Source organism: Pseudochaenichthys georgianus, chromosome 17 (assembly GCF_902827115.2).
Source record: "Pseudochaenichthys georgianus chromosome 17, fPseGeo1.2, whole genome shotgun sequence".
NCBI lineage: Eukaryota > Metazoa > Chordata > Actinopteri > Perciformes > Channichthyidae > Pseudochaenichthys > Pseudochaenichthys georgianus.
In genome coordinates this window covers 13,901,265-13,953,522 of record NC_047519.1, presented here as the reverse complement: position 1 = coordinate 13,953,522, position 52,258 = coordinate 13,901,265, and the positions used below count along the sequence as shown (strand labels likewise).

The 52,258-nt window shown below is 42.2% G+C and overlaps 2 protein-coding genes across 2 annotated transcripts; both read right to left on the bottom strand.

Annotated features, from left to right (window-relative positions):
• Window positions 1–8,663: 8,663 nt before the first annotated feature.
• Window positions 8,664–37,225, bottom strand: col6a1 (collagen, type VI, alpha 1). The gene is made up of 35 exons (XM_034104270.2): window positions 36,944–37,225; window positions 36,077–36,206; window positions 34,420–34,620; window positions 34,173–34,332; window positions 33,032–33,145; window positions 32,848–32,868; window positions 30,734–30,754; window positions 30,594–30,638; window positions 30,427–30,480; window positions 30,227–30,271; window positions 29,393–29,419; window positions 29,255–29,281; window positions 29,110–29,154; window positions 28,945–28,998; window positions 28,286–28,348; window positions 27,675–27,737; window positions 27,534–27,587; window positions 27,404–27,439; window positions 27,233–27,295; window positions 26,889–26,951; window positions 25,155–25,217; window positions 21,621–21,683; window positions 21,458–21,508; window positions 21,348–21,383; window positions 21,064–21,126; window positions 16,452–16,517; window positions 14,118–14,153; window positions 13,808–13,844; window positions 13,588–13,596; window positions 13,358–13,491; window positions 12,892–12,995; window positions 12,204–12,390; window positions 11,183–11,354; window positions 11,044–11,073; window positions 8,664–10,742 (listed from the first exon to the last, which is right to left on the bottom strand). The coding sequence occupies exons 1-35, from the start codon at window positions 37,026–37,028 to the stop codon at window positions 10,138–10,140; spliced, it is 3,027 nt and encodes a 1,008-aa protein (XP_033960161.1). The 5' UTR covers window positions 37,029–37,225; the 3' UTR covers window positions 8,664–10,137.
• A 3,024-nt stretch (window positions 37,226–40,249) lies between these two features.
• Window positions 40,250–50,958, bottom strand: LOC117462559 (zinc finger protein 721-like). The gene is made up of 14 exons (XM_071206389.1): window positions 50,808–50,958; window positions 50,015–50,217; window positions 49,256–49,348; window positions 49,075–49,167; window positions 48,843–48,953; window positions 48,601–48,733; window positions 46,575–47,970; window positions 46,238–46,248; window positions 44,694–44,899; window positions 44,496–44,588; window positions 44,097–44,192; window positions 43,819–43,929; window positions 42,998–43,127; window positions 40,250–42,906 (listed from the first exon to the last, which is right to left on the bottom strand). Exons 1-14 carry the CDS (start codon window positions 50,809–50,811, stop codon window positions 41,036–41,038), a joined length of 4,551 nt encoding a protein of 1,516 aa, XP_071062490.1. The 5' UTR covers window positions 50,812–50,958; the 3' UTR covers window positions 40,250–41,035.
• Between the last annotated feature and the right edge of the window lie 1,300 nt (window positions 50,959–52,258).

The following is a 52,258-nucleotide window of genomic DNA, read 5'->3' as shown; positions in this document are numbered from 1 at the left end:
AAGGTGTGTCAGAAGAGCTGCCATTGTGAAGAATAAATCGCTACTCAGCGTCTCCACCGCAATCCGATCTGCTGTGTCCTGTTTTCCACCCCTCTGCATAACATCCCATCACCAATAACAAACACAACGCAGAGTCCTATGGTGTTCAGGGAGGCTACGGGACATTTGGGTTACATCTTTGGTGCCGTGACCCGGATTGTGGTGCTCCGAGACTGCTGAGAAGGAGAGACTGATGGCAGTACCCCCCCCCCCCCCCCCCCGCCACACACTTTGCCACTGTGTTGAACTGTATGTAGTACTATGCTGGTGAGTGAACAGCTTGTTGGACTAAGCTATTATCATCTGTGTAGCTGTATTGGCAGGAAATGCACCTTCTCCAATATATCCTTTAAAGGCTGTGAACGTTGCTGTTTTCTTTAGAGAAATGTTCCTGTTATTATAGCAACTTCACCACTACTTGAATGGTTAAAGAGTATATTGTGTGTGAGACCACTCTGCAACGAATATTAAGCTATTGTTTCCAGTTTCTCATATATATTCTTATTGAGCAGTGTTCTAGATGTAATTTAATTACGAGCTCATATTGTGCTTGACATTATAATTTGTATTGATTGTTTTGACTCATTACAATACACTAGAAATAACATTTCCACATAAACACAAGTTAACACACAAACAGATGTGGAGTGCTCGTACAGATTCCCCATCAAAGCTTGAGGCATCAGGCCTGCAACCTCTCCCTGGGCCTGCAATGAGCCTCAACTATGACTCCCCTATTAAAACACACACACACCTCTTGAGTGAAGGGGCATCTGCTGACACAAGCACAGCAAACCACCAGCTATCAGTGAGGCCAAAACTCACCAACCAGCCCACCAGGTTTGCAAATGCTTCACTACAGTTTGATACTGAAGACCACAGACTCAGGCTTGCATAATACCCCACAACCCCAAATCCTATCACCTTATACTGATCACCGTGTTACTCCAGCTCATGTATCTTCATTTCCAGGCCCTGGAGCTTCAATACAGGTACCTCAGCTCTGTTTCGACAACAGCCCTAGCCCGGGTCCAAGTCACCAGACTAACAGGTCTAATTATGGCAGACTGGGTGCAGCTGCTTCTCAGCCGGTGATACAGTCAACGATGGTCCCTGCCCCCCCACCCCAAGTCAGTGTGTATTAACCCACAGCTATTGTACCACCTCAGAGCTTCCCGCTCAACGCCTACCATGAAATGCGAACTATGCAGCAGCCCAACATAAATCCTCCAATTAACCCCCCTAATCCAACCGAGGCCATTCAGTGTAACTCCCATGTCTACACCAGCTATGCATATCCTGCTCCTGAACCCCAAGTACCCGCACCAAGGTTTGAAACACCACAAACAATTAACATTATGAATAACCCCGCTGCTGCTGCTGGGCAGACCCTCCGATGGTCAGATTATGAACGAACCCCCCAATCACAGATGGCACAAGCTGCTGTCCATTATCCACATGACCTGACTCAAAGTGAAGGAGTCCCGAGGCTACATTCTGTCACCAGTGCATGGGGCCCCAACATGACAGCGCCCAACCCCCTGAATGTAACTTATGCAGCTCACACCCAAGCCCCTGCTCCAAGGATGCCTGCTTCGGACCATCAAGTCAGCAGTAATCGCCATTTTCTCCATCAGTCCTTTTACACTCACTCCGGTCTATCTGAGCCACTGCAAAGGACTCCTGGGAGAGCCCTCACCCACCCAAGCATTCCACTGCCTGCCTATGGTGGCTTCATGCAGACCCATCAGGTGAAGAATGTCCAAGTCTTCACTGGCAATGCTGACAGTAAAATGCTCATAGAGGACTGGATTCGTGACCTGCAGTACCTTCTGGAGGCAGTAGAGCTTCCCATGCACCTCCGCTTCTCCACTGCTGTGCGACACCTGGGTGGTGAAGCTAGGAAGCTGGTTCTGAACCTACCCCCCCATGATCAAACCCCTGAGAAGGCATTTGAAGAACTGAGGGCAGAGTACGGTGACACACAGGGCTCTCTAGATCCACTGGCTGACTTCTATGAGCGTAGCCAGAGGTCCGGAGAATCTCCCTGCTCTTATGCTATAGCGTTGGATGCAATACTGCGGGCTGTCGAAGAAAGTCAAAGAGGGGGCAGGCCTTTCCCTGACCGAGATTGCAAACTTACCCGACAGCTCCTAAGAGAACTTATTGATGAGGATTTCACCTATGAAGCCCCTGCTTTTCAGTTTCCGAGAGCTTCAAACTTAACTCAGAAACCTAGCAAAAGAGTCTAAAAGGTTCCAGTCACAAAACAAGGCAAAGAAAACATACACCCAGGTGCATGTTACAACGGAGGATACTAATGTAAGGGCAGAAAGGTCAAAGAATACCTCAGAGTGGTCAGAGTTGACAGAGATGGTCAAGAGATTGGCTGTTAACCAAGAGGAGCAGATGGCAAAGTTGTCTCGCCTGGAGTCAAGAGTTGCTGCTTCACCCACGGTTCAGCCACCCCCTAGAACTGCAATCCAGAGTTCAAGTTTTGTATGCTACCGGTGTGGGAAGGAAGGACATACAGCCCGTATCTGCAGAGCAGTGCTCCCAGATCCCAATCCGGCCTGGGCACGCCAACCACAGCCTATGACCCCTGCGGAGGAGAACAGGCCTAACTCAGCTCAGCATTTAAACGCTTAGAGCCCATGGTAACAGGGGCAACCATGGGCGGGCAGCAAGATCCCCCAAAGCAAGTAAAAAAATCAATTGGTGGAAAAGAGGGCACCTCCTTAGTAGGCCCACGGAACGAGGGTGAGGTTGAAGTCAATGGAATGAAGTGCAAAGCTCTCATCGACTCTGGCTCTCAGGTAACCGATATTACTCACGGATATTGGTGCAACCACCCTGCCCTGCAGAACCAAAGGCTGCAGCCTTCTAAAGTACCCATAGAGGGTGCAGCAGGTCAAAGTGTGTCCTACTATGGTGTCCTGCAAATTGACTTGAAAGTGCTGGGAAAAGAGTTCAAAACTGTGCCTGCTTTTGTTGTCCCTGATTCTGATTATCGCTCCTCTGTTCCATTGCTTGTGGGAACGAATGTCATTCGGGCCTCGAGGAGTCACCTCCAAGCAACCTACGGCCAGCAGTTTCTTCACCGAGTCAAGTAAGACCACCCGGAGTGGTACACCGCTCTACTGGAGTTTGGCAGCACCGACCGTAACGGAGCGTCCACACTACAGCTCCAAAAATAGCTTGGAGCTGGGCGTGTCTGGAGCTTGGGGATTTTATTCAAGCAACACGGCCAACAACCAATCACATGAATCTCCCGCCCCCGACATACAAAGCAAAAACCCCCGGGGATTTTATGCGAGCAATATATATATAAACTCCCCAAAGAGGCGAAAACCTACCAGTTTCCCCCACTGTCTCTGCCACCTCCCTCCATGCCTGGTTCCTCCGGTAATATTATATTTTATTATAATGTTATGTTCATTGTGAAGCACTTTGGCAAACCCTCTGTTTTTAAACTGTGCTATACAAATAAAGTGGATTGGATTGGATTGGATATAAAACAGCATTTAAACTGACGGTATGTTTATGGTACTTTATGCCATCAAAACATTGATTTTAATTTCTAACAAGTCCCATTCAAATCCCCCGTGTTCCGCCACCTGCTGCACCTTTTAATTCTCCATTGTCCATTGTGATACTGCACTTTACAGCTAGAGTTTGCACTGTTTCAATAAATGAAACTAATTTTCTCACCACATCTTTTGATTAATTTTGTCCAGCATTTGCAAGCTGGAGACTCTCTGTCAGAGCCATATATTGTATAATTGATGCTTTCAGTTTTCAGTTGAATTAATTCAATCCAAGTCAATGGAACACTCACAAGATGTCACCAAAATCCCACTGTCCCTTTAAAATCTTTCAGAAAATGATATAAGTGTATCGAATTATATCGAATTGTATCGAATCGTATCATTGGCTGAATATCGTGATATATATCGTATCGTTGGCTGAATATCGTGTATCGTATCGTATCGTGAGATTAGTGTATCGCCACAGCCCTACGCCCCGGTCAGAGTGATGAACCTGTCCCAACATACTATTACTATTAAGCCACACACCCACCTGGCCAATGCATTCCTGGTGGACAATGTTGTGGAATTTCCAGACGAAAAGCTGAGTGGATGTCGCAATAATGGGAGTCAGGAAGTCTGCCTGAGTCTGGACCAGGTAGTGGTGAGTTGTGGGGTGGACCTAAGTGAAGCAGCAGTTGAGAATAGGGATGTCCCGATCACCTTTTTTTGCTCCCGATCCGATTCCGATCATTTGATTTTGACAATCTGCCGATACCGATTTTTCCCGATCCGATCTTTATGCAATGCATTAAGAGAAAAAAAAGGTAACAGATAACGGCTGGTCATCCAACGCGATGAATTCAGCTATCTTGGCTGTTATTGTGTTGGCCTTTTCACTGTTCTGGGGCAGTTTCTCTTTCCTTTTAAAAGTCTCTGAAAGTGTTGGTTGTTTCAGTGCCGTTACCTGAGTGGCCGCTGTGTACTCGTCGTGTTGGTGTTTGTTTCTCAGGTAGCGTATTAGATTGGTCGTGTTGAACGTAGCTCTGTTCTTTCCACCACGCGGAACCTCTGCCTTGCAAACATTGCATCTGGCTGTTACACTGCCTTCGCTTTCAATTTTATAATACTTCCAAACTCCTGACATTTTCTCTGTCCCGACTCCCGAGTCACCAGCTGTACGTAGCCTCTCATTAGCTTAATGCTACTATTAGACACTGCGCCCACTCTGTTGCCAGATTTCAGAGAAATAAGCAACCAGGTCTATGAAAACAAGCCCAAAGAAAGCAACACATACATGATGTTGTGTAATTTTAAACCAAAACTAAGTCCTCAGGATGACTTTAAGACGTGAACATGGTCATTTTTGTTTTGTAACATTAAATAAATTAAAAAAAATCCCGATCCCCGATTTTTTTCTCCCGATCCCCGATTTTTTGAAAATCACGTGATCGGCTCCGATCCCCGATCACGTGATCGGATCGGGACATCTCTAGTTGAGAATGAACACCAGCGCTCCCTCCTTAGAGATCTTGTCGAGAGGAACATAGGTGTTTTCTCCAAGCATCCCATGGACTACGGCCACACAAAAACAATGCAGCATGACATTCCCCTGGTTGATTCCAAGCCCTTCCAGCTCCCGTATCGCAAGATTCCGCCTTCACAGTGGCAAGATGTGCGGAAGTTGTTGATAGAGATGGAGGCGACAGGAGTCATCAGGCCTAGTAAGAGTCCATATGCGTCCCCAGTGGTGATCGTGACTACGAAAGACGGGTCATTAAGGTTGTGCATTGACTACAGAAAGCTAAACTCCTACAGCACGAGAGATGCATTTCCCCTGCCCAGAATAGAAGAGGCCCTGGAGGCTCTGGGGCAAGCAAAGTACTTTTCTACACTTGACCTCACATCTGGTTACTGGCAGGTGGAGGTAGCGGAACAAGACAAGCACAAGACAGCATTCAGCACACCCATGGGGCTGTTTGAGGCCAACAGGATGCCCTTCGGACTACAGAATGCTCCGTCCACCTTCCAGAGGCTCATGACCTGCTGTTTTGGGGATCTGAACTTCACCCACCTCTTGATCTACCTTGACGACCTCATCATCTTCTCCAAAACCTTTGATGACCATCTGGAGAGGTTGCAGCTGGTGTTTATTCGGCTTCATGAACATGGCTTGAAGTTAAAGCCTTCCAAGTGCCAGCTTGTGAGAAAGGAAGTGCAGTACTTGGGTCACTTGGTATCGGCGGAGGGGATCAGGACAGACCCAGAGAAGATCAGCAAGGTCAGGGACTGGGTGAGGCCCACAAACAGGAAGGAAGTGTTGCAGTTCTTAGGGTTTGCTGGATATTACAGGCGGTACGTTGGTGGCTACTCGAGCATCGCTGCTCCTTTATACCGCCTGACAACTGGTGACCCCAGGAAGTAAATAAGAGGAAGGAAGACACGTTTGGGTCCTGAGCCGCCCTTTTTGTGGACTACAGAGTGTGAAGAAGCCTTTCAGTCCCTGAAGCAAAAGTTGACGACTGCTCCAGTACTGGGTTACCCGGATTACAGCCTACCTTTTGTGCTTCAGACCGATGCGTCGGGACAGGGGCTTGGTGCTGTATGTTTGGGAGTGAGATGTTTATGTTTTGTCTGTTCATTTGGTTATTGTATTGGTTAGCATGTAGCTAATGGGCTAATGTTTATATTCACTCCGCAAAAGGTGTGTCAGAAGAGCTGCCATTGTGAAGAATAAATCGCTACTCAGCGTCTCCACCGCAATCCGATCTGCTGTGTCCTGTTTTCCACCCCTCTGCATAACATCCCATCACCAATAACAAACACAACGCAGAGTCCCATGGTGTTCAGAGAGGCTACAGGACATTTGGGTTACACTAACATCACCCATTTTATGACATGACGCAGCAGCGACAGCACCAGTCGGGCTCTGAGCGATGGAAACACAAGTGGTGCTACAGAGAAGAACCAGCTAAGCACCAGAAAAGCACAATAACTAACTGAGCTACCTTCATAATTAAGCAAAAGTAATAATTTATAATTCGAGATTATTGCATGACTAACGACAAGATGTGTTGTTGCGGGCGCGCCACTTCCAGATGCCATGCTGTTGGAGATGAACTCTGAACTGTCACCGGAATTACATTTGTGTGTCCTTCTGTGTGCATTTATTTATTTTTGAGACTGATCTGACCCCATACGGTAGTTAACAATTTTACTTTATTAAAATATTGTGCAGGCCCCTTGATAACATTGGGTAGCCTTCTGAGTAACTTTGTACACCATAATACTGTTATTAACAATACTTAAAGGTCACCTATTATGCAAAATGGCCACTTTATGATGTCATAACAATTGTTTGGCTTGTGTAACCATTAGCCAATCACCAACCAAGGTAACACCCGCCCACCTTATCATCTGAATCTCCTCCTAGAGCACCATTGTGTTCTTTTTAACCAAATATCTCTCATGGGGCTTTCACACTAACGCAGTTCCAGGGCCGGTTCGGAGCTAGAGCCTGAAAAGCACCGTTTTTTCCTGTTCACACCGCAGCAGAGCTCCGGAATCCGGTTTGTTTCAAGCACCAACAAATTGTCTGTCTAGAAGCAAGAACCGCATACGTCACGCTTAGGTCGGAGGGGGCGAGATTAACCTGAGCTAACAGTTAAAGGCGAGTACAGCAAATAAAAGTTGTAACAAGCAGTAGCGCTGAGCAAAGTGACTTTATAAAGTCAGGCAACACTAACCAGGATTCGTGTGATTCTGTTTATTTTTAGGCTACCTTACTTTGACCATCCGTTCGCTGTTATTGATCATTGTGGAGAGTGGAGAGCAGATAGACGTTTTGTGTTGTATTATAGCAGCTATCGGATGGAATCAATACATGGGCTGCACAGGTTGTCATGTCCGACTATCACAAGTAGAATCATAATGAAAAATACGCCGGTAAAATGTGCCTATAGAAAAAACAATAAGATAGCAACAACAAGTAGTCAAGATAGTCAGTTTAGCTTTGGTTGCTATGCATCACCCATTTTATACCAGAGAAACTTTAATAACAGCGTTGTGATGCCAAACAAAGTCAATTCATACTGAAACACATTCACTTATGGGGAATTGGGGATATGTATCAGCTGCTTGTGTGACAGTCAGACAGTGAATACTTTACAGTGGCCGCTGCCGTGTGAGCTAACCCGGAGCTAACGGGAGAATAAACTCCGGTGGAAGAGCAGCACTGCAGTGGTCAGTAAATGCCGCTGAAACACATTAATAAACAATGAACCACAGCACTCTGGAGAAAAGTATAAGGCTGGAGAAATCGTTATTTAATTTAATCTGGCTTTGTATGATTAAAAGCAACACGATCATCGACCCGACGCAGTCCCCCATTGATGTAGTGAGCGCCGTAACGCCGTTGGGGAGAAAATCAGCGATGTAAAGCGGCAGCACCAGTCCGGGCGGTGTGAACAAAATGGGGGCTCAAAAGAAAAACCGGTTTCGAACCAGAAAAGCTCTAGCATGGAGCTAGAACGGGAACCACGTTGGTGTGAAAGGGGCATCAGAGGGGCGTGGGGAGTGGCCCTTATTTTCATCTAAAGATAAAAGACAGAGAATCAGCACTTTTGAAATAGGGCTGAAACAGAGGGGATTATGGGATGCTACAATGTAGGATCTGTTTGGTATTGCGAGCCAAACACTTCAGAGACATGTTTTGTATTATATCTGAGACCTATAATATATTGATGAAAAACGGTATAATAGGGGACCTTTAACAATACTAATGTAGATGTCCCCTCTGTGGGACGATTAAAGGTATTCTGATACTGATTCTGATTAAAAGTGTACAGCCTCTTTACAAATGTAACAAAGCGGATCACATCTTTAAACTGTGGACTTCTAAGGGCTTATGTACATTTGTAAAAATGTTTGGTCAGGGGATAAGAGAGGATCTAGCGTCCTGTAGCTTTTGGGCCAGAATTACATTATTTTGGTCGGACTGCATCAAAGCCAGGGCTAGCCCAATACTCATTATTGTATACTGCTCTTGTAAGCCAATAAATTCAAGTGTGAGTGTGTGTGGAGAAAAATTAGAGACACTTTGGTGTAGCAACCTTTATTGAAGGAGCTCTTACAACAGTACTGAGTTTGGTATCCTCAGGTAAAAATATCTTCTTTAAACACCATGGGAAGGGGCTAAAACACTGAGACTAATAGCACCACAGATAATAACACCAGCACAGTGACTTTGGGCCACTGATGAATCAGAAATTGTGCAACTTAACAGTTAAGGGGATGAAGGCAGACACCGTTTTCTGTGTATGTGGGTGTGAGGGGCTAACAGCACCAGTCCCATTAGGTTTATTTTCCAGCCTTCAACCATGACAGATGTTTTCCTACCTCACTGATGAAGCACCAAGGTTTGTGTCCGTGTATGCGTGTATGTGTGTGTTTGACAGAGGTCTCTCTGCACAGGTTTCTGTCATTCTGTCATTTGAACCAGTGACCACAGCACAACTGTTTATGGAACAATCCCCCAAGGCTACACATAAAAGAATCGCCTTCACTCACATATGTAATTGATGATAACTCAGAGGTGCTCACACACACACACGCACGCACGCACACACACACACACACACACACACACACACACACACACACACACACACACACACACACACACACACACACACACACACACACACACACACACACACACACACACACACACACACACACACACACACACGGGCAGAATCACACATGTAGAGTCCAGCTGTCGTGTCCTCATTAGATCCAGGTGAAGTGCTAATGTTGGAGTCTGCCTGATGTCATGTCCTGTTTTCCCTGTAGGTTTGGTGATCGAATAGAGCTTTTAAGTGATGTCGGATGTGAGTTTCCTACAACTTTTGAAAAAATCAGAGTATTTCTAATTTACCTTTTCAACAATGCTTTATCGGGGCAAGACCTATATAAAATAAACTTTACTGGCAAATCGTGCCCCAGTCTTCCAAATGCACAATCATCTAGGTCCGAAAATCATTCACCAAAGCTGCGGTCAGTTTGCTTACATTGTAAAATTGTGACACCACAAATCCGACACCACTTGAAAGAGTGGTAAGAGCTACAAAACTGAGTTCACATTAAAAAAAGCTAAACATTTTGTTTAGTTGTGTTTCATTACTGATGGCTCCCTGGGACAGAAGCAACCTCTTTGAATGGGACTTTTTTAGCCTGAACTTTGCCTTTTTGGGAGCAATTCCTCCCAGCTGTGTACTTGTCAAAACAAGTTCAAAAATTCCAAAATAGTTTATGTTATAGTTATAGTCTAATTACCCCAGCATAGGAGGTGAAAATTGTACACAGCCAGAGAGAATCACCATTGGAGGCTCAACTCAGGGTAAAAAAGTCCCAAGTAAATTTCATTAAGACATTTCTGTTAGTCTGCCACACAATCATTTGTCATTTGTGACATACTCGAACACAGTGTATGGTAAATGAGTGAGACTGAATATTCATATTGGGACTAAAAAACTAAAGCGTGTTGGTCCTGTTGTACAGAGCCCTGCACTCAAGGCATGGACACCCTGCGGGAGACGGTTTGGTGGAAGACCCCATGGAGCAGAGAAGCGTAGTCTGGGACACGGAAGAGATGCCGCTGGGCGTAGCTGATGTCGTCTGGCCGCCCTCTGCTCACCAGTGTGCGCAGGTTGGCCTCATTGACTTGGGTGCCGACGGTGATGACGAAGAGCTCGACCCCGGCGTCCGACACCTCACGAGCACGCTTCTCCAGCAGGGCCTCGGTGATGGCCTGAGACCTGCCATCGGAGAACAGCACCAGCTTCCTCCTGCCTCCTGATGCGTCCCCACGGCCTTGCAAACTCTTCATGGCAAATTCCATGGCCTCTAACACGTTAGTGCCATCATTCTGGAAGCCCGCCTGCCCAATTTTATAGGACAGCAGGGTCAGATTGGTAGTTGGTGCCTGCTCCATGCGGGCGCTCCTGCTGTACTGGCCTGCGCCCACTCTGACAGTGGCACCTCTCTTCCTCTCGCCACTCAGGAAACGCTCAGCCAAGCGACTGACAAAGGTCTTGCTTGTCTCGAAGTTCTTCTCGCCCACGCTGGCCGAGCTATCCATCATCACCAAGATATCGGCACTTTCAGAGAAAGAGACTGTTACACAGACACAACACATCTGATTAATAACTGATGCCAATCATAATCAAAGAGTGATTCAGTTTAAAGACAGCCAACTAGCATTTTCAATTTTCTTGTACATTTAAGGTAGGTAAACATCGGTTTAAATGGTTGATTGTTTTATGTCAACTGTCTTTATCTGAATGTACTAAGATTTAAAAGAAACCTAAAGATGGTTCAATATCAGTAGAATAAGGTACATACAATGTTAAATACGTTGAAACATGGTCCAACAACATATACAACTTTTATATTTGAAATAGAAAAACAGACTTACTGGGACATTTGTAGTCGGGGCACTTCTTTTCTGAAAGAAAGAACAACAAGGGTTACTTCGTCTTTATTTGAGGTTGGTACAACATATTTACTTGATGGAAACCAGCGATGTGTGTGTTTGCACTGTGTGTGTTATTTACCTGCACAGATATTGGTTGTGAGGTTCTGAAGGAAAGTGTCATCCAGCAGTTCTGCGTAGTTGTCCAAGACAAACTGAAAGCCTGGTTTGGGGTCGCTCTTACAAACCAATTCCCCAAGCTGCTCCTGGTTTGGCTCACGGCCTGAGTAATCCTTCACGCCTAATCCACCCACCTGTGGAGGAGGAAGAAGGTTTTAGTTTGGCGGGAATTTAAAAATCCTTATAAGGTAAGTGTTGTTTGCATGATGTAATGTCCATAAAATATTCGACATTTCGGTTGCCATCTTACGGGGAAATAAAGAATTGGTAAACAGCACCGAAAGAAAGAGGACAGAGCTCGAGTCCTGCCTTCACTTATGAACATAATAAAAATAATAACCAGAAGCATCTGAACCAAGACATCAAAGTCTTTATTGATCCCACATGGCAGCACATTACAGATTCTTCTCATCTTTGTCAATAAAAGCCTTAAATATATACACTGCGTCATATCTACCAGAGAGCATTTTGCTGAAGGGGAAGTAAAGAAAGTAGCTTTACTCAGGTAGCAGAACAACCAGAGCTGTGGAAACAAAAATGTCCTAATTTGACATTAATAAAATACGTCTTAACCGGCAAAGAACGAGGAGTGATAAAAACGTTCTTTCCATTGAGCTAGGTCAGTAAGTATTCATAGCCTGTCTTCTTATTAATTCTACAGGGTGTTTTACTTGGCCTCTATCAACGCACTAAGAATAGGGTTTCTAGTTCTTTGGGATTCTTATGTTTGGTTCTGGCCATGGACAGTAATGTTAGCCATGATGCTAACATCAACGAACAAGTAAATCAATCTTCTTTTATACAAGAAAATTACAAACAGAAAACATGTAGTGCCATTCCCAGGAAAAATGGGAAGCGAGATCCAAAAACAAATATGCAATAAACGCTAATCGCCATTGGTGTGGCCAAAACAAGATCTTCTAAGTTTTAACTTTAAATAGCCACAAGTGCAGCATGGGCCTTTCTAGGAGCATTGTACTCACCCTGAGGCCTTGGCCACAGAGCACGTTGAGGGGAATCTTGTCCCTCGAAATGTCAGAACGTCCGTCTGTGAGAACGATGATGACTTTGTTCTCATGCGTCATAAGTTTGATTGAGTTCTTCAGAGCAAAATCAAGGGCCTCGCCTGTGTAGGTGGCCTCGGCCAGCCACTCCAGGTCTCTCACTTTCCTGCACACACACACAGAGAAATATTATCACACAAAATCAATGGCTTTTTCTTTATAAAATCAAGGATATTGGAAAAAGCACTTGAGGACACAGTTAGAGGATTGATATATATTCCATCGTCCATCGCATATATTAGAAGAAATAGCTGAAATTTGTTTAGAATTTAAACAGAGTCGATGAGTTGTCAAAAGCATGTCAACACTAAATGTGTTTTAGCCTTCCAACCATTCTTAGCTGGCCTTTTCAGCCAAAAATACAAAGAGCTTTTGTAGTTAGCTTGTAAAAGCTAAAAGCTCCTTATAGAAATTGTTAAAAATGTTTTGAAATACATGCGTTTGCTTTTTTCCATGGGTTAGGTAACTGCATAATGTGCCTAGTGGTCAGATGACAAGATTTTCAATCTTCTCATGTCATTGAAAACATGAAGAGGATGTAACCAGATACTAAACCAATGAAATCAAAGAGGAAGTCCTAAGGCAGGGCATCATTTTGTGAACTCACTGTTTAAATGCGGTGAGGTCAAGGCTGCCGCTCAGTCGGATAACTTCTTGGGCTTGTGATCCACTGTACTGGACCACACTCAAACCTGACTCATTACCTGCAAACTGGAGGGAAAAAAGCATTGTATGGTGACTCTGTGTTTTGTTTTTGCGTGTTATGTCTACGAGTTCCTCCTCTGCCAACATCTTTGCGTCCCACCCATCCTGACTATTTACATCCAATCGGAGGGAGTCATTGGAGAGACATAAAGCAAGTTCCAAAACCCAACCCAATATTTCATTTTCACAAGTTCTATTTTTAAGTCTGTTCTTGGCCCTTCTGAACATCTCTGAAAACTGCTTTTGCAACTTTTTTTGTGTCACTAAATAAACAACACAATCCACAAAGTTCAACTGTAGGTTATCCTTTTGAGGTTAGGCAGATTGGATAGATATTATTTACAGTGGAGACAATTATAGGATGTTACCTTGAGTTGCTGGTCTTTGATCAGCCTGTCTATGACTGTGACGATAAAGTCTTTGGAGAGTGCAAAGTTGGTGGCACCGATACTCTCTGAGCTGTCCACGATGAAGGCCAGGTCCATCGCTGCACACTTACACTCTGGAGGCAGACATAAACAAAAGTACAAAGGATCACAATAGCCAGAGAGCATGAGAAACAACATGATCATGATGGTGACTTTAAGGGCAAACTTACCACAACAAGCTGCGCCGTGATAAGGAGAGGAAAGAGCGAAAACAACACAAATCAGAGTTAATGAACTGCGCAGGACGTAACACAACATAGCCTGTGCAACCCTGACATTCTTGAGGTTTCGATTACATGATGGGCTACTCAGGCTCTGAGTTGAAAAGGCCAACATTTCTGAAATGGGGTACATCTGGCTTCACTTCTGCGTGTTGAGCGTTAAACTTACAGCAAAGCTTCATGATGATATCCAGAATTTCACATTCCTGAAAAGAGAGGTGGAGTACGTTACAGAACAGCAAGACCCCCTTAAATCACATTACCTAACTGTTTGTACAGTTTGAAGTAGTTCCAGAATAGAAGAAACATGACAATATAATTTCCTCAGAGGACTGTTGGTGAAAGGACATTTTTTGGTGTGATTAGGAAATTGAATGTGTGGCTTTAGACTAAACATACAGTATCAGTTCCAGAGTCAAAACTAGAGTGGGCCTCGAGGGGGAATCAAATCTGTGGCGTTTAGCCGACGTTATACTCACATCAGTTCCTGGTGGTCCAGAAGGCCCAATAGGTCCCTGAAGAAAAAGGGAGAACGAGTGATTCATTTGATTAATGTGGTCTATCTGATTAAAAGAACTGGACAGACAAAAGTGTATCCGGTTTGACTTTTAGATGACAGAGCAAGAACTGTAAGACTTTATTTTCACAGGAAAAAAAACAAAAACTGTTGATTCTTTGGAAAAACCATCACCAAAGAAAACTGGAAACCAGAATCCCTCAGACATCCAACCCACACCCACACATTTGTGAGCGTTGCTATCTTTCTGCAACAACATGTGAATCTTCCATAAGTTCATTGCCACAGCATTTCGTTTTCTTTTTTTCTTTTTTTCACTCGGCTGCTTGAAAACCATCTGTTTTGTTTTAACAGACATTAAACTCAGTTTAAGAGCATTCTTCTCTGTGACAAAGACGCCAGCAGAGCTTGCATGTGTGCACACAGGCAGACACACACACAAGAGAGGGAAAGGGAGACGGCCGTTAATTGTAGACGAGAGAAACCGTCCGACAACGCATGACGCAAACATGCAGAAATATGCAGCAGAGACACAAGCCAGAGGAGAGGTGAAAAGGAGAGGAGTAAAAAAGGGAGGACACAGAGGAAAAACAGAAAGTAGGGAAAGTGTGAGAGCTTTTAACACTGTGAGTGGACAACATGTCTCACACACAGTGTTATATTTAGACCTAATAGCTTTTCATCTGTTCATATGATCCAATGCCACAAGCTTTCCCTTGCCAGTTGACAGGGAAACGTATCAATATCTTTCCAACATACTGAGCCGCACTGAGGAAAGCCTTCTTTTATGTCTTTGCATGCGGTTTGATGTTATGTTGAGTGCTGACCAACCTTAGCTCACTTACTGGATGTGTAAGGGATTAGTAGCAACCTCCGCCCATACGTAGGGAAATACACAGTAAGTGTAGAAAAATCCCATGAAAAGACCAAATCCAACAATGAGTCAATGGTTGACAAAGACCTCCATTGTTGATATGAAATGAAAAACCGTTCAGTGAGCTTGACCAGTGCAAAGTGAGGTGTTTCTTAGTAACACAGGCACTGTAGTTTCTTTTATTTACCATTCTGGTGCTGTAAATATTTACTATATGACATAAAGGTGTACTCATCCGGAGTTGAAAGCCACGTCCAAATATAAGACTGTTTTCTCTTGTTTCAGTCAAATTTGCTTAAAAAGTACAGTATCGAGCTGTTTTATGAAAAGCTTCTTTTTTTTTTTTAAGTATTTTTTCTTAAAGTGCACTTATCATGCTATTTTAAGGCATATATTATGGGTCTCAGATAATATAAAAATATATAAAAACATGTCTATAATATTGTATTTTGCTCAAAATACAAACAGATCATGCATTCTAGCCATGCCTCATATCCCTCTATTCCAGCCCTGTTAGAGAAACGCGGAATTTGGGTCCTTAGCTTAAAAAAAAAAAAAAAGAGGAGGCGGAGCTAAGGCCTGATCAGAATTCTACCGGAGATGAAGTTAAATTCTGCTGTGATAAAACGCCATCCTGTTCTAAACCACATCATGGATTATTTCTGAAACAGTTTGGAGCTCAAATGCTTTTTCTCTTGCAGGTTATCACAAGGTGAGTTCCTTTTTATATTTCCTGCTATCCAGTGCTCTCCAGTACCGGTTAGCTCTGATTGTTAGCGAGGCTTGCTAATACCATATTACGTCCAAAACACGTCAGGCATTGTTTCTGATAGCAACTCTCTGTGGGTCCACCATCCGAAATTACGTCATATTGGCAGCAAATCTGTATCCGCTCGTTGTAGCCCCGTTTTTAAAAGATTTGGGTACGGAGGAAAAGAAAAAGGGTTTTATTTTCTGACGCTACGTGAGTTCCCCGACACACATATTTATGTATAAAAGACATCAAAAAGTGCATTTTGCATGGTAGGTCCCCTTTAAGGAACCCTTTTTTAAGTCATTACTAGGAACGAATGGGCTTGAGGTTGAGTGCCATAGAAAGGCCTGGAAAATGATTGGTTTTGGTGTTTTCATGGGATTTGTTTATGTTTCTAAATGATGTAATTGTTTGCAACTGATGTGTCTGTCAGTGGATTTGTAAATACGCAATTAAAAATGTAATTTTCCATCAAGCTAAAGTAGGCTAATCTTTAAGCATAACTTTCCACTGTAGGTGTTTATAAAAAATACCCCAAAGAAAGTGAGAGTAGGGCAATGGTTTGGAGTTTGGAGAGCAGTACCTCCAGTGTCTCCACTTGCACCCCCCCACAAATATGCACACAAACACACCAATCAACTCATTCATTGGCTCCGTGGTAATCTTACCGGATTGCCCTCGGATCCTCTGTGACCTTTGGCCCCTTTAGATCCTGCAGGTCCTGGTTTGTTGTTCTGTGGAAGCAGAAAATTAGAAGAGAATGAGAGAGAGGCCCATACCTTGATGGCCTTTCTTCATTTTCTTTTTTAAAGAAATGCATTTTTTAGAAGGTCGAAAACATCCCATCCTTCTGTACTTCAATGTGCAATCCTGTAAATGTCCGCCATTGGTCCGGGCATCATTCACAATAACTTGACAATTTGCAAGCTGTGTTTTAAATTGTGGGTGTTTTTTGTACGAGTTAACAAGACATGAAACTGCAGCCCAGTTATTTGCATCTGCTTCTAGTTATTACTTTCACTAATAATGTATTCTATCAAATTGTATTGTTATCATATCACAGCATCCTATTGTATTGTATCGTTTAGTTTCGTATTTAAATCACAGTAGCAATATATTGCTTGAAACTAAACTAAATGATGGCAAACGTGTCTTGTTAAAAATGTGCATCTCGTGTTCACAATTCTGAACTTCTGAAAATGTGCATTTATTAGCACACATCACTACCTCATTTCAAAGTAGCAGTGATACTTCACTACTTACTTTCTTCCATTTTGGGAGACTTTAAACTAAAGCAGGATATTCCAGAGTGAAATGTTGCAACGTTTTATATTAACTTCATGTATCTGGTGGTTGCAATCGATATGAATATCATTTGTTTTGCATTTAACAAGTGGGTTCACCTCTTTGCGTGTGCAGGGCCTTTGGCTAAAATGTTTAGCCAATATTTGACTATTCAATATTTCGTAAGGCCTTTGAGACTTATTAAAGGCTATATCTCACAACATATTTCACTTCATCAAACAGCTTCAAAGGCTAGAGTCAGTCTGAGAAAAGCCTCTGAAACCATTTAAAATCTTAACTGAGCCAGGTCTGGTCCTGTCCGGCCCTCTATCTGCCACACCAGTGCAGCAGCTGTAGGGTGAGGAGCAGCCAAAAGCCCTGCAGCTGCTGCACTCTGACCCGCTGATGATCACTGTGACATTAGACTTTAAAGTGTGGAGAAAAATGTGCATACACACTCTAAATCAATTTTGGAAAATGATTTCATCTTTAAGTTCCAAGTTCCCACAGACACTGTTACACACTTTAAAGAAATGTGGGCGACTTGGCTCGAGGAAAACCGCTGCAACATTTTAAAGTGATGCAAAATTGCAAATTCAGAGCAGATACTGTAATGGAGGAACAAAACCACTTTCTGAACGCCTTGCAAACACATGTGCCGAATCATAAGACGAGTTATTTATGGAGCCTCCCCTTAGACATTAGAATTTCCAAGATTTAAGCGATACATTTGAGATAAAGCTCCAGAAGAAAGAAAAAAGACGTTTCCTGAAGAAAAAGACTTTGCTTGGATGAACCATCAAACCACACACAGTTTGGAGATGATAGCTTTTAAGTTAACGACTTCAAACTCAGAAGAGAATATTCCGTTGTTTTCTAGTAAATTCTGAATGTTGTCTTTGGATTTTCACCCCACTCCCCTGGCTTCATAAGTTGTAATATAAATGATTTACCTGCAATGGTCTTAATAGGCTATTGTAGATTAGCAGCTTTTTTGTGTAACAACAAATGTACTCTGTAACTGTACAATTTTGAACCAACATGAAGAGCTCCATGTATCAAATCCCAAAACATTCAGAAAGGTTTTCCACACATGTCTATCTCATCTGTGCTCCAAATCCATTTGGATTGGTAGTCGCATAATTACACATTTGTTGCTCAAGAAATGCCAGACTGATTTGAGATGCAGGTCACAAATCCTCACAATAAATCATGTTCGCTCTTTGATCTGAGCTGCGAGCTGACTCCAATCAGCAGATCAGCACTGAGGCTACCTCAGTGGACGGGTATGAAAGATAGAGAGGCAGAGAGGGGAGGTAATGTCAAACACCTGGCTTTAAACACACACACACACACACACACACACACACACACACACACACACACACACACACACACACACACACACACACACACACACACACACACACACACACACACACACACACACACACTCACTTGCTGTCAGCCTTGAGTAAGAATACACACACATGTGCGCATACACACGGTTCCAATTACCGCACATTCTCAACTTCAAACACACTGATGTTGAGAAAATTGACCACATCCAATCCCACACACACACACACACACACACACACGCACGCACGCACGCACACACACACACACACACACACACACACACACGCACGCACGCACGCATACACGCGCACACACACACACACACACACACACAGATCTGACTGTTTGTCGTAACTTGTTGAAAATGTGTATATTATCATTTAGAAGTGTGTCTGCTAATACATTGTTGAAAAGTCAAAAGGTCTGTCTCCACCACCTCTGTCTGTAACCCCTGGGCCCTCTGGCTTGGAAAAGGTGCACGTCTGCACGGTGTGAAAATATTCAAACAATTTAAATTGGAAGTCCTGTCACTCAGAAATCACAATCAAGCCAGAGGCATCAGATGGTCTGAATATGCTGTTAGCCAGTTTGATGTCTCATGATTTCAAGTGAAACCCTTTTTTCGCTGTATAGTCACTAACAGTGAACAGCAGAGTGTACAACGTGTTGGAACAAACAAGTCACTGTCCAGAGAAACAGATGTAATGGACCGTTAAGAATGAAAAAATAAAGAGTTGGATGAATGCCTCGGGGGATACGTGGAATGTAATGGATTCATTTTTTCCACAATGATCTTATGCATTTGAATAAAGAACATGGTCATTGACTGACCAAAGGAACAGCAGCTGAGAGGAGATGAGTGATCTTTTGTTATTGGCAATAGTTGGACTTTTTGCTATAATCTTGTTCGCTTTTATTCCAAGAGTTAGCTGACAAGATTGATGAGTTTCTTATGTTATGTTATGTTGAGTAAGCTTAGCTAGCAAATTGACAGGAAGCAGCCAGCCTGACTTTAAATGTTACTGCTTTAGGCCAAAACTAATTGTGGACTGATAACCCCCGGTAAAACCATTACTCATTTAAAAAATGTTGTAAGAAATAAACAAGTATAATGGCTAATTGAGTGAGCTTTAGAGGTGCAGCAAAGCAAGTTTCCGAGCTAGGCTAGCTGTTTTGCTTCCAGTCTTTATGCTAAGCTAACCGTCTCCTGACTGTAGCTGTATATCTAAGATATGAACTGAGTGTTGCTAATGTTCTTCACTAACTCTTGCCAAGAAGTGATTATGAGTCATTCCCAAATGACTACACTAGTATGCGTTAGCAAAGGAGCTTGCAACAAAATGAAATATATTTTGCCAAAAGTACATATCCAAAACAATGTGTAAGTTTTTCTAAGTTAAAGACCATGGGTGATTTTATATGTTTTAGCCCATTTACTTCACATTCCTTCCAACCCTTTTCCAAAGCTTACCACTAGTTTATAGACTGATTGAGGCGTGGTGTTGGCATTTAATATTTCCGTAAGAGAAGCAGGCTAGATGAAGTCAATGAAGCGAATACCTTCAAGTAGTTTGAAATCAAGACGATTTAGTAAGGAATAACAGTTTCCACTATACTGACTGTATAAAATGTTGTGAGTTGGTGATAGTTCACTTTTTATAAAGGTTTGAGGTCATAAAGCAGCCGTAGAATCAGTAAGGAAGGTTGTGAGATGTTTACGGTATTCTGCTTTACTCAAGCACAAAGGAAAACGTGGAAGAGGTAAACATCGACTGGGTGAACGACACGCATATAAACCTGCTCTGTTTCACAAGTTCTTGATGTGTGGTAAACTAATCTGACACTGTAAACCCAAAGCTCATAAAGTGTGACTTCTTCGAAAGACAAGAGGTCAAGGTGCACTGATGTACAGATGAGAGAAAATACAAACATTTGCAGAAATGTTTATGCCGTGAAACACGAACCTTGGAAATTCGAACATGACCGAGTTAAACCAGGAGTTCAAGTGTTACAACAGGCATGCTTGATGCACACACACACACACACATTACAAAAGTGATGTGGTCCCTACATCGTTTCTGCTCATTTCCTGGTATCCTTGACAACGACATATACACAGCTGCATCAGCTCAAAGCCCTCTTCCCAATAGACGCCCCCCCCTCACACACACACACACACACACACACACACACACACACACACACACACACACACACACACACACACACACACACACACACACACACACACACACACACACACACACACACACACACACACACACACACACACACACACACACACACACACACACACACAAAGTGTTTCCAGCTGCAGAACAGAAGGCGAGTGTGAGAGCAACATGGATGGACTTAAATAAATAAGAGTAAAGTATGTGAGAGGCTAATGCAGTAAAACTAAATAAGCAACATCAATTAAAAGATGAAACATATTGTGCCATATATTATAAGTGTTATAAGAGACAAGTAAAAATAAAAAATGTAAACGTGAACATAACAGAGATGTGTGACTCACATCCTGTCGGCGCTCTCTGCCAAGAAGGGATTTAGGAATGATAAAAACCAGAGCAAGATTGAGGACAAACTGCAAAAAGGAGACAGAGGAAGACTCACATCGGGGCCTGGATCTCCAGCATCTCCGTCATCTCCTTTGGGTCCAGGGGTTCCCTTGCCACCCTGAAGGTCACACAGCAAATTACAGAGGTCATGAGCGTGACGATTGATTTTACAATGTTGGTAGTGAACTTCCAACATGGCTGCTCATATTCATTGTTGATGTGTAAATGTATAGTACTGGGAAGCCCAATCTGAATTTAAAGCCTCCTATAATTCCATTATATTCATCCAAAATATATGCATGCATAGAAGTTCAAATAGAAGCTTGTAAGTTAACTTACCGGCTCACCAGAATCTCCACGTGGCCCAGGATAACCCTAAAGAAAGACATACATGTTTAAAATGGTGTATGTGTCAAACATAACAAGCATTAACTAGTATTAAAACTTACCTGGAAACCATGGCAACCTGCAGTACCATTTCCTGGTAAACCATCTTCTCCCTGAAATTAAGAAATGGTTACACTTACAGTTCAGACATACACACACACACACACACACACAGCTCCTGGTGGGGAATATGATGGATGGCACACATCTGTCTCCCACACTCACCCTCTCCCCGATCTGGCCTCTGTCTCCCGGACCTCCTTTGATTCCTCTCGGTCCTTTGGGTCCCTTGGTAAGGAATGATAGGATTGGAAACATATAATAATAATAATAATAATACATTTTATTTCTATAGCGCTTTTCTTGAACCCAAAGACGCTTTATACATATATGAAAAGTGACATGCCATGTTTTTGTTGAAGACATCTTGATGTTATCATACTCTGTGTGTGTCTATGCGTGTTTCTACATGTAGCGAAACAACTTTTAAAATGTTTACAGCACAATAAATTATTGCGATCGGCTGCAGGGTATTGTTATCTGGTTTTATGATACTGTGTGTAATACCAACATATTCTCACTCCCAACTCGGCCTATGTTGACTTTATGTCAGGATCCCTTGGCGTCACTATCAAACGCAGTGGGGGGCCCTTTAGCGTCAATATTCAACCAACAAGGAGTCCCATTGACTTGCATAGAGCTCCCTGAACGTTGGTAATAGACGAGTTGGGAACTTGGGATCGCGGAGAAATGCTCTTTGCAGATCCATTCTCACAGCGTTTATCAATCTTTTTCTTACTCAATATCAAGCCACACTTATTGTTTTTACTTCTTTATTTTAATTATATAATGTCAGACTTTTGTTGCTGTCAGTTATGGGGAGAGTAGGGGCTCAAAATACTGAAATCTGTATTGTTTCATCGTTTTTTTCTTCAAATGTTGTATAAAGTTAACACTTTAAACTTTACAGTTTTTTAACCCGCCTAGTGGTTAAAGCACGTTATTGAATTTTTGTGTTGATATGCTATATTTAATGAAAACATAAAAATATTAAGAGTAAATACAAAATATACACTTTTTGCTTAACATCCCGATAGCAATGAATATATTATGTGCTTTGACAAAAAATCCATAAAGAAATATCATCTGTGGAAGCCGTAATACTGTAAAAAGCACGACCATCCAAATAACTGGATGGCCTACCTGCCTGTCAGCCTTCCATCTGTGCACAAACTTATCTCGTGCCCTCATTGGTCATGTGCGCGTTCGTGTGTGTTGGAGGAGGGGCTCTGTGAGGAAGTGGCAGTTTTTTTCCAGTTGTGTATTTTCAAATTCTAGCGCACTCGAGCTGGTTTCTCCAAAATTACCTACCCCGCCTTTAACGTCTTCTTTTGAATAAGAAAAAAGCTTTGGGGGTATCTTCAGATACATTTTAAGCCTCACAAAGTACTTAACGTTTAATATATTGCATAATTTGTTTTGGGACTTGTCAATAAACTTTCCTGCAATGTTAATGTTGAAGCACTTATTTGAACTGATATTATACATATGTATTACACTCTTATAAGATGTATGTAGATAGTATAAGAAATGTGCAGAATATGACAGTTTAAGGGTGGAAGTATACACACATATTGATAGATGTATTGTAATGCACTTTTGAGGAACCTGCGACCCAAGTTTTTCATCTCTGACCTTGTCAGGTATTGAACAATCAATAAATAAAGAACACAGAATTATTAAATATAAAACACAGAATTTGTGTGATTATACTAAATGATTTACAAATAAACACCACTGCATATTTACAGTTGTTACACATGCTGATGTAACGCAAATGTTTCCAACTTGGGATCAATAAAGTATATCTTATCTTAAGATGATCGATGGCTACTGCCATATTTGCAAAATGTGCCTCTGAACCTTGACAAGTGCATGTTTCAGGCTTATCAATGAACAACAGGAGGGGTCACAGACATAAGACCTGGGGCCTCATTTATAAACGGTGCGTATGCACAAAAGATGGCGTATGCCAGTTTCTACGCACTGTTTGCGATTTATAAAAAACTAACTTGACGGGAAAATGTGCGGTCCTCCACGCAAACTCTGATCCATGCGTACGCACTAAGCACAAAAACGGGAGAGACGAGAAACTGCGACACCGTTGGCAGAAGGAAGAATGGAGAGAAATATGTGGAAATAATACCATAAATAAAATGTTACCTTTCATTTATCATATATGAAGAATATTATACAATCAAACAAATAAATAAACACAAGGATACTTGTGTCTTATTGTTGAGTAAATAACAGTGTGTGGTTTAGAAAAGAATACAAAATTTGAAGGAAAAAAACGATGAAACAATACAGATTTCAGTATTCTGAGCCCCTACTCTCCCCCTAACTGACGGCAACTAAAGTCCGACATGATACAATTCAAATAAATAAGTAAAAACAATAAGTATGGCTTGATATTGAGTAAGAAAAAGATTGATAAACGCTGTGAGAATGGATCTGCGGAGAGCATTTCTCTGCGATCTCAACTCGTCTACTACACACGTTCAGGGAGCTCTATAGAAGTCTATGGACATCCCTGAAAGTTGAAATTCGACGCTAAAGGCCCCCCCTTGCGTTGGAAAGTGACGACAGGGACCCTGACATAACATCAACATAGGCCGAGTTGGGAGTGAGAATGTGTTGGTAATACACATGATTTATGATGATGAGAGCTTTTTGAATGCAGTAGCAGTAAAATGCAATTTATGGATCTTGGAGTTAAACGAGTGGCTTACAGATAAAGATGTTGCAACCACTCATGTTCAAGGCTTTAAAACCCAGCTTCAAATCCTCTTCCTATCGTTATATTTCTTTATAACATTAAATATAAATAAGCATTTATTTAGTAATAGTTAAAGTTAGGGTAGGTAAGAATGGAGAAACCAGCTCGAGTGCGCTAGAATTTGAAAGTACACAGCCGAAAAAAATCTGTCCCTTCCTTCAGACGTCCTAACACGGCCCCTCCTCCAACACACACGAACGCGCACATGACCAATGAGGGCACGAGATAAGTTTGTGCACAGATGAAGGCTGACAGGCAGGTAGGCCATCCAGTTACTTTAGCCGTGCCGGCTCAGATGATTGGTCGTGCTTTTTACAGCGCCACGGCTTCCACAGATGAAATATTTGTATATATTTATTGTCAAAGCATTTAATTTATTCATTGCTATCGGGATGTTAAGAGCATTCCATGGAATATAACAAAAAGTGTTTCTGAAGTGAATTACCTACCCTACCTTTAAATAATGGTAAAAAAAACAAAAATGTGAGCTGTTAGTTCTTATTGGGTTTAACACTAAAAAGCTTCCTATAAAATGTAAAACAAATTACTGTAAGTTAAGTGTTGATACTCTTTCCAGCTAATCTTCATGAGAGTGGGCGTGGTTTGATTACATTGAATTAACTGTGACCAAACAACTGTCTTCAGATTCAGATTCAAACATTGCTTAAACCTGATTGGTTCATGGAACTATGTGACATCAACCTTTTTCCAGTTTAGCCGCGCCCACTTAAAACACGAGGTCCAATAAAAACACCAAAACTATCTTCTCTCATGTGAAATGATCAGACAAGTGTTCATCTCGGATCAAATCACTCATAGTTAGAAGCTGATGTATTGAGCAAATGTGTGTTTTCAGGATCTTTTAGTAAATGTATGCTCTTCGGGAACATGTGTGCGTGTTTGCGTCTTGTTGGGCTTACTTCTGGTCCAGGTGTGCCTTCATCTCCTCTGTAGCCAGGAGACCCGCCCTTGCCAGACTTGCCCTGGAAAACAACAATACCGTTAATGAGACGCAGTTAAAACACTTTTCCTACAAAAACAACCATATAAAGCACAATGAAAAAAAACTGGCAACAGGCTTTGACATCGAACCAACACAACCTACTACATGGGGAAGAAGTAGGTTAATGACACACTTTTGGCCAATATTTAAGGTATCCAATGCTGTACTTTTGGACAATCATGTTTGAACAAAAATCAAATGAAAAAGCTTATTGGAAGAATTCCTCACCTATGTCTCCAATGAGTCTTTGGCACAGGCAAAGTGTTAACATGTGATGGATAGTTCAATCAGAGCTAGCCTGTAATTGCCTCAACAAAGCAACACTTAATATAAGGCTGTATATGTATGTGATTTTCTTTACTGCCCTCTCTGGTTGACATTTTCAAGTACTCTTGGATCAATAGTCTGAAAATAACGAGTGGACATGTTAACCGTGACGTAACCAATTGGTTTGTGGTTTAAGGTTTTGAAGATTAGAGATTTGTTTATTCCGTCTCCTTCATGTTCTTTGGTAACAGAAGGGACAGGAGAGGGTGGAACAACCAAACACCTTTTTAGTTGACCAATTTGTTTACGAAGAACAGATAGGATTAAAGTTCTAAGATCTGACTTTTGCCCCCCTGTTTTGCCCTGTTTTTTACTTTGGATCACACCAATGGTGAGCTCCAACAGCCATGTGACTGTAGTCGATAGAAGGAGTGCGCTTTTGTTTTTCCTCACAAACAACAGCTGTGTACGGCTGCTGCATGCATCACCTCATTCTTGTCCTGAAGTTACACGGCTGAAATGGAAGAAATCCCTTCGTCTTAGAGTTCCTCGAAGCCAACACTTTTTTTTCTCAAGGCTTACTCATTGCAGTGTCTGCTTGGCTAAATCAAGACCGGTTCTATCTATGGACTGGATACATTCAATAAATACTGCTCTACTTACTTACATCTGTCTCAAGATTGGACAGAATAATAGATATATTTGCAGAAATGGCAAAATACACTGATACTACAACATTGCTAATATGTTAAAAGGAGGTTATAAATACTTGCAATACAGTCTGCTATGCCTTGCTTTTTGAGTGCAAATGGCTTCCATGACATTACCGAGCATGAGGACTCAGTTTTTCCTCAGTCAATGAGGTAGGTCTGACATGCTTGTTATTCCATGTTTTCTGTATTACTCGGTTTACTCAATCAAAGCAGAAAGCACAAAAGAGCCATTCAAAGTCTTGACATCACAGAGGGGACCACAACTAATGCTTGTAACCTATCATTATTATTACACTGCCTGGTGCCCTAGGAAAACCATACTGAGGCTTTGGCTGGGGCGGACAGTGAGAAGAACTGAGTCAGAGGGGAAAGAGTGAGTGTGGGCGTTCCCTGGTGGAGTAAGAGCTGAGAAAGAGGAGGGGTGGGCAGCGTTCTGGGGCAGCAGCCTCTGTTTAAACTTCTGCACAATAAAGCTACTCCCCCTCAGCATGAAATATGGATGGAAGCAGAAGGAAGCAAGTTCTCCTCTCCTACTGGAAAGTAAGGATGGTGCCAGATAGAAAAGAGGGTGGTCCCCCTGCAGTAACTCTACACAACATGCTAACTAACAGTGGTTTCTATAGCTCCCGTGTGTTTGTATCTATGTACATGTATATTTGAGTGTGTCTTACAGGGTCTCCGTTGGGGCCAGCTGAGCCCTCCCTCCCCTGCTCTCCACGGGGTCCGGGCTCCCCCTGGCAAGGAAAGAACAAATGTATAAACATCTAAAGGCGATGAGGACAGTAACAATGGACAAGTGAAGCACACAGAGCCAACTTTCAAACAAAGTTAGAGCAGTAGGAGCACATGGGGAATGACTTTATGGAAACAGTCTTCCATTAAGGCTGTTGAAATTGACTCGATGCAAATGCCAAAAAGCATTTCCCATGGATTTTTTTAAGGAGGACTTGCTGAAAACTCACAGACCCTGAGGGACTGCGCTTCCTCCCTACTCATCGTTCTTATCATCACTTACCAGGTCTCCTCTCGGCCCTCTGTTTCCACGGGAACCTTGCTCGCCTTTCTCTCCAAGTTGTCCCTATAAGGCATTATAAAGATGTCAACGGATATTTTGGTAGCTGTCACACACTCGTCAATAATAATCATTTCATTTTCAGATTGATAATCATTTCATAATCGGATTTACTCTCTCGCCGCGAGTGCCATCCTGTCCCGGTGTGCCCTGTCGAAGAAAAACACAAAGAAGGAAATTAGGACGAGCCAATACAGATCATAGAGTTGATGTTCCTGCCGTTGTCAGGTGCTACATCGCTTACATCATCGCCGCGCTCTCCTTTGTCCCCGTTGTTTCCGCTAGGGCCGCGATCACCCTGTCACAACACAGACAAAAGCGTCACATTTCCTCAAAGGAGACCCGGAGATCATACAGATCCATATTTTATGTTGTACTGATTTACCTGAGGTCCCAGAGGGCCGTCGTTTCCAGGCCTTCCTAATTCGCCATCTCTTCCAGCATCTCCCTAAAACAAAACGTGTCTTATTACAACGCACTGAAAACCAATTTGACATCTTGGTAAGCAGCGTAAGAACATATTGCTCCACTTGAGTATTGCTATTTGTGTATTTTCTGGGATACTGTCGATCGATTTGCAAAAACACAAACGCATTTTTTTAAAAGAACTTTTTGGGCAGCCCAAGAATTTCATTTTTAATAAATAGTTAAAAAATTTGAGCACTTTGATTAAAAAATGTATTAAGTCAAATTTGACTACTTACACTTATATCGCTAAACAGATAGTGCTATGCTATTGGTTTATACAGGGACTTAAAGTTGCACTGTTTTTAGTGCATGAAAAAGTAAAAACATTTTACTCAGATTACACGCATATGGTAGTTTATGCTATGACACTTTTCCCTAAAAATAGATTTGAAAACATTGCTTTATATTGCCTTCTTTACAGTAATGAAGTATACTGAATAACCCCTGTGTCTTCATACGTATCATATTTTAAGTTCCTACAGATACACTACCCTAATAAAGAGCACAGATATTTTTTTCACATCTTACATTTGTTCCTTTCAGCCCATAAGGACCGGAGTCTCCCTTTGGTCCCGACTCTCCTTGCATGCCCTGGAAGCAGAAAACACAGACATGATCTCAGTACAACACTCAATCTCAGGGGCCCTGCGTGCGTGTGTGTGTGTGTGTGTGTGTGTGTGTGTGTGTGTGTGTGTGTGTGTGTGTGTGTGTGTGTGTGTGTGTGTGTGTGTGTGTGTTTACAGTATGTCTATATGGCTTCATTTAAACAATATGACAGCAGAGAATGTAAACGCAGCAGTGATTAAGAGCCGCAAGCCTCAGTTGGCCTGTCCCGGGGGGGAATCCAGACGGAGGTCGGGATTTTGTTCAGGGCCGCACCCAGGGTGGCATTCCTAAACATGTAACTGTGGCTAATGGATGATCTGTAAACAATTTAGCTGAGCCTCGGGCAGATACGGAAATGGCCTGTTTGAGTGTGTACGTCGGTTTAAAAGAGAGCTACAGTAAGACAGTGTGCGACCTGACACCTGCACATGTGAGGGTTTGGTGTCAAACCTGATGTCATCTAAGGATTTCCATTTGTCTTGGATTCAAACTGTGCAATGTGTGCCATAAGTAAGTTGAGTTGAGGCCAACCTGAAGACCCTAACAGTGGGATTACTCTGAGATTAAGATAAACGACTCACATCTGATCCGGGAGATCCTTTACAGCCGGGAAGACCAGCGAAACCAGCCTCACCCTAATGAGGAAAACCAGAGAAACAAAACTTCAAACAACTTTGTCGAATCAGCAAAACATCAGCCACACAGAGAGGCCGTAGTGTTGGGATGTTTCGGGGTCTGTTACTCACCTTGCGTCCATCGATTCCGTCATTCCCTATTAGACCTTTGTCTCCCTGAGAAAATACGACAAGATGATGAAGTAGAATAAAATAATAATTGAACAAGAGATCACAGATAGGGAGCAGCCCTCTGGAGCTGTGAAGAGGAGCTCACCTTGAAGCCTTTGTGTCCTCTTCCGCCCTGCAAGAAAAACACACAGCGTTAGTTAGCCATGTCCGTGAATTACACAGTGCAGACATTCTCAAACATAAATGGTATCCTGTTTAATCAGATGTTTTTAAATGTTAGTACCTTTTCTCCTCGGCCACCACGGTCTCCCTGCAAACAGAAATACACAGGTTAGAAATGTCATGAAGTGATCAGAGAGGTCACAGCTAAACAACATGGGAATATAACATTTGTTTAGGTTTGTAAATGTTTCTGGGTCATGACCATGTTTGTGAATCTAAAAAGGTGGATATGGCTTCAGACAAACCCTTGGACAACAAATGACTGGACCTCATGTGTTTATGAAATGCACTGCATAGAGAAACTGACCTTTAGTTTTGGACTACAATATGAACAATATATGAAACACTGGCATTTGATGACTATGTATATGCATTACAAGACCCTGTTCCTATAACAGAATGGTTTCATCTATTTTAAATGATTATTTTAGCTTCATATTATTAATTGAGAGTGTGGCGATTAATTGGTATTGACTAATACTGTGATATGTAACAAAAAAAGAAATATTGATATAATGTTTAAAATCCATTTGTGATGATATTTTCGCTCATCTAACTACCCATTACCCAACACCGAAATTATATTATTTGGCAAAAAAGAGACAAAATGCACAATAAGCAAATAAAAGTTTATATTTGATTGATAGCTTTGAGGTTTTTACTTTCAAGACATCGTTAAAATGTAGTTATCTGGATTATTTTTGGCCATCATAATAGTGTATTGAAAATGTGATATTTTTCTAATATGAATCCAATAAGGATGCAAAAGAGAATGGACAAACTCAGTGTCAATTTGCTTGTATGTTAGCATCCATGACTCATAGCTTTCTGATCCAATATCTGTCTATGCTCCTTTATATAGAAGATGTTTGATTCAGACTTAAGTGAACCCTACCTTCATTCCACTGTAACCAATGGGACCAGCATCTCCAACGTTGCCCTGTAAACACACAGAGAGAAATATTAGACAACATGGATGACCCTTCCATTAAGCCTGCAGGCATAATCAAAAAAACTCTGTCGCTTGTTGTGTCCTCTTGCATGCATGTTTGTGTGTTGGTGCTGTGGTTGGTGGTGGAGGAGGATGTCACCTACCGTGGCACCAATATCTCCCTTCTCTCCTGGCATCCCTGGTCTGCCTGATTCTCCCTGTAGAGAGGCAAAAAAAGAACAGATAATGTTATATTCTTTGCATTTTCTGGACCGCCATCTCTAGTGCTTAGAAAGGTATAATTGGTTGTTTGTATATTATGTCATCACACCTTAGCGCCACCGCCTCCGTTAGATCCTTTGGGCCCTCCGGGAGCCTGCAGACAAAACAATAAAATACAAAAGGTAAAACAGCTGCTCGAAGGAGAAGAGGAATTAATGTTGACGATAGCATAATTAATACCATACTTACATTGCAGTCGAAAGAGCAACACTGCGGAAAAAAAGAAAATATATTAAACACCTTGCATCAGAAAAAGCTCTCTGTATCTATACATTTTGAAGATTATTTTTGATAAATTCAAGGGGTAGTTTGTTTTCTGGTCAGATCATAAGTGATACTTAGTTTAACTATCAGGTGACTGTCAGGCTGGGTAATATAACTCATATTTAACATATAACTGCAATGGTTTTGCTGGATATACTGTACAAAGATAGTGAATGTCACTTCAATCTCAGTTTGCTTTTCGTGCTCATTTCAGCTTCCTGTGGCTGCACTGAATGACCCCTCCTTGTTTCCTGAGTTTACTTTACAGTTTAGACTAGCAGTAATGAGAATAAACAACTGAGAATGAGCTAAAGGAAGGTAATAGCCTTTAAACAAGTCAAAATACAACACAAATATAGACCCTGTAAGCAGGGCCGGACTGGGACAATAAGTCAGGCCAGGAATTATACACCTAGCCAGGTCACTACCAGTTTTCTTTTGTGCCATTTTCCTGGATTTATTTGTCAATACAGTGTTGCTGTGCAAATCTATTTAGGCGTTGCTGTGCACATCTAGGAACCTATCCATGTGAACATATTTTAAGTGGAGGTGGACCTGAAATCCTCTAGGGGGGTCCGGGGGCATGTTGGACTTACATGCATCAATCTGGTGCACTTTGAGGGGGAAATAATGAGACAGCACCCATATGAAACAGAACTGTATACATTTAAATAATCATAACATCAAAAGTTCATGGCCATAACCAATAACATAGCATATCCAATATGAAAAAACATTGAAACTTGTTTATTTATTTGTTTTTGGTTCATTTATAGTTGTGAGTGTGTCTGGGCTCCTGAATCAGCCTCACCCGTCTCCCCCCTATCTCCCTGCTCCTCTTTGAGGCAGCAGCAAAGACTAGTTTTAGCTCTCAACAAGTTTATAAAGTTACTTACCTTTTTTCACAGTTAACATTTAATTTTTTATTATTCATGCATATTTTACTAATCACTCCCCCTTCAAATGGAAATATGTGTTTACATAAATGGTGACCAAACCGTTTGAAACCCACAGAGAACTTAGACTAAGTTAACTATCTAAACACTCAGAGTCCTTTACCTCACCTGAGCTGAGATTATCAGTCTCTCAGTCTGACAGCAGAGGATTCTCCCCCCACCTTGTTGACAGCTCATTATATCCGTTAGCGCTGCTAGCTAGCACCAGATGCTAACAACAACAATACACGTAACCGGTGCGCGTGCTTTCTCTCTCGCTCGCTCACGCCACACATACACACCCTCCCGAGCTTGAATTAGACACAGAGACCAATCGAGGGCATTAGTGTATGATCTGTATGAAAGTGGCCATGTCAGCAGGCCACATCATGTAGTAGACAGCCAGTCACCCTCTGTGAGGCAGAGTCAGACCCACATTTGCGCAGCGTTGCGTTCACAATACATACATTAAAAAAAGAAATTCATCAGGCCACTTAACAGGCCAGGCCATCGGGAAACCTCCCGGTCCTCCCGATGGCCAGTCCGGGTCTGCCTGTAAGCATCCTCACTACTTTTAGGTAAGATTTATCGCATTTATAACATAAATAATTGTTGTAGCCAAAAATAAATAAAGTTTGTTTAGTGGAAAAATGTGCTTTGTTAACATTTGTAAGCCCTGACATGCAGTAGACAAGAATGCTGTCTATTCGAGTTGCATCAGCAAAACTTATCATAAACTACTCTGCTGTCGGGATGTTTCAGCTGCCAGAATACTCAGCGATGAAGGGAGTGTCGATATTATAGAGACAAATAGGACTGCTTTTGTATATACCCAAAAATGGAGTAAGGCCCAAGCACCCAGTCTAAAAGGTCCTACTGTTAGCTGAGTGCATTCAGTCTGAAAAGTAATAGACACACTGCCAAAAAAGCTTTAAAGTGAAAATGTTCTGATCGTTTGAATATACAGTATTTACTGTGCATATACATACGTTTTAGTAAACTAACCAATGCACAATTACTATGTACCACCTTCTTTAATATATAAAGGCAGTTAGCAAACACATAAATGAAACAAAATGTAACTTCCTTTCACAAACATCTTACCGTATCCTTTGTCTCGTTTGTCTGAAAACAGGGAAAGAAAACAGAAAATTAGTGCAAATAATAAACGTTGAATTGCATATATACAGAGGAGAGGAGAGGAGAGAGGAGGGGAGAGGAGCGAGGAGGAGAGAGGAGGAAAGGAGAGAAGAGAGGAGAGGAGGGAATGAGAGGAGAGGACACATACGATCATATCGATGATGGTGCGAATTGTTTCCATCTTGGTGGTCCTGGAGTCGTCAGCAGCAGTGAAGTTCTGTCTGTAGTTTGCATCTGTGGCGATGACTGACAGCCTGGTGTCCTGGGGAGACACAGATACACACATCATCATCACATAGCAGCTAGCTCAACATTAGCTTCTGGCAATATGGTCGCTAGTCCTGCTGCCAATATAACAGGCATCATCTACAGTTGGATTTCCATGTAGATCAAAAATCAGATCTAAAACACTTGTTGAATCCATCATAGTGATTATGTATTATACTCAGCCTCATCACATTGAAATGTAGATCATATCATGAGTCACATTTGAGTTTTAGATTTTGAGAGTCAGTACACTTACATTTAACTCACTTTACTTTAGTTCACCTTAATTCAATGACACACACACAGCCAGTCTGTTTGAGTGTTGATTTGAAGGTTAATGTTAGAATTAGTTTAAGATTAAAGCCATTGTTTGCAAAAACGCATTACACCTTTTGGCTGTAACTAATGCTGTATATGGCATTAGCAGTATAATTTATTTATTGGCATTCTATAAGCAGTTTTATTGTGAAATTCCCTTTTTGAGTTTCGGAAATCTTTAATTATATTTTCGCCCAAGCTACAGTAGTACTCACATAGAGTACATAGAGACAGATTCAAAATACAATTCATATGTATATACTGTATTTAGGATATAATAAGAAATTGAAAGACACTGAAAGGGTTGTTTAACATTTTGAATATTTCTCTTTTTACTGATCATGACTTAAAACAGCTACACCAATTAGAGACGGTGTAGTTTAAATGATTGACCGTTACCACACAACCCAACATTTTTCATCAAGTTCGGATCAAATCCTGATTAGTGCAGCCACAATCTTGAATTAAATTGTTCCCAACTGAGCCACAGAACAAACACTACAATGGAAATAAATCAATGAAATAATCAAAGGCATTGAAACTGATTAAGAAAATAGATTTCTTTACCTTTATTCTCATAAGTTTATGGGTAAGGATTGGGGTTTTGAATTAAGTTGGGGTGTATTTTATAAATGTAATATTCTAATGAGGGACTTTAACAGCATACTAGTTTGAATATGTGTGTGTTTGTGTGTTTTCGGTACCTCCTGGTCAGGTGAGATGGCAACAGCGAACACTTTGACTCCATGCTGCCTGGCTTCATTAGCAGCCTCCTGTACACCTCCACATGGCTCTTTGTAACCAGTAATGGGATGGCCATCGGTCACTACCACGATGTACTTGTTCTCATGGTAGTGGGAGCCCCTGCAAAACAAACACACACTCAGAAATGTTAACACTTCTCTTAAACATAATCTGCTAGAGTATTCATGTTAGTGTGAGTTATATTACCCAATGAGCAGCTCAGCCAGGCCCTGCTTGATGGCACAGTCAGTGTAAGTGCCCTTGCCGATGTAGTCGATGCCCATGACGTTGGCCTTCAGTTCCTCGCGCTGAGTCCTCAAATCACTCAGTGCTCGCACCAGTTTGACGTCGTCACTGTAATGCAGCGCTCCTGAGTTCCACGTCAGGATGCGGTCACATCGGTGGCGCCTGAAGCAATAGATAGTTGGCTTAGTAACAGTTATCTTACAGTACAGCTATCAGCTTCACTTAATGCAGTATGGTACGGAGAGGCAGTAGTGGAATTTGCTCCATGATACACTTCATTCTTGAGTTATCAAACAGCATCAGTTATTATTTTCTTTGCAAATTCTGACTTGACATACAAAACCTCCTATGGTAGAGTGAGAGATGATGAATTATGATGAAGTAGTTGTAATAATAAAATATTAAAGCATCATAATATTAGGACACTGACCGTTGTAATTCTGTTTAAAGATACTTTGTGGACAATAATTCACACAATATGAAGCAACCTCCAGGGCTGGAGAAGGAAGTCAACGAGGAAGTGCCAATACATGCAGTTCCTCTAATGGCCACTCGAGGCTGGCTCCAAAAGCGAGTCATTCTCCAATAACCCCCATGTTAAAATGGCCAACTTTAACACTTTTGGTCCCTATGGCTCCATATTGTAGCTATCTGTTTATGACAATTTCAGTATTTGAAATGTGGCAACTGACCTGTTAAAATTATATTAAGATCAAAGTTATGCCTTCTTTAGGGAGTGACAGGAGTGAGCTGTCATAGCAGCTAGCATGTCTGCTATGCATCACCTAAGTTTATTTGAGTTACTGAACTTTATATCTCTGCCGGGTTTGATGTGTCTGGAGAATTGTATAGGCTATATTGGACAAACAACATGGCTACCTAGGCGGTTAATCTTACATCAGGCGCCTTCTTGCAATGGGCAAGCATTTGTTGACCAGGTTTGAACTGGATAGCAAGAACTGTTAAGTCTTTTGTTTAACTGAAACTTGGCTAAATACTGGAAAACTGGTCAATATTATTCAACCAGGACACTGATTTTTTTATATAACAGAACAAAGGTTTCTCATTAGAATAAAAGGGAGGAGTCGTACAACATTGTGAACAGCGAAAAATGCACAAATTAAAGGATGGTGCATGCACTTTGCTAAGCAAGCTAGCGTTAGCTTTAGCGTGAAATGTAGCGTTTGTCATGCTAACAGAATCAGCCAAACTCAAGGCGACTAAATTATATTTTACATGACAATGAGAGACGTCACAGTGACAACGTCCATCTTATATACAGTCGGTTAACACCAAGCTGTGGTTAATAGTAGGCCTACCAGTCAGTGGGGGGTGTGGTTGTGTGTGGTGATGTCATAGTGTCCCAGAGTACACCTGTACATCACTGCAGCATGCTAAGTTACACCACTGTGGAAGCGAAGTACGTTTTTAAGTGAGTAACATATACTTGTATGTGTGTGTATGGCTATGTGTGTGCGCGTGCGTGTGTGTGTGTGTGTGTGTGTGTGTGTGTGTGTGTGTGTGTGCGCGTGTGTGTGTGTGTGTGTGTGTGTGTGTGTGTGTGTGTGTGTGTGTGTGTGTGTGTGTGTGTGTGTGTGTGTGTGTGTGTGTTTCTTACATGTCCTTGAGTTCATCTATAAAGTTAGTGGTGAATTTTTTGATCTGGTCAATATAAAAGTTGGGAGGTTTCTGTCTGAGGGCGACACTCTCGGATGTATCCAGCACGAAGAAAAGGTCAACCGGACAATCTGAACACACAAATAAAAAAACAGGTAAACAAACAAAGATCGCTGTCAGCAAACACGATGCATGCATTGAACAAGCATAAAACCAACAAAGTGTTTATGAAGCAGCAAACCCATGCATTATCAACTTATTATCCATATATCAATTCAAGTGATGCTAGCACAGGTGTCACTCATAGAGTGTAGGCTTTACAGGCCAACCTCATTTTAACACAATGCTTTTTGGAGAACGCTGGCAATTTACTTGATACATGTATCTATACAGGTAGACAGGGGCAGGCCTGTACTAAATACCTATACACTCATAGCTGTCTGCATGTAGCTACACTTGTACTGGCCCTTATGCACTGTAACTTGGCAAGGCAGCAGGCCTGAGGTCATCACCTGCAATTTGTCCAAATGTATCACTTTGCATTCACAGCACTGGCACTTCTTAGTCTGCATCCCACCCAGCTCTGAGCATATACCATGGGATCAAACAAGGGCTTGCTTAAAGTGGGCTAGGCTACTGTCATATTCTGATCTTATTTACAGTTTATATTGCATCTGTACGCCCTTTTAAGGCTTCACACTTAGGGAAGCAAAAGACAAGGAACATCTGGACTATCTCTGGGAGCAAACGTCACTTCACTCTGTATGACATGTTGCATTCAAACACAACGAAATGTTAACATGCAAGAAAAAGCCATGATCATAAGTAACAGTAGCATTTTTCTTGGAACATATTTCAGCAAACTTACCCGCAAACTTGTTTATTTGGGTCGTTGTCTGCGCTCCGGCCAGGAAAACGCAGAGCAGTGCAAGGAGACCTCTCAACGTCTCCATGGTTAAACGGCGAAACAACTACTACTAATAAGTCACAAAACAACACACTACCCACAACAAATTAATTTCGAAATACTCCGACCCCAAACCCAATACCTATACCGCACACTTTTTGGTGATCCAGAGCTCCGCCGCAGTTTGTCCGAGGGGATCCACAGAGCGCGCAGAGGAGGACCAGCGCGCACGGAGAGGGAGGAGGGGGGAGGAGAGGGGAGGAGGATAGAGTTCACGCGCTCTCACTGAGGACGGGCGGTAAGGATTGGACGAGAACGCGCACGGATTAAAAAGTTCACACAAAATCCCAGATATGCATGCTTCCTTAAAAGGGCGAAAGGGACGTGGATACTCAGGAATAAACAACACGTCTGCTAACTTGGAGAGGATGCTCTGATGTGCACATATTCTTCTTTGCAGGGAGGAGAGTGCGTGTAAAACTGATCTTGATTGTGTTGTAATAATTTCAGGACATTTAAAATGACAAATCAGACGTTTGTGGTGCTTTTGTGTCGTGGGCATAATATGCCATGTACACAATTAAGAACAAGAATAGAATGCACACTTGAGTCACTTCATCAAACTTAATGAAAAGCAGCTGACCCATATTGGAAGCATTTGTATTCCCTTTCTTCAGAAAAGTCTCTCTTTTCTTTGGGAGATGGGTGGGGTTTGAATACATCTGGTTCATTTGAACATCCAGACCTGACCTGAACATAAAAGCAAGATGAGGAGGAGGAGGAGGGTGGGGGTCTTTAGTCATTTCCCCCCAGAAGCAGGAAGAGACACAGTGCCATCTAGTGCTTCTTGAGAACAAATGTTGGACAGGACATAGGAAAGAGTTTCGGGGTGCAGTGAGGCACCTCCATGGAAGCAGGCAGAGATATGTGGAGGCGTGGGCATTTGGCAAGGTGTTGATGTGGGTGGATGCTGTGGACATACGTTTGTGTGTTGAGCTCAAACTGTGAGGAAGGCCTGGCCTGACTCAGACTTTCCACTGAGATCACCTTTCCATGGAGGAAAAGTTGTGAGGAGAAGGAGGGAAGGAAAGGAGGGATGATGAGGAGAGACGACATCTGGGAATGATCTGCATTTATTAGCAGGCTCTCATAGTAAATCTGTTGGGGGGGAGGGGTGTAAATTGTGATGCATTTATTTTTTAAATGTCTCAATAACAGGATCAGGAATACATTAAGCAATACAAAAATCTTGAGGAATTCATTAGCCAAGCATTTATGAGTGTTTTACAGTCGCATGGTGATGTGTTTCAAAGGAAGGCATCTTTTAACGGTCCTTAGCGGCCTTGAGTTCAGTGAATTACCTCAGTGTGGAGGCATTATCGTTTCCCCAGAGGGAAAAACAACTGGGGTTTGTCCTCAAAAGGTCAAGATAAAGCTCCTAACATGAAGAAAAGGAGAACTCCTATGCTTCCTAAATCTGAGAGCATGCTCTGCATAATGTCCCAGGCACAGGATGCAGAGTGAGTTTCCACAGGATCCCGATGTTCAGTGGAGGAGATTAGTAGCGGTTCTGAGGCAGAGAGAGACGGAATAGTGTGGTCTTTAACATCTTGCAACATTTAACGAGCCTCCACATCATTCATCTCCCTGTGAATGGCACATCTTTTGGTTTGTTTAAGAGAATATGATTCATGCAAATGAAAAAACATGGATGAGATGAAACACAAGGGGGAAATGAGGGGGGGGGGGGGGAAGCCTCTTTCTTCCAGCGAAAAACATGAAAGTCAGTACAGCACAGATGGAAGAGATTAATCACGCTGGGTCTGTAACGCTATGACGTAAGTGCACATATGCTGACAAGGTAACTGGAAACAGTGGTGGTCCAGTTTAAACTTCACTGTTGGGGCTGAATGGCACTGTGAAAACTCACCACAAAGCGAGGACTTGTTTTGGTTTAAACCACTTCAGATACTGCTCGGCGCCAGTCAAAACATCAGGAAATTGCTAGCTAATCAGAATACCAAACCCCTCCAAATTAGGCTAATGACAGGAAATGGGCCGGGCCAACTTCCCCTGCTGTAGTCCCTTATCAATCTCTCGTCTCTCAGACATATTTTAATCGTCTAGAGCCGGCAGAGAAGCAGATGATTCTTGATTAATGCCATTCTTAATGTAAGGGGGAGATGTTACTGGTTATCTGCTGCCATCTAGTGAAACGTTTATTCAGAAAGCAAATGCAGTTTCAAATTTCCCGTTGCAACTTCCACCATTTTTCCTTTGTTTAACACAATTGTATCAACAAACACAAGGTACTACCACGGGAATTTAATGTGCAATTCATGAACCTTGCAAACCATAATTGGGTGAGATGAAAGGCCTGCAGGAATAAAGTTATTTCATGTTGAAATAAACCATTGAACCTCTCAGGCACGCACACATTTATCTCAGTATATTTACAGCCAACGCCTTTGCAAAAATATATTTTCACCAATATTACAGTTTCTGCACATTCACCGAAATAATATCTGGAATATTATCCAAACATATTCATGCATAAGAAACTGTTGGTCAAAATTAATTCAGTCTGGTGCGGATTGAGGGGAAAGAAAGAGTATGTGCTAACGTAAAGGAAATACTTTAATTCTTACCACGTTAGAGAAGATTGATACCACTTTATCTGAAAAGTGGCATCATAGAGTTTATGTATATATAGACAACACGTCTCTTAACCAAAAATATAATTGGGGGATGGACTCTGCGCAGTATTGAGCAGGGCCACAGTTTGTTAGCATAAACCACCTAGCTGATATGTTAGCACCCGTTTGGCTGATATGATAACTAACCTTATTATCGCTATAAATACTTTAATTATGAAATGTACACGTTGTTACCTTGCCTGTAGCCTTGCTCCCTTTACTCAGACAAGCTGTCAATCACAGTTGTCTATCATGATGTCACTCCCTTTTAATAGCATCAAATAACTGAATATAAATCAGAAAGATCCACACCTGAATGCACGTTGTGTGACAAGAACTACCTACAAAGACAGAAACTATCTTTGGGAATATTGTATTTGAAGTATGTTTTGACTTTATAGTGCAGTAACATGGAGGGTTTATAGTCTGTACTGTAGATTTGGGGGAGATAAAGATGCTTTGGCTTCACTTGAGGGTAGCCCTAATGTCATCTATCTTTGCTTACAGTCTAATAGTGGTATAAATCTTCTCATGTGATTATCTAAATAATTATTAGTCAGTGGATTTCCCAAAAAGGTCAAACTATTCCTTTAAATGCTCAAAAAGTCCTTCACAATTGGGTAATGTGACTACATTTACTTTACAGAGAAGAGGAAACATTTCACCTCAATTTAAACAGCATCATTTTATGTTCCTTCACGTATTGCTTGGTCCTTTGTAACTGTAGCAGTCTAACTGCCAAATGGTGTGAATGTGTGAAATGTTCTGCTCAGTTCATGTTGGAGTGGCTCTTCAGGTGCCTCCTCAGCTGGTTCTGCTCAGCTCATGTTGGAGTGGCTCTTCAGGTGCCTCCTCAGCTGGTTCTGCTCAGCTCATGTTGGAGTGGCTCTTCAGGTACCTCCTCAGCTGGTTCTGCTCAGCTCATGTTGGAGTGGCTCTTCAGGTGCCTCCTCAGGTGGTTCTGCTCAGCTCATGTTGGAGTGGCTCTTCAGGTGCCTCCTCAGCTGGTTCTGCTCAGTTCATGTTGGAGTGGCTCTTCAGGTGCCTCCTCAGGTGGTTCTGCTCAGCTCATGTTGGAGTGGCTCTTCAGGTGCCTCCTCAGCTGGTTCTGCTCAGTTCATGTTGGAGTGGCTCTTCAGGTGCCTCCTCAGCTGGTTCTGCTCAGCTCATGTTGGAGTGGCTCTTCAGGTGCCTCCTCAGCTGGTTCTGCTCAGTTCATGTTGGAGTGGCTCTTCAGGTGCCTCCTCAGGTGGTTCTGCTCAGCTCATGTTGGAGTGGCTCTTCAGGTGCCTCCTCAGGTGGTTCTGCTCAGCTCATGTTGGAGTGGCTCTTCAGGTGCCTCCTCAGGTGGTTCTGCTCAGCTCATGTTGGAGTGGCTCTTCAGGTGCCTCCTCAGGTGGTTCAGACAGGTGTAGGTCTTGGGACAGATCTGGCAGTGGTACGGTCTCACCCCTGAGTGGTTGAGCATGTGCTGCTTCAGCACACTTCCATCTGAGAAGGCTTTCCCGCACTGCGTGCAAACGTACGGGCGCTCCCCTGTGTGCACGCGCATGTGAACAGTCACTTTGTGTGCCATTGTGAAACCTTTGCCGCACACTGTGCACTTGAAAGGCCTTTCTCCCGTGTGCGTGAGCCTGTGCGTGCGCATTGCACCCATTTGGGAGAAAGCCTTACCGCAATCTGGGCAAACGTGCGGCTTCTCTCCCGTGTGAACCCTGGTGTGGCTCCGTAGCCCCCCCGCTGTGGAGAAACACTGCGAACAGTGAGTGCACTGGTACGGCCGCTCCCCCGTGTGAGTGCGCATGTGCTGCTTCAAGTCATAGCGGTTCCTGAAGCCGCGGCCGCACACCAGGCAGCTCTCCGGTCGGTCGTCGTTGTGTCGGAGCTCGTGGTTGGCCAGGCATTTCTCAGACAGGAAACACTTGCCGCACTCTTGACACTGATAGGGTTTCTCGTGGTCAACCCTCTGATGGTATTTGAGCTCGCTGATGCCGGGGAACGTCTCGTCGCAGTATCTGCACCTGAAGCGATGGTTGGCGCTGTAGGGAAGCTGGTGTTCGCTCATCTGATGGTTCCTCAGCAGGTGGGCCATCTTGAAGGTCTTCCCACAATGAGAGCACTCGTATTTGGTCAGCAGCTGGACGCACTGATGTCTGACCCGCTCGTGGAGGGACCTGAACTGACACCCACACTTGGTGCAAATGTGGGACGCATTTTTACACTTCCTCTTCCTGTGCCTGGAGAGGTGAGCCTCCGTGCGAAAGGCTTTGCCACACTGCGAGCATCTGTAAGGCTTCACCGCGGTGTGGAACCTCTGGTGCTCGAGGAACTCGAAACGGTACTTAAAGCTTCTTCCACACAGTGGACAGTTATGCGTGACTCGTCCTCGCGGGTATGCAGCTTTCGAGGATTTCCTGGAGGACATCGATGAGGAGGAAGTCCGATGGGCGGAGCCACTCTTCCTGTGTTTTCCTCCGCTCATTAATTTGACACTCTCCATTTCTCCGCCCTCTTCGTGTCGTTGCTGATGTTTGGTCAGACACTTGGAGGAGATGAAGCTCTTCCCACATTGCTTACACTGATAAGGCTTGTCATGATCTACCTGTTGGTGATACTTCAAGTCACCGATTCCTGAAAAACCTACCCCGCAATGACTGCACTTGAAAAGGCGGCTTTGGACGTGAGTCAGCAGGTGTTCCTTCAAACTGCTGGACTTTTGAAAACTCTTTCCGCAGTGTCCACAATCGTAGCTACGGCCACGTTTTGGGCAGTGGTGTCGGAATTTGTCCAGTGAGGTCGGAAAACTGTTCCCACATTTGATGCACAGATAAGCGGCGTTTTTGCATTTCCGTAGCCTGTGACCGGCTAGCAGAGTGGCTGTCCTGAAAGCCCTCCCGCACTCCGAGCAGTTGTAGGGCTGCAGCCCACTGTGGACCCTCTGGTGCTCGGTGAGAACGGAGTGGTGCTTGAAACATTTGTTACACTCTGGACATTTGTGCAGCCCTGATTGTCTCCTGCGAGGGGACGGTAACATATCAGTCCTTTTTGGGGATTCGGGAAAGTCTGTCGAGGTGGAAGGGTTTGTGGACAGTTCTTCATCGAACATGACAATCTGAGGAACGTCATTATTTTCGTCGTCACAACCACTCGGGTGGGAAGAGATGGCCACTTCAAGCGATGGAGGAAGAGACAGAGAGGGAATGAGAAGATCATCTGGCGGGAATGGAGCTGCAGGGAGGGAAACAAATTGTTAACAAAAATCTTCAATTCAAAAACTGTATGTCAACTAGTTCTTAGCAAATGTAAATTGTGCACGTACCGATTGTACTCTTAGCCAGTTTCCCGTGGCACTGTTTGCTCTGGAGAAGAAATTTAATGTCGTCTCCATTTGAGACACACTGCATGTACTCTTCTAGGACAGAGGGGGCGCCGCTGATCCAGGATGCCGTCTATACAAGGGAGGCCCAAAAAAGGAAGCATTTTCAAACACAAGATGACAGGTCTCCTGATTCATTTTGAGGCACCACATGCACCACAGACGCCTCTCTGTGTCATAAAAACCATGCCCATAGCTAGGCGTCAATTTTCCCAGACTATAGTTGTATGGACAGATATGCAGTACTTGAAGCTTGACAAGTATACGTTTAAGCATTGTAGTCTGTACTTTACTTTTAAGGGTAGCGTATTTCTTTGCCTGAGAGCGCATCTGGGTGAGATACGCGGCAGTGAAAGAGAGCAGGATAATGTCGCAGCAGATTCTCAGTGAATGCAGGGCCCAAAGCACTTGCATGTTTAAAACTAGATGCAAACAATGGTTGCTGCAATTTTTGTAATGTGAAATGCAAAGCTGGCCAGGGCTACATGTCTCAAATTTGCTTCTTTTTGGTCGGTTGAGCGTTTCAAGCTGAGCTCTGTAGGTCGTAGAGATAGGTTTGAAAGAATAAAGGAAAGTAAGGATGGATTTGTACATGTGGTTAGATGTATAATACCCTTTAAATGAATCGATTTGGTAATTGAGACATGTGGGCTTATTTATATCCATGCCCTACTGACAAGATCGATGTTCATGTGATCATTCAATATTGTAAGAATCCAGCTGCCGTGCAAGGTTACTTTTTATTTATCTAATCCTCTTAGTACCTGTTTGAAATCAGGGATTGGCAGCAGCTCCTCCAGTCTGGTGAAAAACTCACAAACCAGAGTCTCCAGTGCCGTGTCGAAATCAGGGCCATACTCCACTGGAAACACATTCTGTTACATAGAAAACAAAAAGTGGCACCCTCAGCACATGGCAAACTCCTTTAGAATCGGACAGGAAAGATCAACATCTCCTCGGTTTTGTTTGGTGAAATTGTGATTAGGAAATGAATTTATAACAATTGAGTTAAGAGCACTTTGTAAATGACATAACATTTGACCTTGAGGAAGTGTTCTCTGCCATCCGTGTCTTCAATGAGGCCTTGCACCAGCTTCATAAAGTTTGCCTCTGGTGCTTCAATGACAGGATCATTTGTCTGGGTCAGAAAACAAAAAACACAGTCAGATTATAGAAACAATAGGAACCGTCTACAAAGAAAAACGAGTGCAGTTCGTCCAACCAAGATTCAAACAACCAAATGATATCAGATTTCCTACTAACTATTAATACATAAAAAGCATGAAATGAGCAGTCTGAACCAGTCACTGTTTCAACATTTTTGCTTAAAATATTTAGTCAAACTATTAATTAATTATCAAAACAGCTACATAATGGGTTTATGCTGTTATGTATTGATTTAGTTGTCTTATCCTTTCAGTGCTGCAACCAAAACACTCACCTCCTCAATGCAAGAAGTTCGGATTCGGTTCAAGTGGCTCTCAACAGCCTTGAGATCTTCAGGGTGTTCAGAACGCAACAGCTCAAGAGTTGTCTGGAGGACATTTCAATTGTGAATATAATGTTTTCATGATAACCCTATCTCATTTGAATAGTTCTCATTAAACACATGATGTTATACACATTTCAAAACACTTACCCTTGCCCTCAGGCCAAGTGAGAGCAGTCTCCCTTCCCGTTTACTCATCAGCTCAGGAACTGCATCTGTTACCATGGTCACAAACTCCTCCAGTTTCCCATAGTGCTTTATGTTTCGTTGGCGAACAACTTCCCACATCACTGCTGACATCAGGCGAAGTGGTGGGACCAGGAGCGCCAGCGAGGAAAGGGGGACACTGAACTCTTCTAAATTAGAAAAATAGTTTGAGTCAAACAAACCATAAAACTATTTGGGAACCTTGTTCTGAAACTGCTGATAATTACGTCATAATAAGTCACTTTTAATGTTAAATATATTGTACTTTGACTATGTAGAAGATGTCGGCTGTAATTAATATCCGGTTTGATATATGTATTTATATTAAAGTGGAAGGGGAATACACTAGTGCTAATTTGAAACAAAAAATGTCTTTCCTTATCAGTGCAGCACCCCATCCCTGAGATGCACTGGCTAGTGTGGTATACAGCCCTGGAGGGTGCATTATCTAACGCACCACGGCTGTGTGCATACATCTGACTTCTACCACCCAATGCATGTTACAGCTTTGATCGTTAGGATGTTCCTTAAATGCTAAAATAAACACATGCAATGCGTTTACAATGCACCCGTCGCTGCGCGAAATGGCAAATGAGATAACGTATAGAGAGTAGTTAAACATAAACAATTTGCAAACAGCTAGCTGTTAGCATCACCTCAGTAATATGTCAAATTACGCTAATTATCCGGCTAACTATCAGTCACAAGTACCTAACAGTTGGGTTGCGTTTTCGACAGTAAATATACCTAACAATACATATTTGCTTGTTGTGACCAAGCGTACACTAGTATCACCAGACTAGCCACAAGGCCGCTGATGTGTGGTAAAACCGGCTCATTATTGGGAAAAACAATTCGTGTTCCAGGGATTAGACAAGGCCTGCTATGCCTCGGCTAATCCTGCGCTATGGCTATTCTGCTAGCCGCACAAGTGATATACACACAGTTTTACCGAGCCTAGCAAGCTAATACATACCTGCGTCGTTCATTTTGGAATGATCGTATAACGTTGGAAAGAAAAATTATTAAGTGTGCTATCATGCATACTTTCGGTTAGCGTGCTAGCTAACCGCATACACGGCTTCAGGCGCCAACTTCTTCCTGAAACACGCTGTTCATCCTGGGAGCGTTAGCTGCGCGCTCTTAGCAGAGAGGTTCGTTTTGCATCACGGGGCAGCCCGGATAGGGACATTCATATTCTCTCTATTGCAAAATGAGACGCACCGCCTCTACGGACAATCATATAACTACATCTTTAAAGTAATGTTTCAATTTGAAAAACTGTTTTCCTGCATCCCTTATAATTCTAATGTAAAATGTTTTTAATAAATGTGTTTACTCATAGGCTCAGAGTGAGCAGTCTCTGTGTTTCAGCTTGTCAAGATTACAGGAACTTTATTTCTTGGTGAATTATCTATTGGTCGTCTCATTTTTTTTTTTTATAAATGTTAATATTGTTCAAGTGGTTTCATGTTGGGTTTAAGTACGAATGTTGCAGCTAGACACAAACACAGGGAACTTCCATACACTTAGTAGCAATTTTTACTCTGTTTTCTTAGAGACAATTTAAAACATGTTTGACAGATTCACAGAACAAAATTTGAAACACAAATGTAATTGTACACGGTAGGCTACAATGTGAACAGATCCAACAACACAGGTAAATGAAACAGCCAGGACAACATCTTTTAAAAACATAGTCCTTACTTAGAGATGGAGTGAAAACCAAGTTTATAAACGTATCACAAAAATGAGTCCAGGCTAGTTGCATGGAAAACACATTAATTTGCTAAAAGTGGCATATGGTAGGCTACTCTATTCAATTAGACAGTCTGGTTTTGCACTACATTGTGAGTTTTTTTCAAGTGTCTCTTCAGGTGAGTGAGGTTTGTGTACGCCTTTGCACATATATGACAAGGGTAGGGTTTAAAACCAGTATGTTTTAAAGTATGTATTTTTAATACTGTGCCAGTAATACACCCTTGTCCACATATGGAACAGATGTAAGGGCGCTCTCCAGTGTGACCCCGCATATGAACTGTCAAGTTGCTTGCGGTGGTGAATCCCTTCCCACAGTCAGTGCACTTGTATGGTCTTTCCCCTGTGTGGATGCGTCTGTGTATCTGCAGATCGCCGGCTGACATACAACCCTTGCCACAGTCAGAGCAAAGATATGGTTTCTCTCCCGTGTGGATCCTTAAGTGTATCTTCAGGTTACCCGATCTGGAGAAACCTTTGCCGCAGTACGTGCACTGAAACGGCCTCTCACCTGTGTGACAGCGCATGTGAAGAGACACTTCATATTTGCTCTTGAAAGCTTTGCCACATTCCCCACAAATCTTTTGGTCCTGTTTCTTGTGGCGCAGCTCATGCTTTGTCAAACGGGCGACAGAGCTGAACATTTCCCCACATCGCTTGCACTGTTTGGAAATCTTGGGAGGATGACTCTTCTGGTTGCTCCTCATCTCACTCATACTGGGGTACTCCTGCCCAGACGGTTTGCACGTGAAGTTGCAGATCTTTGTGTGGGTCCGCTCATGCTTATTCAGCAAGTGCATTTTTTTAAAGCTTTTACCGCACTGAGAACAGTCAAACCATTGGACGATGCGGCCACACCGGTGTCTTAATTTGTCCTTTAGTGATTGAAAGCTATCCCCACATTTAAGGCATATATAAGCAGCTTGTGTGCACTGTGTCCGCCTGTGAGACGACATGTCACAGCTCCTTCTGAAGGACTTCCCACACTGAGAGCACTTGTAAGGGTTTTCTCCGGTGTGCAGCCTCTGATGCTCCAGGAGTTTGTAGCGGTAAATGAAGCATTTTCCACAATGACTGCATTTGTGTGCAACTCTCTGCCGTGGAGGGGCAATCATTGAACTGGACGACGCGGGACTATTGGCAGATGTAGAGGGAGAATGGAAGCTGCCTGAAGCTTCATTATCATACTCCTCCAAAGTGAGAGCATCAGGAACGCTGTCGCTGCATTTCCCTCCTGTTGTTTGTCCTGCATTGCTGCTCTCTAGAATGATGACGTCATCCTCAGATGGCCATATCACATCCTGTATCTCCATATTTAATGCGTCTTGAAGAGAGATAGCCTCAGATTCTTCTTGCTCCAGAAATGTTTGTGTATTAGATTCTAGGTCTTGAGCGTTTGTCTCTGGCAGTGAAGGAGGGAAAGATAATGACGAAAAGAGTAGCTGCTCCGAGGACGAGGGCACTGTATGGAAAGAGAAAAAAAAAGTGAGGATTATTTATTTGCATTTCTTTCATTGAAAAAGGACATTTTCAGGTTTATTTGTGCCTCTACTGTGACATGTCTCCATGCTTTAATGTTCAAAAAGCTCTTACTTGTTCTCATACTGCCTGTGCAGCAGCACCTCTTTTCACCCTCTGTCTGAAACCAGAGCCCAGTCGGCCCTGTTGTGAATGGTCAACCGCTTAGAGATGTCCCGCCCCTTAGCCTATCATGTACAATGTTGGAGTGCTAGCCAATAGAAGCGCAAGGGTGACATAGTGATATCACTATGTTACAAAAGTAAACAAAGGAGTCAGATGGAGGCGTTTCAGGCAGGGGGGGTCACAAAAACCTATATAACACTGTACAGGAAAGGGAAACCCCCGAAAGCATCCCTTTAAAGTATCTATATCTATACATGTTTAGACATTTTCTAGACAAAACGATGAATCATTAATCTAAACAAGAATCCGCGGAATAATCATTAATCTAAATGAACACTAGTTTGTGCTTGAGAAATGTCTTATGGATTGATCTTTAGTTAATTGACAGTTTGTTTGAGGCACTATTTTGTACATTAAAAATGGTTGTATCCCGGGCACACTGACTTACCACTGGTATCCATTGTGTACATTTGACTAAGATGGGCCTTGCTTCTAAGCAGTACTTTGAGGTCATCGGCTTTGGATGCACACTGCATGGACTCTTCCAGCGCAGAGGGTGTGTCACCAATCAATATTTCTGTCTTTATCAATGAAAAAATAAGTATTATTTTAACAGGCTTGAACCAGACAACCAAAACCTGAAAATTATTTTATTAAGTGCAATTTTATGGCGTACGTTATTTTATTTACCTGCTTAAAGTCTGGTATAAGCAGCAACTTATCCAGTCTGGTGAAGAACTCACAAAACACCGTCTCCAGAGCTGTGTCAAAGTCAGACCCATACTCCACCGGAAACACATTCTGTGAAGAGGAACATTTAAACCATAAGCATGGATATATAACACCTAGATACTATTTGACCATTCAAGCAAATTGCTACTTTTCATGTCAAAACTAACGAAGGGTGAAAGCAGAATCACACCTTGAGGAAGTGCTCTCTCCCTTTTGGGTCGTCCAGGAGTCTCTGAATAAGCTTGACAAAGTTGGATTCCATCGCTTCATTTCCTGGATGCACCTTTAAAGTAATATAAACACATATAGAATTAGCAGAACATTCTTATACAGACAACATTTGAATGTCGGTGATTTAAAAAGTCACGCACCAGTTTTGAGGTAGATGGCATCAGGCTGTCCAAACGTGTTTTAACATCTGTGAAGTCCTCTGGCTTTTCAGAACTTAATATCTGTAACATCATCTGGTGAAAGATGTTAACAGGAGTTATTAACAATTAGGGGACATCCAGAATCCCATAATTGTAGCTACAAACAACAATAAAGAAATAATAAAATTAAGAAAAGGTGCAAAACATAAAGCATTTCCAATAAGCTTTTATTATCTGAAGAGGATAAATGAAATGAAGTAAGTAAATGAAGTAAATAAGTACATTTTCATGCAAAAAGAACAGAAAAAAATGCTTAAATGTAGAGATTTCCTCTTTTTTGTCTCTATTTCTATCATATTTATTTGTATCTTATCTTTTTTACCTCTGTAAAGAGGCTTCGAGATCTTTATAAAGCGCTTGATATATAAAATGTATAATTATTATATTAAAGTAAATATCTAGATTTTTTTCTAGTTTTATTGATAAACAAAAGTAGTTAGTTAGATGCAGCCTCTAGAAAAGATTAACTGCATTAATTAAAGTCATGAAATGAAAACGGAATCTTATCTAAAGAACAATTATAAAGACTAAAATACTTTTACAAAAATGTATGTAACCAACAACAGCAATCAGACAAACACCAACAATACAAAAAGGTTTAACATGATCATTTGTGAAGTGTAACTTTTTCCAGCATGGATCTGCAAAAAACTACTTTATTTAAATTAAAAAAAAGTATAGTCCATGTGAATCACTTGCCTTAGATCTTAGGCCCAGAGTGAGCAGTCTCATCTGTCTCTCTGTAAAGATGTCAGGGATGGCTTCAGTCACCAAGGAAACAAACTCCTCCACTTTCCCATAATGCATTATGTCTCTCAGACGAACCACCTTCCACATCACAGCCATCATCATCCTCAGTGGTGGAACCAGGAGCCTGAGCGAGGACAGTGGCAGGGGGCCCTCTGCAAGGGGGAGAGGGGACTGAAGCATTATTTCATTTAAATATTCTTTCACACCAGAAATATAAAGCATCCAAACTAATGTACAGTCTCTCTATTGTTAGTAAATGGATGTACTGAGAGCAAAAGTGATGAAAACACCTGCTTCTGACGGTTCATATAGGCTAATCTAACTTTTAAACACATCAACAAGTTAAAAAAAACACTTCAACCTCAGTTTGACTTTACTTGAAGAAGCTGAACCAATTATAGCCTGAAAGGTGCAATTATTTTTCTTTTGGTGTATCCATTGTTGTGTTATCGGCAGCCAACCAACGTTTTTTGTTTTATCATTTGTGAAACATTAACTAAGGCCAAAAACAAACAAAAAACTATTTCTCAGAAACGTAATTCCTCTGCTGGATACATGCACCAAATACATTAAATATAATGTAAACTGCAATAGCTTCTTCCTTTCGCGTTGTGTCTAAAACACCTCCAGGAAAATTAAAATGAATGTTATTAGTTTAGTAAATCTAGGAAGTTGCTGTTAGCAGACAAGCTAACAACACCAAAACAATCCTACATAAACCCAACAAAACACATAACCTTACCCATTTGTTTCCCTTTTAAGAGTTACACAAGTTGAATTGACGCAAAGGAATGTCTTCTAATTTAGAAAATGTTCTTTCCTTAGAGGCTTTCTGTGAAAAATTGTTTCTAACAGCTAATTCAGCGACTCGATGTTTGCACTTCCTTCTTCTTCGTTGGTGTTTAGAAAACCAGCTTAAAGGCGTTTTACGGCCACCTACTGGGCGGCAGTGTAGAAAATTCAAGCCCCCAGGAAGTGCGCCGGAGTCTGATGAGAATATTCGTGCTGGTCAAACGGCGGTACTACACTTCCTTTAGGTTGCTGGGCCCGGAAACACTTTTTCCCTTTGACTTACATTGGGAAAGAGTGGTCTGTAACTCGTTGGATAATTTATTTTAAACTACATAAACTACCCAGTATGAACGTTTGTATAGCCCTTATTAAAAACATTCGTTCCTCAAGTTGTAAAAATGTTTCTCTTTACCCATGGATGCACAATAACAACAGACCATATCGCCTTACTGCCAGCCCAAGGAGCTGTAATAATGGATATATTGCACATGTTTGCTGTAATTCATCATTTGTAAAATATTATACTACATGGGCTGTATGATGTAAATCTAGTACCGTAAATGTTGTATTAAATAAAGTTAATATTACCGACGTAGATTAACGTTCCTGTAGCTTCTTAATGCACTTGCAATTGTTTTAGTTACTTGTGGGCTACTTAACATGAATAGTCACAGTTACTATCCTTTTACTCCATCACATTTCAAAAAGAAATAGGCTATTGTTATTTTAACTCCACCACAGTAATCCATCATCAGCTTTACTTTTTAGATAAAGTTTTAACTCACAATTGATCATAACAGGCTTCAACATATACATTTTTATATATTACCAAGTGGTTTCATGTACAACCCACACAAGTATCATGCTAAATGAAGCTCTGTTGCTTGGATATCACTAGATCCTGATGTCTGCGTAATATAAAAGTACATAACGATTGATGTGTAACGTAGCATAATTTACTAGCTAGCTGCTAACTGCCGCCTCGTTAATATATAAATCCGGTGTAGGTACCAGATGTGTTCGGGGTACCAGATATGTTCGGGTGTATTTCCGTCGCACTCGTCATCCGTCATATCTGTCTACTCACCTCCCTCTGCTCCCAGCGCTCTGCTGCCACACACCGGCCGTCTGCGGAACTGCAGCCGGAGGAACTCGGGACAGCTTGTTATGTGTGTGTACTTGTGCACATAAATAATGTTTCTAATTATTTACAATTAAAAAATATATATATTCTGCGTTACTTCAGCCAACACTTTTATAAGGCCACTAGATTAGATAATTACGAAATGTGTAGATAGAATACATATCTTTCAGGTTGTTATTTTGTCATTGTTTAATGTTTTATTTACCTTTTATATAGTACTTTTTATATAGTATCTGAACTTTGGAGAGGAGTTGGGA

Coding starts and splice junctions, on each gene's coding strand:
- col6a1 (XM_034104270.2), bottom strand. CDS start 37,028: ATGGAGACGTTGAGAGGTCTCCTTGCACTGCTCTGCGTTTTCCTGGCC. Junction 16,518..21,063: donor CTGGAGATCCAGGCCCCGAT/GTGAGTCTTCCT, acceptor CTGCTTCCACAG/AACAACAAACCAGGACCTGC. Junction 13,845..14,117: donor CTGGACCACCAGGAACTGAT/GTGAGTATAACG, acceptor CTCTCTTTTCAG/GAATGTGAAATTCTGGATAT.
- LOC117462559 (XM_071206389.1), bottom strand. Junction 49,349..50,014: donor CTCTGGGCCTAAGATCTAAG/GCAAGTGATTCA, acceptor ATCTTTCACCAG/ATGATGTTACAGATATTAAG. Junction 43,128..43,818: donor CAATCCCTGATTTCAAACAG/GTACTAAGAGGA, acceptor TCCCTTGTATAG/ACGGCATCCTGGATCAGCGG.